General features: G+C 46.8%; 1 protein-coding gene and 2 long non-coding RNA genes across 3 annotated transcripts in view; 2 read left to right on the forward strand and 1 right to left on the reverse strand.

Moving 5' to 3' along the window:
• Positions 1-23,962: 23,962 nt before the first annotated feature.
• Positions 23,963-24,899, reverse strand: LOC107282025 (uncharacterized). The gene is made up of 2 exons (XR_001548173.3): positions 24,625-24,899; positions 23,963-24,531 (listed from the first exon to the last, which is right to left on the reverse strand). It is a non-coding gene; the product is annotated as an uncharacterized lncRNA (long non-coding RNA).
• Positions 24,900-27,939: 3,040 nt separating this feature from the next.
• Positions 27,940-29,625, forward strand: LOC136351278 (uncharacterized). The gene is made up of 2 exons (XR_010734244.1): positions 27,940-28,252; positions 29,421-29,625. It is a non-coding gene; the product is annotated as an uncharacterized lncRNA (long non-coding RNA).
• A 27,289-nt stretch (positions 29,626-56,914) lies between these two features.
• The window catches only part of LOC136351196 (uncharacterized), a 33,795-nt gene continuing 18,620 nt past the window's right edge, over positions 56,915-72,089 (forward strand). Inside the window, exons 1-2 of the mRNA XM_066303524.1 lie at positions 56,915-57,593; positions 58,278-59,021. Coding sequence (XP_066159621.1) covers positions 56,915-57,593; positions 58,278-59,021 — 1,423 coding nt within the window. The remainder of the gene's footprint in view (positions 57,594-58,277; positions 59,022-72,089) is intronic.

Here is a 72,089-nt window from a genome sequence, read left to right on the forward strand (position 1 = left end):
TGTTCTTGGCGGCATCAACTTTCGCCTTCTTCGTTGCCCTTGTGTGGGCAGGCGGTGGAGCTGGGGGGGCCCTTGACTTTGAAGGTGCCGGAAGAGGAGCTTGCGGGGGAGTAGGTGTAGGAGCACGAGGAGGAGTCGGTGCAGGATCCTGAGGAGGAGTCGATGCTGGAGCCTGAGGTGGAGACGGTGCTGGCGGAGCATGAGGAGGAGACGGTGCAGGATCCTGAGAAGGAGATGGCGGAGCCGGAGGAGATGGTGCACGAGACGCCGCTTGTCGCCCAGGGAGGATGATGTACCGCCTGCGCCATAGAATAATGGCATGGCTTGTGTCTCATAGATGCGTCTCACCGTCTCCTCCAGGGTAATCCAGCTCGAGGTCCTCGTACGCGCCTTCGACCAACTCAACTTCGACCTTCGAGTATCCTGCTGGAATCGGCCTGCAGTGGTAAGTACCTGAAGGGTCCGTTGGGATGGCCATGCCCGACGCCACCTTCATGTTGTGAGAGATTATTTATTAGTAATCAACATATATAAGCAGCAACTAGCGGAATGGCTAAATCTTACCTTTATTGATAAGTTCTTGAAAGGAATATGTAGCTCACATGGTGTCCGCTGAGTGATGTCATCAACGGGACAGGTCGATTCGTCCTGTGTTTGCATGGCGTCCATGCTCTGTGATCCTACCTGCCCCGTTGAGGCGCAGCTGCTACGGTTTCCTGACGGGCTCACCATTGCAGGAGGAATGGTCGGCTGGGGATCATGGGACCGATGTGCGGCCATGCGTTCATCAACCTTCCTTGCCACCTCCTCTTGCATGTTGAGTTCGTAGCTCGATACCCGGAACTCTAGGTCTGCAATCTTCGCCTCGGTATCTCTCTTGCTCCTCATCCGACTCCTGTACGTGTGGATGTTCTCCTTGAAACCAATCTTCCAAGGAATCACCCCTTTCCCTCGTGTTCGTCCTGGATGCTCTGGAGTCTGCAGGGCGAGTGTCAGCTCGTCCCTATCTCTGTCTGGTCGGAACGTGCCCTGAGAGGAGGCTTCCACTGCATCTGTTAGTCGTCGCGCAGCCTCTCGTATCTGATCGCCAAAGACCAGTGAGCCATCAGCTGGGTTGAGCGTTCCACCGTGAGCATAGTACCAGAACTTTGATCGTTCCGGCCAATTGGCTGTTGCCGGTTCGATACCCCTCTCAATCAAGCTAGCCTCCATCTGCTCCCACTTCGGCATCGCGACGCTATAGCCTCCTGACCCCAAGTGGTGATGGTACTTCTTCTTGGCGGCATTTTCTTTGTTTCTTTCCATCATCGCCTGCCCTTGTTCACCTATCTTATAAGCAACGAACTCGTCCCAGTGATCCCTTAGCTTTGGGAATGTGTCGAAGTTCGGTGTCTGCCCCTTCAGTATATACTTCTGGTACAGATCTCCCTTGAAGCTCTGAAATTGTTCTGCCATTTTCTTCAGAGTCCACCTTTTCACTTTGTCCTCTGTACCCGCAGGAAGGGTGAATGTCTCGAGCATTGTGGTCTACAGCATCTCTTTCTCCGAATCTGGGACAAAGCTCTCATGATCTCCGCGTGCCCTTGTTCTTCGCCAGTACACCGTACTGACAGGCACGTTATCCCGCACAACCCAACCGCTGTGACGTACATAGTTCTTGGCGGCTTCGGCCGGGGCACTAGGACGTCCATCTTCTTGCACTTCCGTTATGATGTGCCGACCCTCAAGCTTCTTCGCTGCACCTCGTTGCCCGCGTGCCCTCTTCTGTCCAACGGAGGGTTGACTACCACTAGCCTCCTCCTCCTGGTTCCCCTCCACATCCCTTTCCACGTGCCCCTGCTGGTTCCCCTCCGCATCCCTCTCCACGTTTCCTTCCTCGTTCAAGTACTGGTTTGGATCCTCGTTCCCCTCTTCTTCATTCCAGTACTGGCTGCTTCCCTCCGCGATTGTATCGTACAATATCTGTTCCTCATCGCGGTCAGCCATCTGTTGATACAAGAAACATCTGCTAAGTCACGAGACATTTATGTTTTAACAATCTAAGTCATGTATGCTAAGTGTAAATGTCGTACATTAGAACCCTACACAACCTTACGTGCTAAGTCTAATTACAAATCGTGATATAAGTTAAGTCTAGGTGACGTATATTATAGAACCCTAGCTAGTAAATAATTATATACTAAGTCTAATTACAAATAAAATAATCTTATATTAAAACTCAAATAATATTACATGCTAAGACTACAATAGTCATGTATATGCTAAGTGTTTCGTGCGTATATGCTAAGTCTAATTAAGACTACAATAGTCAATTGCTACTTGTCGCACCAATTCCGTAGTCAATAATTACATACTAAGTCTAATTACAAATAAAGTAATCTTATATTAAAACTCAAATAATATTACATGCTAAGACTAAAATAGTCATGTATATGCTAAGTGTTTCGTGCGTATATGCTAAGTCTAATTAAGACTACAATAGTCAATTGCTACTTGTCGCACCAATTCCGTAGTCAATAATTACATACTAAGTCTAATTACAAATAAAATAATCTTATATTAAAACTCAAATAATATTACATGCTAAGACTAAAATAGTCATCTATGCTAAGTGTTTCGTGCGTATATGCTAAGTCTAATTAAGACTACAATAGTCAATTGCTACTTGTCGCACCAATTCCGTAGTCAATAATTATACATACTAAGTCTAATTACAAATAAAGTAATCTTATATTAAAACTCAAATAATATTAGAACACTACACAATCTTATATGATAAGTCCAATTACAGGTCTAATAATCTTAATTAATTGCATTACAAATATAACAATCATTTATATTATTACGTCACTTGCCTGCTCCAATTCCTTCTAGGGGTAGCTCTTCCACTCAGGCTTGATGGACGACTCCGACAACACGTCTTTTCTGCAAGATACAAAAAGATGTATTAGGATAAATGCGAAGTAACATATATATATATATATATATATATATATATATATATATATATATATATATATATATATATATATATATATATATATATATATATATATATATATATATATATATATATATATATATTGTCACGACCGGAAATAACCCAAAGGGCGTTCCTTACGTGCGTGCATTAATCCTTGTCCCAGGAGGCAAGGTACACCAAAAGTTGATACAATTCAGAGTTTAACAAGCGGAAGCGTAAATAGTTAATTTATTACATGGGCAGCGAAGGCCCAGCACACACAGAGACAAACGAGAAACAGCGGAAGACTAGGGCGACGACCACAGGCGCTTGACGGCAGGCACGAGCTAGACACCAAAGCCTTCATCCTCCAGGAACTCCTCTTCTTGGTTTGGGAAAAATTGAGCAAGACTGAGTACAACCACCGTACTCAACAAGACACACCCACAAGTGCAGAATAAATGCAAGGGAGTACAAAGGAGTTATACTATAAAGGGTTAGGGTTGCAGTAAACAGCATTTAAAGATATTTAGTTGCTCAAAGCTATTTTGTAAACACGATTCTAGAACTATACAATATTATTTATCAAGGCCGTGATCCCACACGAACCTGCCTTAACCCAAGGCCTACGATGATTCAGACCGAACTGGCAACCCGACCCTGGGTCCCAGCTCGTCCCAAGCCAACCCAGGCCAACCATTCCACATTTTAGTTGTTAAGCAGGTTTTAAGAATTAAAACACTAACTTGGGTACATTGCTCGGCTTGCCCATAACCGAGGGCGCGGCTATTCGAATAGATTATACTCTGATCAGAGGTGTACATCTTTACCCACAAGACACATCTTCCTCACGTGTAACCACGTGCCACATACCACCACGGTATACAGACGGAAGACGTGACATAGTTTCCAACCCATCCTAGCCATAGACAAGAGTACCGACCCAATCCCACCTACGGCCGAAACCCCCGGGACAGGCAGGCAGGACTGAGCCCCTAGCAGCAGGACACCGGCCCTGTGCCATGACATCTCGACTACCGGGCCGCAGCTCGTATAGCCTTCATTTGTCCTAGAGATGTCCATCGACCCCCGACTTCTTCCAACTCCATCCGTGTACTTTTGTTTATAACCAGACTGAGCCACAAACTAAGCCTTACCCACTAGACATGTGGAAGTACGGTAGTGCTTTGCAACAGAGGCCCGAAGACCGGTCCTTATATGGCCGAGGTGCTACTATCAAAACCATGCACCCCGAGCCCAGCCTAAAACTATTTTGGGGATTTTGAATAGAAGGAGCGGTGTGAAGCCAATTCCACAATAACCAAACCATTCCATAGTGTCCAGGTGATATGAATATTCCCAAAGTCTAGAGTTGAAAAACCACCTAAGGTTACCTAATTAAAATAGCGAAGCATCTACCTAAAATCATGCTAGTGGTACCATGAGTAGAGTGTCCACTAGTTGGGGTTTTGTTTAACCTAGGGTGAACAAGGTAATAATAACAATAACAATAATAATAAGGTCATAACAAAGGTAAATAGGCATGGCTAGATAAAACAGTGATAACGCGGGAATTTAAATAAAGCGATAATGCAATAATTTAAAGCAACATAATTTTATAAACTAGGATTCAATATGTTCAAAGATGATGTGACTTGCCTTGCTCGCTTTCCCAAACGTCGGCTTCGACCTCCACGAAGAGCGGATCTTCCGAAGCTGCAGCGTCTACACGACCAACAGAAAGGAAAAGGCTTTTACTCTAATAAACTCCATATAACAAGCAGAAACAAAGCACAAAAATGGGTTCTTCACTTCTTAAGGAAAAATTAGAGACTTGAACGGTCCAATTCCGAGTTCAAATGGCCAAGTTATGGCCATTTGAAGGTTATATGCTCTTTAAATGAATATTTGCGAATTTCTTCATTTAAATTTTAATTTAAAATGGGATTTATTGCGTCAGCCGAGGGGAGGGGCGCGCGGACCGGGTCCACGGGAGTGGGGCCCACGCGGCAGCCTCACGGCCCACGGTGGACCGGGTGCACCCGGCTCACACCAGCCGGCGCCGTGGGTCCCATGCGTCAGCCGCACCCGAGGGCGCGGGCGGCTGACAGCCGGGCCCCACATGGCAGCCGCGGGACGCGCCCGAAGGCGGCCACGCCGGCACAGCCGACGGGAGGCGGCGCGCCCGCGCCCCTATGGTCGCCGGCGGCGGCCATAGGCACGGCGGAGCGGCGGCCGAGAGAGGGGAGGGAAGGGGGAAACGAATCGGCGGTCCACGGCTCACCCCGGGTCGATGGCGACGACGGGAACGGCGACCGGAGCGGAGGAAGGCGGTGGCGCGGCACGGGCGAGGCGGTGGGAGCGGCGGGAGGAAGGGGATGACGGGTGGGCCCCACCCGTCAGCGAGGGTGGCGGGCGGGCCCGCCCGTCAGCGGCACACGCGCGGGGAGGAGGCCGGATGGGCCGCGGGGGAGAGGAGAGAGAGGGAGAGAGATGGGCCGAGCCGGCCCAAGAGGGGGAGGAGGGGAGAAAATACTTTTTAGGGTTTTTCTTTTTACAAAACCATTTTAACTTTGTTTATTTCTTCTTAATTATTATTTCTGCTCTGAAAATTCCACTAAAATTTATTTACGCATTTTAGGCTTTTTAGGAAATATACAAAAATCCTCCAAGCCTTATTTGACTTTTAACTTAGCACATTTTAATTGTTGGAGGCTTTCACATGGATTTTACTTATTCTATGCATAATTTCGAGGATGTATTTTAGAGTCGTTTTGGGACGCGACATATATATATATATATATATATATATATATATATTGCATTTCACGTTAACGTTCGTCCTCGTTCGTTCGCTCGTTCACGTTCCCTAGCTCGTTCACGTTCGTTCGCTCGTTCTCATTCACGTTCGTTCGCTTGTTCTCATTCACGTTCGTTCCCTCGTTCTCGCTTGTCTTCGATCGATCGTTCTCGTTCTCGCTCTCGTTCGTTCGATCGTTCTCGTTCTCGTTCACGTTCTCGCGGCAACGTACGTTGACGTGTTCGTTCTCGCTCTCGTTCGTTCGATCGTTCTCGTTCTCGTTCGTTAACGGCGGTGTGGCGGCATCGGGGCGGCGGTTGGCGCGGCGGCGTGGCGGCGGCGGCGGCGGCGTGGCGACGGCGGCGGCGGCGTGGCGTTGCGGGGCCGTGGCGGCGGCGGCGTGGCGTGGCGGCGGCGGCGTGGCGTGGCGTGGCGGCGGCGGCGTGGCGTGGCGGCGGCGGCATTGCGCGCGCGGCGGCGAAGGCGGCGGCGGCGTGGCGACGGCGGCGGCGGCGTGGCGTTGGCATGCGGCGGCGGCGAAGGCGGCGGCGTGGCGCGTCGTCGTCGTGGCGCGTCGTCGTCGTGGCGCGGCGTCTCGTGGCGGGCGGCGCGACGGAGAGAGATCGATATCGGAGAGATCGAGATGCATGAAGGGAGATCTGGCGGCGGCGGCTCTCACCCCAGAGATGCGGCGGCAGCGGAGGAGGCGGAGGCGGCGGCGAGGACGACGAGCTCGAGACGACGGCGAGATACGGCGGCGTCGGCGCGGGGATTTGCCCTAGGCAGTGGCGGCGAAGGAGAGAGGCCGAGAGAGATCGATCGGCCGAAAACGTCTAAGTGTTGGTGAAGAAGACGAGGGCACACCGGGAATATATATAACCCCGGATTTTTACTCCTGGTTGTTGAGAACAACCGGGACTAAAGATATCTTTAGTCCCGGTTGTTGAGAACAACCGGGAGTAAAGAAAAGATCTTTACTCCCGGTTGTTGTGAACAACCGGGACTAAATCTTTAGTCCCGGTTGTTGAGAACAACCGGGAGTAAAGAAAAGATATTTACACCCGGTTGTTCTCAACAACCGGGACTAAAGATGATCTTTAGTCCCGGTTGGTATTACCAACCGGGAGTAAATATCTTTTCCCGCTATTTCGAAATTCTTTTTAAACCCGGTTAGGGTTAAGAACTGGGACTAAAGATTATAGCACTGCATATGATTTTCGCTTACATATGTGTTTATAAAATACAAGTTAATGCATTAACATTATTTAAAGTACAAAGATTAATGACAATTACTTCGAAAAATTATTTTTGTCTGTAATAAATTAAGTGGATAAATCGTAATAAGCAAATATATGACTTATAATTAATAAAAATTCCAATATATATATACTTAGCATATATATGAATGATATTATTATATTGATAAAAACTCTAATTAAGATATGTATGTACATACTGCATGATTTAAAATTAATAAAAATTGTAATCATCATATATACTTAGCGTAGGAATTATATTAAATTAAATGCTAAAAACTCTAATTAACATATGTAAATGCCACATGCATGATTTAAACCTTTTAAAAATTCGAATAGTCATATATAAGTAGCATATGAAAGATAGTAAATTAAATTGTGAAAAACTCTAATATATGAATGAGAGTTTTAAAAATATATTAAATTTAATACTTTTAAAAACTCTCCAGTCAATTATAATTTGCATATGAATGATAGTAAATTAAATGTTAAAAACTCTAATTAACATATGAAATTGCCACTTGCGTGATTTAAAACTTTTAAAAATCCTCTAGTCAATTATAATTAGCATATGAATGCTAGTAAATTAAACGTTAAAAACTCTAATTAACATACATATGAAATTGCCACCTGTGTGATTTAAAACTTTTAAAAATTGTAAGTATCACATATAACTAGCATATACATGATTTAAACTTGTTGAAACCTCTAATAATCGTGCGTAATTAACATATGCCATACATCAATTGATTTATATGGATAATCAATACATCCAAAATAGTTTACATCGTGTACACAATAATTACGGCATTACATCGGCGGTGACGGTTGACCGCACGTACTTTCTCCTCACTATTGTTCCCTCCTTGTGATCGCTGCGTGAGTAAGGGGTGTCTTCATTTGATAGGAGGATGCTAGGGTCAATCGTCACCGTGAAAGGGGGTTGCCCATCCAACTGATCGTAATCCTCGTCAGTCTTGTCCTCAACTCCGACGATTTTTCTTTTGCCTGGGAGAACCACTTGACGCTTAGGCTCATCAGGCCCTCTGCCCTTCTTTCCTTTGCTAGACATGTCCTTCACGAAAAAGACTTGCGTTACATCATTGGCAAGGACAAAAGGTTCGTCCGAGTATCCAACCTTGTTAAGGTCAACAGTTGTCATCCCACTGTCATCAATCATTACGCCTCCACCAGTCAACCTAACCCATTGGCACCGGAACAGAGGAACCTTGAGAGGACCATAGTCAAGTTCCCATATGTCCTCGATGGCACCGTAATACGTGGCAGTTGTTCCATCGTGTCCCATGGCATCGACACGAACAGCGCTGTTTTGGTTCGTGCTCTTCATGTCTTGGGCTCTCGTGTAGAATGTGTACCCATTGATCTCATATCCCTGGAATGTCGTGATCGACCCAGACGGTCCCCTCGCCAGGAAGGCAAGTTGTTGGTTGATCGACTCGTTACCCATGAGATGTTGTCGTAGCCACGCGGGGAAAGTATCGATGTGATGCCGTGTAATCCATGCATCGGACTTACCGATGTTCCTGGCGCGAACTAGAGCCAAGTGCTCCTCGATGTAAGGAGCTACCAATGAAGAGTGTTGCAGAACAGTGAAATGGGCTTTACGGAATAAATTGTTGTCTACCGTCGTTATTGCTTTCCTTCCGAGAGTTCCCTTTCCCCGTAGTCTCCCTTCATGGCGTGATTCAGGTACCCCGATTGGGCGAAGGTCTTCGATAAATTCTACGCAAAATTCAATGACCTCCTCTGTTCCATAACCCTTGGCGATGCTTGCCTCTGGACGAGCACGGTTACGAACATACTTCTTCAGAACGCCCATGTACCTCTCGAAAGGAAACATGTTGTGTAGGTACATAGGCCCGAGAATACGGATCTCTTTCACAAGGTGACAAAGCAGATGCGTCATTATATTGAAAAATGAAGGTGGAAATATCAACTCAAAACTGACGAGACATTGCACCACTTCATTCTGAAGGGCTTCTAATCTATCCGGATCGATGACCTTCTGCGAAATTGCGTTTATGAATGCACATAGCTTTGTTATTGTTGCCCGGACATTGTCTGGAAGGATACCCCTTATTACAACTGGTAGCAGTTGTGTCATCAACACGTGACAGTCATGAGACTTTAGGTTTGTGAACTTCTTCTCCTTCGTGCTTATTATTCGCTTGATATTCGTGGAGTATCCAGACGGTACCTTTATGCTCTCCAAGCATTCAAACATACTTTCCTTGTCTGCCTTGCTAAGAGTGTAGCTGGCTGGACTCAAGTAATGGCTTCCTTTCTCCTTTGGTTCCGGGTGAAGGTCGCCGCGTTGTTCCATATGCTTCAGATCATTACGTGCTTCCAGTGTATCTTTCGACTTTCCGTATACACCTAGGAAGCCAAGAAGGTTTACGCAAAGGTTCTTAGTGAGGTGCATCACGTCGATTGCGTGGCGTACGTCCAAGAATTCCCAATATGGTAACTCCCAAAATATAGAGTTCTTTTTCCACATCGCCGCGTGACCATCTTCGCTCTCTATATGCTGGCTTCCAGGCCCCTTTCCGAACACTACTTTCAGATCTTTAACCATAGCAAACACTGTTTTCCCGCTGTGATGTTTAGGCTTCGTACGGTGGTCGGCCTTATGTTCGAAGTGCTTGCCTTTCTTCCGTACCGGATGGTTTGCTGCAAGGAATCGACGATGACCCATGTATACAACCTTCCTACAGTGCTTAAGATACGTACTTTCTGTTTCATCCATACAGTGAGTGCAAGCCTTGTACCCCTTGTTGGACTGTCCGGATAGGTTGTTAAGTGCAGGCCAATCGTTGATGGTTACGAACAGCAGCGCTCGTAGGTTAAACTCCTCCTGTTTGTCCTCGTCCCACACGGGGACACCTTCCTTCTTCCACAACTGTTTAAGATCTTCTACCAGTGGTCTTAGGTACACGTCGATGTCGTTACCAGGTTGCTTGGGGCCTTGAATAATAATCGGCATCATTATGTACTTCCTCTTCATGCATAGCCAGGGGGGGAGGTTGTAGATACACATCGTAACGGGCCAAGTGCTATGGCCGCTGCTCATCTCTCCAAAAGGATTCATGCCATCCGTACTCAAACCAAACCGTATGTTTCGTGCGTCCTTTCCAAATTCTTTAAATTTTCTGTCGATGTTTCGCCATTGCGAACCATCGGCGGGGTGTCTCAGCATCCCGTCCTGTTGACGCTCTTCAGCGTGCCATCGCAACATTCTAGCATTCCCCTTGTTCCTGAACAAACGCCTTAGCCGTGGTATTATAGGGAAATACCACATCACCTTAGCAGGAATTCTCTTCTTTGTTAGCTGCCCGTCAACTTCTCCTGGACCGTCCCGTCTAATCTTGTATCGTAGTGCTTTGCAAACAGGGCATGCTTCTAGGTTCTCATACTCCTCACCGCGATATAGGATACAATCGTTCGGACATGCGTGAATCTTATGAACTTCCAGTCCTAACGGGCAGACTATCTTCTTAGCCTCGTACATTGTCTCGGGCAATTTGTTTCCCCCCGGAAGAATGTTCTTGACGAGTTTCAATAAATCGCCAAATGCCTTGTCACTAACCCCATTTTTTGCCTTCCATTGCAACAACTCCAGAGTGGTATCTAACTTTTTGTGCCCCTGCTCGCAACCTGGGTACAACGAAGTTTTGTGGTCCTTCAACATCTTGTCCAATTTATGGTCCTCCTTTTCACTTTCGCAGTCCTCCCTAGCGTCCTGCAATATCTGACCAAGATCATCCGCAACGTCGTTACCATCAGCAGCTATTTTCTCCTCGCCCGTTTGATTTCCTTCAAATCCAACATACTGAGCAAAGTCCGGAATATTGTCGTCTTCCACTTCATCTTCTTCCATTTCAACACCTTGCTCTCCGTGGGATGTCCAACAATTATAGCTTGGCATGAACCCCGACTCAAACAAGTGGAAATGAATAGTCCTGGATGCAGAATACTCCTTCTGATTCTTACACTTATTGCATGGACAACAAATAAAACCCCTTTGCCTGTTAGCTTCGGCCACTCTCAAAAAATAGTGCACGCCGTCAATAAACTCTTTGGACCGCCGGTCAGCGTACATCCATTGCCGATCCATCTACATGAGTCAAAAAAACCGTACACAAATAATTATTCTTACAATAATGACAGTCATACAATAATTATAAGATATCTTTATTCATACAAAAATCATAAAATATTACACCAAATAATTCTTAAAAACTATTTGTAAAGTTTTAAACTAATTTTAATGTGTTTTACTTCTTTTAATTTTCATTTTAGTTTGTTTTCTATTATTTAAGATTAACTTTCACTAGAGTTTTCCTTCTCAACTATTTTATAAAACCTTGTTTAGCAAATGAACTAAATTTCTATATATTCATTCTTCCCCACACACATTTTCTCTCTCATCAACTTACAACTAAATTTTGGAGACAAAAAAAGTGTGCAAAACATAGGTGCAAATGTAGTATGACAAAAAAAAACATTGGAGGATGAAGTTGCAAACCTTTTAGGCACCTCCGATTTGTATGTAATCACCAAAATAAATTTAATAGAAATTTTGGCATGACCTCCCCTCTTTTTTGAAGAAATTTTGAAGCTTGCTCGGGCAGCTGGAGGAGGAAGAAGACATATATATAGGGGTGGGACTTTAGTCCCGGTTGGTAGCACCAACCGGGGCTAAAGATCACCGGGATCTTTAGTCCCGGTTGGTGCTACCAACCGGGACTAAAGATCCCGGGGGGGCCTGACAGGCCCTGACAGCATTCGAACCGGGACTAAAGATGATCTTTAGTCCCGGTTGGTAACACAAACCGGGACTAAAGATCAAATATGCCCGTTACCCTTTTGAACCGGGACTAAAGATCATCTTTAGCCCCGGTTTTTATTGCAACCGGGACTATTGTGGAAATCGACCGACCGACGAAAGATGGTTTCTCCACCAGTGTGGTTTGAGGCTTGCAGGGGTGCCCAGGTCACTGTATAGTGGGGCCAAGGCGAGCTAGGGCCCCGTGGCATGAGAGCGATGGGTAGGAAATGAAGGAGAACTCCAAAATCAGGATTTTCAGCTTATTTTCCTTCTCCTTCTATGCAAAAATAGCTTGAAAGCTACAAGAGTGCCCCAAAAAAAATATGTTCTGGTGTGGAGATACATTGAGTTACCAAGTTTCCAGTTTTCAAAGCTTCACTCTAAAATTCAAAATATTTTAATTCTGGCAAAAAGGTGAAAAGGGTTTTGCTGAGAACTAAATTGAATTTTAATGAGGTCAAAATGAAGTGCACAAATTCTAGAAAAAATTATATTAACTCATGATAAATAATCTAGTATTTGAATAAATTATGATAGCTATACACTTATGTTCAACTTAGAGCACAAGTAGATGATGTTTTGATTTGCCGATTACGGTTTTAATTTGCTCAAAAAAATAAATAATTGAATACAGAGGCTAATGCAAAAATATTAATTATGCAACCTAAAAGACAATAGTGCGCATCCAAATACCTGGTAATTATGCTAGGGCTGTTACAACTGCCGCCATGCCGTCGCGACTACCAGCGCCGTCATCATCCTCGCCATGCCGCCGCTGCTCCCGACGACGCCGCCGCACTCCGCCGCCGCCGCAGCCACTGCCGCCATGCCATCTACCGTTACCAGCGCCGTTGTCGTCCTCGCCAAGCCGCCATGGCCGAGGTCGCCGCCCAATGGCCGACGCCGCGCCGTCGCCATGGACGACTCCGCCATGCCGTTGCGCTGTCCTCACTGCCGCCACCGTCACTGGCACCTATTCACGGCCGACGCTAAAAACGTTAGCGAACAAATGAACGAACGACCCTAACGAATGGAACGAACAAACGAACAACCCTAACGTTAGAACGAACGAACGACCATAACGTTAGAACGAACGACCGACCGTAACAAATTGAACGAATGAACGACCCTAATGTTAGAACGAATGGACGAGAACGATATAACGAACGGATGAATGTATAGAACATAGAACGTATAGAACGAAAGGACGAACGATAGGAAACGATAGAACGAATGAGAACGAACGATAGACGAACGAACGTGAACGAACGATAGAACGAACGTGAATGACCGAGAACGATAGAACAAGCGTGATCGATAGAACGAACGAGAACGATAGAACGAACGTGAACGATAGAACTACCGAACGAAGTGCCCGATTTATATATTCATTGAGAATTTAGACTTATAATATTGATATTGCACATTTTTTAACTAATATTTTTTCCTATGTCAGAATATACGTGGTCCATCCCTAACCGCCGCCGTTGATCAGTCTTGAGTGGTTGCAAGCCTCCGAAGGAAAAACTAATGTAAGTTAATATTTTTTTCCCATGTTAGAATATATGTGGCCCAATCACATCTTGCCACTAAAAAATCTTAGATCTACAAGTATACATATGTGCCCGATTTAATATTGATTTCACTTGTAATATTCATATGTGCCCGATTTAATACTGTTTTCACTTGTCCTAATCATTTATAATTAACATACGACGATATAAAATTGTTTTCACTTGTAATTTTCATTTATTATTAATTACCATATAGTCGATTTCATACTATTTTCACTTGTAATAATCATTTATAATTAACATACGAACATATGGCTGATCGCGATGACGAACAGTTCATTATAAGTGAAATCACAAGTGGATCAAAGCTCTGGTTCTATGCACACGGCGGATCACTCAATCCCGAGGATGGCTCCCTAATATTCGGCGATGAGATACACGAAGCTGCCCATCGGCTGACAGACGCAGTGGAGGCCTCTTCTCAGGGAATGTTCAGGCCGGACAGAGAGAAGAACGAGCTTACACTCGCACTACAGAATCCCGAGCATCTAGGAAGAACGAGAGGAAGAGGTGTGGTTCCATGGAAGATAGGAGTCAAAGAGGACATCCACACTTACAAGAGTCGGATGAGGAGCAAGAGAGATACCGAGTCGAAGATTGCTGACCTTGAATATAGGGTATGCATGAGGAGGTGGCAAGAAGGGTGGACGAACGACTTGCGTCACAGCGGAGCCAGGAGCCCTAGCCCTACATTCCGCCTACCACGGTCAGCCCCTCAGGCAATCGCAGCAGCTACGCCTCAACAGGATAGGTTAGCTTGGATAGCATGCAAGCAGTGCCAGCTCAGGAAGAAACCCCCTGCTGGCCCATTAATGGAATCACGCAACGAACATCATGCGAGCTGCCTATTCCCTTCAGGAACTTATCCATCAAGGTTTGCTCATACTTTTATGACATGTACATTCAAAAGTCGTTGCACACATAGTTTGATTACTAATTAATAACCTCGATTCTCGTGAAGGTGGCGTCGGGCATGGCCATCCCATGTAGGGCGATTCCACCTCGGTACTCAAGGGTGGAAGTTGAGCTCGTGGAAGCCATGTAAGAGGATCTCGAGTTGGAGATCCCTGGAGGAGACGGGGAGACGAAACTAGGAGAAACAAGACAGGGCATTACTCTATGGGCCAAGCGCTACATCGTGTTTCCCGGGCGAGAAGCGACGTCCGATCATCCATCTCCTCCGCTTGAACCGTCTCCTCCGGCCCCTCCGCCTGCACCGTCTCCTCCGGCCCCTCCGCCTGCACCGTCTCCTTCGGCTCGTCAAGCTCCTACGCTTGCACCGGCTCCTATGGCTCCTCAACCTCCTCCACCTCCTCATACTGCCAAGTCCCGGTCTCGCCAAGCTCCGCTTGCCAGGTCAAGGTCTCCTCCTCCAGCACCTAGCAAGTCAAGGACAACGAAGAAGGCAAAAGTGGAGGACTCACGGTGCCCCGATCCCGTGACTCAGCCATACCTCTGCACTCAAGAGGAGGCTGATAAATCGGTTCAAGAGTACGTGAAGTCGCACTTCAGGAAGAGGAGTCCAGAAAAGAAGATTCCTATAGATCCGGCTGTGAAGGACTTCTTTCTGAAGATGGGACAACCGGTGAAAGAGAAAGTACCAGTATCGGACTATGACCGAGCACTGAAGAAGCATTCTCATCACAAGAAGTCCAAAAAAGTCGCTCAACTCGGCGAGCAATCACAACAAGAGGTTGAGCCATTGCTGTCACCTAGAGAATAAGGGATCAGGACTTTTATGAAAGATACTGGACTGGGGAGGGAACAATTGCTTGGAGGTGCACCAATCCCCAAAGCGGAGGTGAGACATAAGTTCAAACTCGGTGAACCGTTTGTCAAGCCTGATCAAGTGAAGACCCTCACGACACAGATGTACCGATTCCATCAATGGTACATGGACAAATCACCCGGTGGTAGAGAGATGTTTGGAGGCTCGTCAAATGATGTCCTGTGGATCGACTTCGAGGGCATATGCGACCTATACCATCTGGATGCCTTCGATGTATCTATTATGGCCACATGGACATTATAAGTATTGCTCATAGTTAGATTTATTTCGTTCCTTAGCTCCTTGTATGTAGCTCATACAAATTCCTTTTATCGTAGCTCATACAAATTTCTTTTATCGGTTGTAGAATGGAGGTTCAAAGGTGTCGAAAGCAGGGAAAACAAAGTACTTGCTTCATCGACCCCTGTCGAGTTAACGTCAAACCGCTTGACAAGTTCCCTCAACAAACAGAGGAGAATCTTGTACATTTTCTAGTGCAGCAACATTATAAGACGTACATACTTCTGTCGTACAACACTAAGTGAGTTTTTACTGCCTTTCGTACTAAATTCCTTCTCCGACATGTACATATATATACAGTTTCATATATGTCGTCTCACGCAATTTGCAGATTCCACTAGGTCCTCCTGCTTTTCAACTTGGACTCATGCAGAGTCCATGTCTATGACTCAATGGATAAAGAAGAGAAAGTTTTTGACGATATTTTTGCATTGATTGACAGGTACTATCATCTATTGCAAAGTAATTACGAATTTTGCTATTGCTACTATGTAGATCTCGGAGATTAATCAATCGCAGTGCAACTGTACATAGGGCTTGGGATCAATTCTGTGCTTTGGTTAGAGGAAAATTGGAAAGAAAAACTTGGCCAAAGATTTAATTTTCCAGCGAGTAGATGCCCCGACAATTATATTGAATCAATATTAATTTGCTCTAACATTGAACTTTAAATCTATCGCCGTTTCTCCTTTAGTGTGCAAAGCAGGAACAGGGGACTAACTTGTGCGGCTACTACAACTACGAGTATATGCACTGCCTAGCAAACCAAATCCACAGCACCAAGGAACTCGAAGTACGTAAAAATCAATAATACATTACTTACTTTGGATCGATTTCTTGTTTATTTCATATAATTACATATCATTTTTTTGAAATGATAGTTCATTTACTTAAGGAACAAGTCGACCACTCGATTTGGATTAAGACTATTCAAGAAACAACTGATGGGATTGTCGAAACATGATTTCGGCAATAATAAAACGGGGTGGCGCACGAGACCTAAAAGTGGATGGATGTGGAGACAAAGGATTTAGACAGGTTCAGGCCCTCTCAATGAGAGGTAATACCCTACTCCTGTTTGGGGATTTGAATCCGCCGAGTGTGTATTGATCTGACGATCAGGTTGTCTCATCATGCCCCTAGAGGGGCTCCCTGCCCTCCTTATATAGGTTGGGGGGCAGGGTTACAAGATAAAAACCTTAACCAATACGGTATCGGTTTCCTAAATCTACTTTACAATCTTATCAAACTAGGACTTTAGGCCGTTCCATAATATACAGGGAAACGTAATACCCAAGTCATGATCTGTTACATATTCCATAGATATAAGCTATCCCCTAAGACTAGTCGGATAACCATGTCGTGTGGGTATGGGGTACCCATAATCTCCACAGTAGCCCCTGAGACCTTCACAGCCGAAAAGATAACCTTCTCTCGAACTAGATTACTCCAAAGCCGAGTGCTTCAATCATCTTCGCCATGGTCTCCCGAGTACTTTTACCAAATCTGAAGACTGTGGAGGGCTGAAAAATATAGTCAGGTGCATCGACTAGATGCACCTAATAGGTGTAGCCCCCGACTATGTGGTTAATTGAACAAACCAAGCATATAGTCAAGGAATAAATAATCCAACCAACCGAGTGGTTTTGATAATTATAGTCAACCAAGCGACTTGATATTAATATGTAGCATATGCGGTGTGAATCCCTGAATAACATGATCCGAGTGATATACCGACTGCTTTGTAAAATATGATGAGTGTAACCTAAAGTTGGTTACATCATTGAAAATTCACATAGCAAAACAGCTATAAAGAAGCTTATATATTGTGAATAAAGAAATTTCCAAAGTATTGGGCATACGCCATGCGCACACTGCTTTAACAGATGTGCTTAAGTCCCTAAAAGACACATGGTTTCACCACACCTGGAAATATATGGCATATGTGGTGTAAAATCCGAGTAAGTAAACTCATAAAGGATTTACCAACCGCCTGAAAAATGACCATAATATATAATCAGCCTAAGCCATAATATTGGTCAATAAAAATGCACACTTACGTGGCAAAAAGCAATGATATTGTATCCAATCAATTGCTTGATAAACCCAAACAGCACCTTGACTATATAAAAAAGTCAGCGGGGCAGCTATATAAAGCTTTACTGTTTGACACCTTTTAAGATGCATTGTACCAACTCCTAAAAAGTCGAGTAACTGCGGTATAAAAGGATTTTAAGGTATTGGGTACTTCATCACGCGCACTTTGGCCTAAGCGAAAAGTGCCTAAGTCCCTAAAAGAACGTGACAGGCCACACCTGAAAATATGGGCTGCAGACATATTAGGCCTAGGCCAAAAAATATGCCTTCGACACCCTTTAAAGGAAGACGCATGTAACATGCTCCCGAGTAATAAATCTTCTGGGTAATATAGACCAAGTGTAGCTCATATGAATAGCTTCTGATCTGAATGATTATCCCTTATGGGATACTCCAAAATAAATATAATAATTGAATCCCGACTGGCGCAAGTATTCGGTTGATAGCCCTTACGGGGAATAATAATTGGTCCAGTCTTTGAGCATAGAAAATAGACTCATGACTATGAATCCATGTGGAATGTATCCGGAACAAGTCCAAATTGGAGATATAATCCTCACGCTTGAGTTGATGAGCCCCTGAGCATATAGCTTGTCCTTCTGTCGTAGTCACAATTGTCCATTGATGGTAGCTGACGTAGTTGGCATATAGACAAGACGACCAATATAGAGATAATATTGCCCACCAGAGGTGGCAACAATACTGGTGGTAGTGAAGATAGTGATACCAATCAAAAGTAATGAAGTCGCATAGCCATGGAGGCGAAGAAACCAGTCGGCGGCAGACAGATCAACTAACAATGAAGATGAAGGAGCCCAGCGATAAAATTGTGTAGCCATGGCAGCAAAATAATCAGTCGGTGACAGACGAGGTAGATCAAAGGTGATGACAAAATCCACCAATCATGAAGATGAAGAAAATAGTTGACGACGACAAACGCAACCGACATGATGAAGAAGACGATGTCGGTGATCCAGCCAATAGCAGTGTAGCAACCAATGATAATGACAAAGACGCTCATCAGCATTTGCATAGTAGGTCAACCGTGAAGGTGAAATAATAAGTCGGCGAAAACATAATCATCCATTAGCAACAGCGGAGATGTCAGGGTCGATGAAGCAGAGGTGCTGGTGATGATGTCAGTGACAATAATCCATCCAATTAATGTTATAGCTGTTGTAGATGCTTCACTTGGAGGAGAGTTGATGTTGTTGTCCAACTCGTCCAAACCGAAATATTTGAAGTTGTTGAAGTAGAATGTCTGTTCCGAAGCAAAGATGAAGATAATGACTCCTGGAGTTGACTCATTGGCTTATATAAAATTTGTCAAATTTTGAGCCTTATATTTGTGTAGCCCCCGACTCTTTGGTTAGTTGGGAAACAACTGAACATAGAGTCGAGAATTATAGCTTCTTGTCGTCGAGTAGTCATTGCTTGATTGAAGATATGTGTTGAAGATGTCCAAGTAGAAATCCTGAATATTGGAGAGCCACTTGTTGTAGTAAAATAACATGGCATCGCATGCCGAGATGTCGAGATTCACAACAACGTCATGGTTGGTGATGTAGCAAAACTTGTGAAGTAGCAGCAATAGAGTTTGCTGGTACCGAAGATAATAAAGATGAAGTCGCTCCACCATGATGACAAAGTTGTGTTGCCGTGATGAAGTGAACCGGTAGTGAAGACGCGCAGTTGTGAAGATAAAAGCACCGGTCGGCGGCGGCATAACACGAGTCGGCGGCGGAAGACGATGATGTCCATCAGTAGTGGTAGCTGTATAAACCAGATGTAGAGGCGAGGGCACTAGTCAGCAGCAGACGAGACGACCGGCGATGAAGATGGTAAGGCCAATCAACACTGGCAGAATCATGCAGCCATGGAAGTGAAGAAACCAGTCGGCAGCCATGGCAAACGTAGGCAGCTTGTATTGAAGATACTGATGCCTATTAGTAGTGACAGCGATGTAGCCAGCCGTGAAGAAGATAGCATCAGTTGGCGTTATAACAGGCCAGCCGTGCAGGCGGTGACACCAGTCAGCGGCGGATGCGGTGGCCGGTCGGTGAAGACGTAGACGCCCTACAACGGCGGCATAATAAGTCAGCCGTGCAGGCGGAAGCACCAGTCGGCGGCGGACGAGGCGGCCGGTCGGTGAAGACGTAGACGCCCAACAACGGCGGCATAATAAGTCAGCCGTGCAGGTGGAAGCACCAGTCGGCGGCGGACGAGGCGGCCGGTCGGTGAAGACGTAGACGCCCAACAACGGCGGCATAAAGGCCAGCCGTGCAGGCGGAAACACCAGTAGGCGGCGGCGAAGGCAAGCCGGTCGGTGAAGACGTAGACGCCCAACAACGGCGGCATAAAGGCCAGCCGTGCAGGCGGAAACACCAGTCGGCGGCGGCGAAGGCAAGCCGGTCGGTGAAGACGTGGACGCCCAACAACGGCGGCATAATAGGCCAGCCGTGCAGGCGGAAACACCAGTCGGCGACGGTCGAGGCGAGCCGGTGGTGGTGTTCTGACTGATCCATTCCTGGAGCGTAAGAGATAAGCTTAAAGCCATGAATCCCTTTTATGCATATCTGGATCTGGATCCTGCAGAACAAACATATAGGATGAGTAGTATCTGATATAAATATAATACTCGAGAAAAAATCAAGTATTTTAAAATATTTATAAATATGTATTTCTCCTCTTGTCAATTTTGATTTCCCCGAGCAGATGACTCTGTACGTTTAAACACTCTGTCCGACTAGTCATAGCCCCCAAGCATCGGGAGTCGGCCTAGGCATTTCCCAAACATGCATATGAGTGACATGAGTTCGTCATTAATGGAACAAAGTTTCACGGATCAGAATTTACTACTCAGGTACTTTTGCAATTATTAAGAGCAGAAAATAAATTATATTATCTCTATGCTTTTGATTTCTTCCGAGTAATACTTAGCACCTTGCGTTACTCGGTCCATCCAACGAGCCCCCGGGTGCTAGGAATCGGCCCAAAGGCAACCATCCATTGGCAAACCAAACGGAAAGCATAGGAAGATAGAACTCCATAACTCGATAGGTACTTTTGTACTCAGATTATGTCGCAAGCAATCAAGATAAATATTATGAAAATTGTTTAAAAAATACGATATAACATCTATAGCCCCCGACTCACTAGTCAACGGCGAACCAGTTAAGGTAGTGAGGCAAAGGAAAAGGCAAAATATCATATAAAGAATAAAATAAATGATGACTTAGCTTTGTCGTATTCCCTCGATGACAGCAAAAGTAGCCGATGTGGGAATAAAGCAGTCCATCAATGGTGACCAGTCGGCGCCAGTGGAACCAAGCCAGTGGTGTAGATGATGAAGCCCATTAACAGCGGCGGAGTCCGCCAACCGTATAGGCAAAAACACCAGTCAGTGGCGGCAGAGGCAGGCCAGCGGTGAAGTCGTAGACGCCCAACAGCAGCGGCATAATAGGCTAGCCGTGTAGGCAGAAACACCAGTTGGCGGCGGTGAAGGCCAGCCGGTCGGCGAAGACGTGCACGCCCATGAACGGTGGTGTGACCAACCAACCGTATAGGCGAGGACACCAGTCGGCGGCGACGGAGGCAAGCCGGCGGTGAAGTCGTAGACGCCCAACAGCGGCGGCATAATAGGCCAGCCGGTCGACGAAGGCACCACTCGGCGGCGACGGAGGCAGGCCGGCGGTGAAGTCGTAGACGCCCAACAGCGGCGGCATAATAGGCCAGCCGTGTAGGCGGAGGCACCACTCGGCGGCGACGGAGGCAAGCCGGCGGTGAAGTCGTAGACGCCCAACAGCGGCGGCATAATAGGCCAGCCGTGTAGACGGAGGCACCACTCGGCGGCGACGGAGGCAGGCCGGCGGTGAAGTCGTAGATGCCCAACAGCGGCGGCATAATAGGCCAGCCGTGTAGACGGAGGCACCAGTCGGCGGCAGACGAGGCGGCCGGTGGTGAAGTCGTTGTTGTTATCAGCAATGGCAGTGGCGAAGACAAGCCGGCAGAGTGGACTCGCGGCCGATCGACCGGAAAGCTAAGACGCCTCGAGTCCATGACCAGCATCAATCGCCTCAATAGTGCCGCGTAATTATATGCGAACAACAACAAAAAATAGCAAGAGATTAATCTAAGATTAAAAATCAATATGATAAATAATGATAAAACTAGGCGTCCGGCGCTAGACGAGTAGTTAGCATGAGTAGATATAAAAAATTGCTCAATGGAAAATATCACATAAAGAGGAAAAATAAAGGCACTTAGCTTTTTTCTCAGTGTCCCCCGTATATATGTGTTAATGGGTGGACAGGAGATCATATCGGCAGCTTGTGACAGACATGCAATACATGCATGAGTGCTGCACTTCCAAGAAAAGACACCGGCAGCTAGTGATGTAGATTAATACTATCAGTATCACCGAATTGAGCTAGCTGAATGACGATAGCTGCAGCCTTCTTTAAGGAAGCCGATGAGCCGGCGAACACGGCGATGAGAAATTTGACCTCACGGACAAAGTTGATTGATGATATAACAATTCCTTCGATCAACAAAGAGAATGCACTGATCATATTAATCGGGGATAATATGTTGGTAGCTCCTGACTGTTTGGCTAGATTCCCATGCACGGTCATGCGTGTGTATATCAGATGGTGAAGCAGACTTGTACGATTGGTTGTGGAGGTTTCTGGTCTTCAATCAAGGAAATAACTCAGCGGCAGCAGAGATTAAATCCATTAAAATTGCCGAGATTAATCCTCCCAGCCTGGAGCGAAGAAGAAGCCGATAACTTCAATTTCTGATGATCAGGGGGACAACTTGACGACTGACGTCCGGTTGTAGATTAGATTGATCGGTGGTTAATCTTCTGGTTGACTGGCTTGATCCAGCCGAAATTTTTGACGATGATGACTCCGGCCGATCTTATTGAGAAGAACTCGGCCAGTGACGAGAGTAGCACCGACGATGCCAGTAAATAATTCCATCACACTTCTCGACGGAAAACTCGACGCCGCCCCTACCTGGCGCGCCAACTGTCGAAACATGATTTCGGCAATAATAAAACGGGGTGGCGCACGAGACCTAAAAGTGGATGGATGTGGAGACAAAGGATTTAGACAGGTTCAGGCCCTCTCAATGAGAGGTAATACCCTACTCTTGTTTGGGGATTTGAATCCGCCGAGTGTGTATTGATCTGACGATCAGGTTGTCTCATCATGCCCCTAGAGGGGCTCCCTGCCCTCCTTATATAGGTTGGGGGGCAGGGTTACAAGATAGAAACCTTAACCAATACGGTATCGGTTTCCTAAATCTACTTTACAATCTTATCAAACTAGGACTTTAGGCCGTTCCATAATATACAGGGAAACGTAATACCCAAGTCATGATCTGTTACATATTCCATAGATATAAGCTATCCCCTAAGACTAGTCGGATAACCATGTCGTGTGGGTATGGGGTACCCATAATCTCCACAGGGATTTATCAACGAACAGATCCTAGATCCCACGGTTGAATTCTATTAGGACGGGAATACAGTTCATAGCGTCAGTCCTTCTTCCTCTGAGGCGACGTTGACGATTCGTAGCTAGCTAGCATAAGTGCGCTGAAATACAAACATTATATTCAATGTCCAAAGAAATTGTAATATATGTATATATTTATATACGGTAGCGCTACATGACGCTACACACAGGCATTGCGCGTCAGGAAGTTTGGTGGCACGACTCACAGGAAGAAAAACCCACCACCGTGACAACCAGCCGATAACAGAGTTAAAGTTAACATATCTATATTGGTGGTGGGTTCTGATGCAGCTATTTAAGAGTTATAGTTTAACTTTCGTACAAATAGATGTTCAGTTGTGAAGGAGTTATCGGGAGTTAATATTTGACTTACGCACAGTTGGTATGTGGGATCTGGTGTTGAGGATATTGAGTTAAAAATTAACTTATTGTGGTTGTATAGGTCATCGTGGCATGATAGGCATGATAAACCCATCTCTCCGTGAGTTAAATTGTAACTGTTGAATCATCGTGAGTGAAATTACAGGATCCATCATATGTGCAGGGGTATTTTTCAAAAAAAAAAGTTTATTACGTTGGGGCCAAGTGATGAGTGAAATGTTAACTTAAGAATGATACTTGATGACGATTATGTCGATGTAAATTAACTGATGTTTAATTCATCGGATAGAAATCAACTCCATGTCATAGTAATTGGGAGGTTAAAAATGAAAATCGTAAGGGTCCAGAAACGTGAAATTTTTAGTGATATTTTTATTTCACCGAATAAAATTGGCAGTAAAAAAATTTCAACAATCACAAACGTGTGGATAATAATTATTTTATGATGCATATGTGAAATCTTAGTGAGAGATTATACATATATGAAAGTTTTAGTTAGTAGAAAATTACACACAGCGAGAGCAGAATCATCTGACTCTGACCGGCGAAAAAGAAGAAAAGGAGAAGGATATACATGACACAATAAACCAGCTGTCGACAACAGCTTTGAGACACAAGGAAAACGAAGATCAGATGCATGCAATGACTCTCGATCCAATCTGGCAACACGAAGGCGTAGATGAGCATGCTATTGCGTCAACGACGGAATCGGTCGCCGCCATACTCAAGGTGGCCACCACGCCGCCGTATCGAGCCGCAGGCCGTCAGTCACAGTGTAGATCCCAGTGGATGCAGTCCTCCCTCACGCCTGACCTCCTTGTACGGTGGAACCTCATCACCGACCATCTCGTTGTCAGCATCGACATGGATGACAGTTTGCTCGCGCCGCTGTGAATCGGCCTCCTCGTGGATGCTGCTTCTGCTGCTTGGCCGTGCACGCCGTCGTCGAGGTTGCCGCTGGATGCAGGGCACCATTGTCGGCATCTCGTCTCGCAAATGCCAATTACCCGTCGCCATGGCTGCATGGAGACCATCACGTAGATAAAAAAGGGGAGAAAATAATTTTAAAAGCCAGAAAATGGTGGGTTGCGATGGATGCTGCCGCCCCTTACCGACGGACCTCCTCGCCACCACTCGGATCTCCATCTCCACGCCATCGCCCTGACAAGCAAACCGCACAGGAGGAACCACATCACCATCCGTGTCGACCTCGCCGGTGCCGCTCCTCTCATCGGTGACATTGCCGATCCGAAATATTAGGATCTGGAATGAGAGAATAGGAGATGATGTGTCTGGCTGTGATTCCGCAGCTAATATAAATAGAGATAGATACCACAGTAAAATAATTACTGATGAGAGGACGAGCAGGATGGGTCATGGGCTCATCGGTTGGTGCTTATAGGGGAGTAAAAAAATTACTACATATAGTTAAAAATTAACTGACTTGTTCAATGTGAGTAAAAAAAGAACATTTTATTCGTGAAAAAAAAGTCATAGACATTTAAATTTTACAAAAACATAATGAAACAAAAGAAAAATAATAATAACAAGAAAAATTAAGGCATGAGCAAAAAAAAAGTTTCCTTTAGTTAATAAATAATTCAATATGCTAAGTACTACCTCCGTCCCAAAATAAGTGCAGTTTTGCACTATTCACGTTCAACATTTGACCGTCCGTCTTATTTGAAAAATTTGTGAAAAATTAAAAACATTTAGTCGCACATAAAGTACTATTCATGTTTTATCATCTAATAGCAATAAAAATACTAATCATAAAAAATCTTCAAATAAGACAGACGGTCAAACGTTGAACATGAATAGTGCAAAACTGCACTTATTTTGGGACGGAGGGAGTAACGTTTATTATAATTGCTGAATCACATATAGTTAAAATTTAACTGACTAAACGTGAATATATATGGTGGGCTATGTAGTAGTAAAAATTTAACTCGTGAATCAAAGTGGGTGGAGTTGGGAGGGGAGTGGGGTGATGGGCAGTGGGTGGGTCTGTTCACTGTGTCAGGTGCCGTTTAAGGTGCCGTTTAATACGTAGCACCTTAAGATGCCATATAGTAGTTCTATATTTACATATATAGACGTTTACTTACGTGTGTAAATATATATTTTGATTATATATATTATTTAACTTAATTAATTAAGTGCTTTCATATATATGTGTGAAAAATATATATATATATATATATATATATATATATATATATATACACACATATACACACTGCACCTGAAGTGTGTACTAACTAAAACGCTCCCCCTCACACCCTACCTACCCCCCACACCCACCCCTACCCCCTCCTTACCCCCGGCCACCCCACCCTGCAGGCCTCCACGGCTCCACCCCTGGCAACCCATCCCAATCCCAGCCATTTATATGGAAAAAAATTCTCTGCGGCAGTGCCGCACAGGACCGCCATGTGCAACACCACGCGCGCGAGTGACGCGTGTCTGATCTCTTGCTGCAACAGCCTGAGACAATCTTCAGAGCCGAGCCTATCTCCTACACCCATATCTAAACAATTACCAGAACGTTCCGTGATTATCAAAGCACGATTACTCCTTAAATGTTTCGTGATTTCTATGTTAACAATATGTAATTTCTGATCCCTTTTCAAACTGTGATTTTTATGTCATCAAATTGTAATTTCCGAGCCCTTTCAGTACTAGAAAAAACATTTTTACAAACGGCCGAAAATAATCTTTTCAGATGGAAGCCGGTCCGCCTATAGACAAAGGCATGTGAAAATCACCGAACAAAATAAATAATATTTATGAAAAAATTCAAATAAGATGAGGTTAAATAGGAAAAATATGTGGTGATGACATGGACGAATCTCATACGATTATTTTTTGATTTAATGATAGTTTCTAAATTTCCACTACATAACATAATATATGTAGTGTCCAAAAGTTAAGGGTGTTATTTATTAAAAATGAAAGTATCTTATATGAAAAGAACCCTGTTAAAATTGATGAGTCTGGCTCGGCTCGAAATAACGTGCTGTCGATGGATATGGCTCGGCGAGATTGGCTCGGCTCCGAAGATGGTCTCAGACTGCAGTTGGTGATTGGACACGCGTCACTCGCGCGCGTGGTGTTGCACAGGCGGTCCTGTGTGGCACTGCCGCAGAGAATTTTCTTCCCATTTATATTACTCCCTCCCTCTCCCTCTCCTATTGTACAAGAACGCTGCTATACGTCCGACTAGCGCGTTCGACTGGCGTACAACTCAACGGCGAATTACACGGCGTGAAGCAGCACTGACTTGGTCAGATGGGCTGCTGTTTCAACTGTCCCACGTAACATAATCCACATCAAAGCCCATATATTATTTCAAGCCTAAACTTATAAGGACACATCATGTCCTTTTAGCCGCACAACGATATTTTGTCTCATGTCTATGATTTTTCAGATGAAAATTTGGAGTAGGCATTAATAAATCAGCAGCTTTCACATACCTTGTGTGATGTGATCAGTGAATACTATTGGCTAGATAAAACAACGTGGCCGTGTGGCCAAATTACATCTTATTGAACTCAAGCAATTGATTAGAGATGGAAGACAAAGGAATTAGACCGTGGGGTTTAGGATAGAAGGAGATAGAAAGTCACGTTGAGGCAATATTATCGGCTAGATGAAACGATGCGCGGACGTGCGGCCAGATTATTGAATTGGGCTTTTGTAAGGCCCAACTGAATTAGCGATCTATGCGGATGTGGAGACACGGACGGCGGACATCTTAGACGTACAAGGGTCGGACGCTTTGGTTGTATGTATAGCATTTTCGATTGTACAAACTGTCAACCCACTTTCCCCTTCCTCCACATTTTACGGATCAAGCGGCACAGGCGCACAGTGGTGACGAGGAGGAGAGGCAACGAGTTGTGAGGACGATGAGGCTGTTAGAGTTTAATCTTGTCATTAGAGTATTTGCATGGTTATTTTTGTTTGCATGTAATAAGTGTTTGCATAAGTCACATGCTAGAAGATGTTTGTACGTGAGATACGTGCATACTGCACTCATGGGCGAGATGCCGAAGCGCCGTGCGATGCGGTGGTATAAGTGGAGCTAGCGACTTGTGTGAATAAGTCAGAAAACTAAGCCTAACTGCAAGTGGAAGTGCTGCGCGAAGTAGCCGGATCGCAGGCAAGGCGAGGTCCCATGTTGCCGAGTGAATCGGTTCCAGTAGTAGATAAGCATTTAGCCGCATGTGTTGTGATTAGTGGTAATCATGTGAAGTGATTTCTTGGCAGATAAGTAGGATTAGTTAGTTACTTAGTTGCATGGCATCCCACGTCTGTGTGCATGGCGTGAGTTGTGGCTGAGTGGGTTTGGCTGTTGTAATCTCTTTGCATGTACTGAGTCTATATAAACAAGAAAACGATGTGAGCTAGTTGGCTGCATCAACAGAAAAAAAGGCTTTCCAGTTTGTGCCATCTGTTCATTCGTGTGTGTGTGACTCAAGTGAAAAATACGTAAGTGTTTGTGATAAACACTACAGAAGAGAGGGAGTGATTCCAACAGCGGCGTCAGGCAGAGGTGAGCGCCGTTCGTCTTCTCCACGCCGACCTTGTTCCGATCGGCACCTCCTCAATGCTGCCACCTCATCCGTCCATACAGCGCCGCAGCCATCGCCTCCCCGACTCCCGTCGTTGTCCACCCCGTCCCCTTCCACGACCGTCGTTTATACCCCCCACCGCTGTGAAATCTGCCGCGCAGAGGTGTGCAGCCATAATCGTTGCCCCTCCCTCCAACCTTTTTCCTTTTTTTTACTATCTCGAGTGGAGATGCGGGTAGGAGATGGCAGAGGTGGTGGCATCCAGGGCTCCCGGTGGTTCGACGACGGAGATAGCCTGTTCCCGGCGGCGGCGAGCTCGACGACGAGCAGATCGGGAGGCTTGTCCACCACCTCGAGTGGCCCTCCATGGCTGCCTCCCCCTCCCCCATGGATTTGGTGGAAGCCAAGTCCTTTCACGTCGCCTCTGCGCCGGCTGTTGATCCCCTCTTCCCGGTTCAGCGGCGGAGACGGCGTGCTGATTCGATGGCTGGATCTGCTTCATGCAGCGGAGGCCCCGCCGCATCCGTCGCACCGCGTCCATCGCGGCCTGTGTATCCCCCTACCCAGCGCTAACATCCTCGGCCCGCACGACGAATCCGAGAGAGGAAGTGCGACCATGCGTCTTCTCCGTGTGCCACAGGCGCAGGCGCATTATGCAGTGTTGTGACCGCCGACGGCAAGAATGCGTGTCAAGGCAGCCAAGCCGTGTGGCGGGCGGTGGCTGTGTGCCTGCTTGCTGCGTGAGGCTTAGCCAGCTTGCTAACGAGCAGGGATCTGGAGCAAGGGAGCTGTTATTCTTGATTCTTTGATTTACGATTGGTCAATTGTGCAAACGAGCAGGAGTCCAACAATTTTATCTCAAAAATGCATGCTTGCTAACGAGCAGGAATTTAGAGCAAGTGAACTAGTTTCTGACCTTGCTATATTTTTTAGATAAAATTGTTTGACTGTTTGTGAAAATCATAGCTAATGTGCATTTGTTTACTTCAGAGATAAAATTGATGGATCCAGTGTGAAAATCCTAGCTCATGTGCCTTTTTTTTCTCAAATGTCAGTATGGAGATGTAATAGATATACCATTCTGTAAATATATCTTGGCATTTTCCTGATTTCCAGATGTTATCTTGGTTTTGTACTGCATGATTTAATGTTCAGTAATCTATTCTTATATTCAGAAGTTCAGATGAATGGTAAGAAGACATCAGGACCATTATAACAAGCTAGAATAGTCAAGGAATGGATATGATGATGATGTTTTTACCCTCTAGACTAGGTGCTACATGTAAAATTGATTTTGTGATCATATATCCTGGCATTTTCCTGATTTCCAGGTGAGGCGACTGGATCCACAGTGGACCAAGCCGATGAGACGGACTCCGACGCGGATGCAGCTGGCATGGGGATTTGGTGTCGGCCATGAGTCTCTGGCACCGGGGCTGGTGGTGGTGTTTGGCGAGTTGGGATGTAGTCATTGGTTGTAATTTTCCTTCTTTTAAGATCACCAAAAATATATATATGCTTGTCTTCCATGTGTAATTTCTATTGATCATGTGACAAAACCAACATACAACTGTCATGGAGTAAAAATGTTTACTCACAGTGTAATATTGAATTAAAGTTTCGAAAGCACCTGATAGTAAAAATACTACTATCACCAATAAGGCATGGAGCTACTGGAAATGACTAAGAAATAAAGATATTATAACCAGTAACTGATATAATAAAAATATTACTGACAGTATGTGGATCTATATAACTAGGCAATTAAATCATAACTAATAGTAAGTCATACGCATTTTGTCATGTAATAAAATATTTACTGTCTATCTATCGGACTGTATCACCATGTTAAGTAATTTATTTACTCCTAGGTATGATTTAAAAAATACTGCCTTTATATAAGAAAATAGAAATAAAATGTTCACTTAAAGAATAACTAGCTGGGTGGCCCGCGCAATTGCGCGGCTAGCACCCATATAAAATTATATTTTTTAACATGATTTTACTTAAAATTTCTTAAATAGTTATCTCGTTGCCTTAAGATTTTGAAAGACCAAACCTTATCATCCTCGTGTTTATAATTTTACAGCTTTTAAAAGTCACACCAGTTGCTACCACTTATTTCTGTCATATTATTCTTTATTAGCTTGCTCGATGCACCATTGTTTCTATTTATTCTCCTTGAAACCTTTAAAAATTGGATTAAAAAATTATAGTTTTTAGAGTTTATTGTCCAGTTGGGCTTCTTTTTTGTAATTTTTTGAAGTCCCGTCAAACGCTTCAATTATACTCCTCTATGACCGTCCACTGCATCTTCTCTTTATTGTCATACTCCCTCCGTCTCATTTTAATTGCAACCATAAGTTTTCGCACCCAACTTTGATCGTCCGTTATTTGAATTTTTTATAATTAGTATTTTTGTTGTTATGTGATGATAAAATATGAATAGTACTTTACTCGTGACTAATGTTTTTAATTGTTTTTTAAAAAATTGTCAAATAAGATAGACGGTCAAAATTAGGTGCGGAAAACTATGGCTGCATTTAAAATGGGATGGAGGGAGTATTATTTTAAAAATCGAACATAATTATCGTTTAGGTCTATTTTTTTACATTCTAGAATTCTGCCAAAACGTCAGCAACTTTGTCACTGAAATTATAAAATCAAACATGATTATCATTGGGGTTTTTTTTTACTTTTTAGAAGCCCAAACCTTTAAAAATTGGACCTTATACTTTTTAGAGTTTATTGTCTCGTTGGGTTTCATTTTTTCTTATAATTAGGTGAAACCCCGCGCATTGCTGCGGGAATTTAGTATGATAACAATAAAAAAATAATATGTAAGATAGCTAGATAACATCATATTAAGTAAATTAATGTGGTTTATGATAATTTAAATTTAAATAGTATGTAGAATGGTGATTCAAATGTAAAAAGTAAGGTGGTATGACTTTATGGAAGAAGAAAAGTAGGGAGATAGTTTGGACCGTAGATTATTCATCTCAAAGCTAAAAACAATTGATGTGATATGACTTAATTAGAGAAAAAAAGGAGAAAGATAATTTAGACTATAGATTAATCATTTAAGCACTAACTAAGTATATAGGATGAACTATATAAGTATATAGGATATCAAAAAACATAATAAAGATATTCATTGAAACATTATGTGAATTATGTTGGATGATAATTTAACATGTTTGTATTTGAAAAGCTCTTAAATTATAAAGACTATAAAGATATAGCATATTTGCATGATATTTAAATGTGGTCATTGTTAGTGGATGATGATGTGGCATCTTGTTAATTACTGGATGATGATGTGGCATCTTATTAGTAAATGATGTGGCATCTTTGCATGTTAAGCTTAAGGAGTTAGTGGGGGATAACTTTATAGTAAGATAGGATTTATAGAAATCCCGTCAAACGGTGCCACTATACTCCTCTACGACCCGTCCGCCGCATACTCTTTATTCTCATTGGGATTGTAAAATCGAACATAACTATCATTGGAATTCATTTTTTTACTGTCTAGAAGACCCACCAACCATCAGCGGCTCTGCCATTGTACTCCTATACGACCCGCCCGCTGCCTCTCATTATTTTTGTAATTGATATTTTAAAAATCAAATATGATTTTCATTGGGGTTTATTTTTTTACTTTCTAGAAGTCCCGCCAACCGCCTTGACCGATTACTTCACGATATGCCCGTCGTCCTTTCTTTTAATCGTCATTAGGATTTTATTTGGTGATTTATTAATAGTTTTTAGATGTCCCATCAACCGCCACCACTCTGCTCCTCTATAGGCCTGTTATTTAATTAATCTCATCATGTGTTTTAGATGGTCTTTTTTTCAATAGTCTTTACTTTTTTATCACCAATTTCAGAATGTATTTTATTTCTCTTATTGTGTTCTTTTGTTGTTTTTATTTTTATTTTCATCAGCTGTTTCAAAATTGTATTCCTACTTTAAATCTCTTTTTCATTTGCCTGATTTAAATTTTATTTTATTTTTTATTCCAAATTTAATTCATCTACTATTGGGTTCTTGTACTCTTATTTCAATACTGATTATATTTAATTTTAAATTGTATTCTACTTAACTCTTCTTTTCTTTTCTTTTTTTCTAATTTTGATTTTTTTTTATTTTTTTATTCCTAACTTTTACTAATCTCGTATTAGATTTTTTATGGACTCTTCGTTTTTTCCCATCAACCTCTTTTTTTAGGAATTTTTGGAAAAGCATTGGTTTTTATGGAATCAGATATTTTTTTAACATTTTACGAAAACTTTTTCTTCCATTAACCTTTTTTCTGACTATTTTTTTCTTTTTTTAAGGAAAACGGGTACCTTTGTTCGTGCTTGTTTTTTTTTTCGAGCACGGAGGTTTTTCAGGAGGACCGGTTTATACGTACTATTTTTTTTAAAGAATCGGACAGAAATCTTTTTTTCTCACTACTTTTTTCCTTTTTAAGGAAAACGGGAACACACTTTTTTTTAATCGGATAGAAAAAAAATTTCGCGCTTGTTTTTTATTGGCACGGAGGACGGGATTTTTTTTAGAATCGGACAGAATATTTTGTTCGCACTATTTTTTTTCTTTTATTACGGAAGGCAGAAACCCGTTTTTCGCACTTTTTTTTATCGGAGGCTGCTAGTTAGCAATTCCTAAAATTTTTAGCGCCTGTTTTTTTACCGTACAGAAATCTTAAAAAATTTCGCGCTTTTTTTAGCGCTAGTTAGCAATTCCTAAAATTTTGTTCGCACTATTTTTTCCTTTTTTTACATACAACTCTTAACTTCTATTTATGTAGATATAATTGTATCTTGTATACAACTATATCAATTAATCTATACCATTATAATTCGGACCCACTATAATCTAACGGGTAAGATTTTAATTCCGAATTTCAGCTATTTTTAGATTGTATTTCTACTTGGACTCTTCTTTTCTATTTTTTTTCTTTTTCTCCGATTAATGTAGGAATTTCTAGTCCCCACGGCGAACGTGGTACCTCCTTTCAAAACTGTTTTAATAATATAATAGATAGATATGGGATCGTTAAATATTTATAAAAGATGAACCTATCCAGGGAGTGTGCACACAAACAATTTGATAAGAAGTAAATGTTTTACTATAATAAAAGTTTACTACGAAGCACAAATACTGCTGAGTAATAATTTTACTCATAGGCCAATGGAGGAAGCAAAAGGAAAGAAAAAACGAAAAGAAAAAGAAACCGGCGAACAGAAAAAAAAAAGGGGCGAACAAAAAAAGATAAGGGGAGCTATGCGGTTTTTTTTGGCGGAGGGTGGTGGGTGCGCGGGGGAGCGTGGTGAGGGGTAGGGGGGAGGGGGTGGGGGTGAGGGTGGGGGTAGATTGTGAGGGTAGCATTTTAGTTATTATACACCCTTGGTGCGGTTTAGCGCTGCCATATATATATATATATATATATATATATATATATATATATATATATATATATATATATATATATATATAACTACTATATGGCACTACAGGCGCCACGTATTAGATGGTGCCTGACACAATCAACCCCCCTGCCCCACCCCCACACACATTCAATTTAAGCAGACCACGTAGTTAATTTTTAACTTAGCGACCCACCACCCCGCCACCCCCACGTGAACTCGATCTGGTGCAAGCTACACAGTTAACTGTTAACTCAACCACCCACCCCTACGCGCAAGTTAAATTTTAACTTAGCGACCCACAACACAACTGTCACGCCCGGAATTTCTATCCAAAATTCCAAACGCTTACATGTGTGTGAACCCTCGTCCAGGAATCAGCCGAGGCACACAATAACAAATTGATAATAGAGTACAATTATTACTCTAATTAATAAGCGAATAAAATGTCATTACAGAGGTAGATAGTTCCTCTCAATCAATAAAGATCTAAGCAGCGGAAAGAAAAGATAAACGGCGCAGACGACTCCACTCCACAGGCAGCTTGACCAGGGCTACGCCTAATCCACCACCCCATCAGCTTCACTGTAGAACTCTTCCTCTGATGAATGATTGCAAGGTGAGTATATGACATACTCAGCAAGCCACGCAGCAAATATGCAAGTGCACAGGATAACAAAGGATGGCATAGTAGGGTTTCATTTGCATAAACAGCATTTAATAAACATTTCAGAATTTAATAAAGCAGTTAATAATTAAGCAGTATTAATCCAACGCTATACAACATACCCTGTTGTATAGGCCCAACCATTCTGAACAACCATCCCGGCTGCACAGTCCTATCTCCAAACCAGGAATGTACCATTCCAAACCAGGAGCTAAACAAATTATTACCATTTATAGCATTTGTTATCATGATGAGAGGTGTGAGACTAATCACGAAAAACATTGCTCAACCCGCCCATAACCGCGGGCACGGCTATTCGAATAGTTTTACTCTGATCAGAGGTGTACCACTGTACCCACAAGACACAGCCCCACATCATGTCACCATGTGCCTCAATACCACCACGGTACCTCGGAAAGGAGCTGTGACATTACTCCTTGCATAACACAGTCCACCGCAGCGCACCATTCCTGGATCATAATCACCCCCTCAAAAAACCAGAGGCATGGACTCCCCAGCGACCCCCGTGGGCTTATCTCCGCCACTTCTCAGTCGGGTGCCCCGCAATGAACCATGCTATACAAAAGGTAAAGCCGTTGCCCACGCTGGCTTGTGGTTGGCACGATTAATGTTTCACAACAGTAGCTCGCGAACCGGTCCTTAATTGTCATGAGCACGACTCTCAAAACCATGTGCTCACAACCCACCATTATCAAGTTTTAGTTGGCAAGTAATTAATTAACCTAATCACGATTGACCATCGTGAACTATCATTATGCCATCATTAAATAATAGTGAGTCATAAGTTATCCCAATAGTGTGCTAATGTTTCTAAGCATGGCTAAGCAACTATAAATAACATCTAGCTGAACCAATCCAATATATAAGGTCCATGCTAGTCAAATTATAACCCATAGGAAAATAAAGTCATCTTCGGCCATAATTAAATGGGAAAGGCTCACCACCCAATGACATTCGAAAACAATGCATAAGTTGAAATAAATCAATAGCTTTAAACAGGTTCAACATGCTGAAAGGGTTGTTTGGGATCTGTGTGACTTGCCTTGCTGGCCATGGAACTCTTCAAATTCTTCTCCTGCGAAAACAGACTCTCCGGAAACGTCGGAATCTAAACAGAAAAGAGCAAAATCACCAAAACAGCACATAAACAAGCATGAACAGTACATGTGGATATTTTTAACATGTAGATCTCAATTTTAGAAAAATTTAGAGACTTGAACCAACTAAATCCGAGCTAAGATGAATTAGTTATGAATTTTTGAAGATTAAATCGGATTAAAACACTTATATGGATTTTAATTGAATTATGACGCAATAATGAATTATTTTTGAAAAGGAAAAGGGGTTTATTGCGTCAGCGGCTAGGGTTTGCGGTGGACCGGGCGCACGGCAACGGTTCATGGGAACGAACGGCTGAGATCGATCCATCCAAAACGGACGGCCGAGATCGAACGGGTCTACGGCGGCTCACGGCAAACGGCCACGATGACGTCGGCGATGACGTCACCTCCGGCGGTGGCTCGGGCGGCTCGGCGGCTCGGCGGCTCGGTCGCGCAAACTCGTCGGCGAATGACGGCGCGGCGGCGCGAACGGAAGGCACCAGCACGATGCGGGCGACGAGGCGAACTCACCGGTGACCAAAGCAACGGCGGAGGAGCAACGGACAACGTCGGCGACGATGAAGAAGCGGCGGCGACCTTCGGCTTGACGACGGCGACGGTGTTCCGGCGGTCAACAGCGACGGCGGAGGGGCGGACGAGGACGGCGGCGACTTGGCGACCACGATGGCGACCTCCCCGAGCGACGGCGACGGCTGGAGCGACGGCGAAGCACGGCTGGAGCGACGGCGACGACGGCGGCTCGAGGTTACACGGCGCTAGGGCTCTTCCGACGGCGAGAGGCGAAAGCAAAGGTGGCGACGGGAAGAGGAGACACCGGGGATCCTTTTATAGGGGTTGAAAGGCGGCGGCGAAGGCCCACGGCGACCGGCGACGCGAAGGAAACCTCGGGCTCGGAGAGAGAGAGACCGATCCGAATCGACCTCGAATCAAACACTTTCCAAGCGATTTTAGCCGATGATTCCAAAAGAGAAAAGGTAGAGGAGATCCCGAAGATTGTTTCCCCTCAATTGATTTCACCGGAGAAGGAAAGACGCGACCGAATTTGGAAGGAGACGACGGCGGCGCAGCACTAGGGTTTCGGGCAGCGGCAGCAGAAGGTTGACGACGACCCCGACAGGCGGGACCCACCTGTCAGCGAGCGGACGCGCGCACGCGGCTGCGGCTGGACTGGGCCGACTGGGCCGAGGGAGAGAGAGAGAGGGTTTTTGGGCCGACTTTCGGCCCAAAGCCAAAAGAAACTTTTAAAAACCTTTTCCAATTTAAATTATTCATGAAATGCAATTCCATTTATTAAAAATACTTCCTTAGCTCAAATAAATCCCAGAAAAATCTAGGAATTATAGAATTAAGCAAAGTATTTAATGAAATTTTATCTGGCCCCATTTTATATTGGAATTTATTAATTAAAAAAAATCTTCTCTTTTAGGTTTTTAAAATAAATTCTAATAATTCCAATTAAACAACCATTTATATATTTTTGGATTTTTAGGATGTGACAAACCTACCCCCCTTAAACAGAATCTCGTCCTCGAGATTTGGAAGAACTGGCGAACAGATGCGGATGAGCTGACTTCAATTCATCTTCTCGTTCCCAAGTTGATTCTTCTTCCGAGTGATTACTCCATTGGACTTTGCAAAAACGGATAACTCGATTCCTGGTTCTTCTCTCATCTATTTCCAAGATACGGATTGGTTTCTCAACATAGGTCAGATCCTCTTGGACCTCTATCTGTTCAAGATTAGCTTCTTCGGTAGGTACCCTTAAACACTTTTTCAATTGCGACACATGGAACACATTATGGACTCCTGCCAAAGATTGAGGTAATTCCAACTGATAAGCAACCTCTACTCTTCTACTGACAATCTTATAAGGTCCCACAAAACGCGGTGCCAATTTTCCTTTGGTGTGAAAACGATGAACTCCTCGAAAAGGCGTGACACGAAGATACACATAATCTCCTTCTTCAAAACTCAAATCTCTATAGCGATTGTCGGCATAACTCTTATGACGAGACTGGGCCACACGCAATCTTTCTTGGATGATTTTCACCTTTTCTTCTGCTTCCCTCAGGATATCCGTCCCGAAAACCTGACGTTCTCCCGTTTGATCCCACAAAAGCGGAGTGCGGCACTTCCGACCATACAGTGCTTCGTAAGGAGCCATATGAAGACTAGCTTGATAACTGTTGTTATACGAAAATTCTACATAAGGTAGATTCTTATCCCAACTTCCACCGAAGTCTAAAGTACAAGCTCTCAACATGTCTTCCAAAACCTGATTCACCCTTTCGGTTTGTCCGTCTGTCTGCGGATGATAAGCAGTACTAAAGTTCAGCTTAGAACCCATCTCTTCCTAAAGTTTCTTCCAAAAATTTGAAGTAAACTGGCTGCCTCGATCAGACACTATTTTCTTAGGAACGCCATGCAAACACACAATCCTTGCCATATACAATTCCGCCAACCGGCTTCCGGAATAGGTTGTCTTTACCGGAATGAAATGAGCCACTTTGGTAAGTCTGTCGACTATAACCCAAATAGAGTCATGGCCTGATGACGTTCTGGGTAGACCAGTGATGAAATCCATACCGATTTCCTCCCATTTCCATTCAGGAATCTTCAAAGGCTGCAGCAAACCGGCAGGTTTCTGATGTTCTGCCTTGACTCGCTGACAAACATCACATACTGCTACGTATTCTGCGATTTCACGCTTCATACTTGCCCACCAAAATCTTTCCTTGAGATCCTGGTACATTTTGGTACTACCAGGGTGAATGGAATATAAAGTATCATGAGCTTCTTTCAGAATTGCATCTTTTAAATCTTTGTTGTCGGGGACACAGATTCTCTCGCCCAACCATACAGTTCCTTGCTCATCCTCCAAGAAACCGATAGCTTTTCCTCTTCTCATATTCTTCTTGATTTCTTGAATATCAGGATCATTAATTTGGGCTTCTCTAACTTGATCAATTAGAGTGGACTTCGCTTCTAAGGCTGCAACGAAACCTCTACTGACAATTCCCAAATTTAATCTTTCAAATTCCTTGCATAATTCCAATGGTAACTGTCGTCCTTCCGTAGCATTGCAATAGCCTTTCCTGCTAAGAGCATCTGCTACAACATTAGCCTTTCCCGGGTGATAATGAATTCCCATGTCATAATCCTTAATTAATTCCAACCATCTCCGTTGTTTCTTCTGACCACTTGTACTTCACATCTTTCTGAAGCAGTCGTGTCATGGGCTTAGCAATCTTGGAAAAATTCTCTATAAACCTCCGATAATATCCTGCGAGGCCTAGGAAACTGCGAATCTCTGAAACTGTCTTTGGTTGTTTCCAGTTGGTTACGGATTCCACATTACTAGGATCGACGGCAACTCCTCCTGCTGAGATGACGTGACCAAGGAACTTCACTTCAGACAACCAAAATTCACACTTGCTAAACTTAGCATACAGTTGATGTTCTAGTAGCTTCTCTAGTCAATTCTGGGCAGCGGATACTTATTCTTGATAGTCACATCATTTAGTGCACGATAGTCCACACACATCCTCTGGGTATGGTCTTTCTTTTCCACAAAAATAACCGGAGCTCCCCATGGAGATGAACTCGGTGTCGCGTCCCAAAACGACTCTAAAATACATCCTCGAAATTATGCCTAGAATAATTAAAATCCGTGTGAAAGCCTCCAACAATTAAAATGTGCAAAGTTAAAAGTCAAAAAAAGGCTTGGAGGATTTTTGTATATTTCCTAAAAGCCTAAAATGCGTAAATAAATTTTAGTGGAATTTTCAGAGCACAAATAATAATTATTAAGAAATAAACAAAGTTAAAAAGGTTTTATAAAAAGAAAAACCCTAAAAAGTTCCCTTTCCCTCCCCCTCTCCCTCTTGGGCCGGTCTGGCCCAGCTCCCTCCCCCTCCCTCTCCTCTCCCCGCGGCCCATCCGGCCTCTCCCTGCGCGCGCGCCGCTGACGGGCGGGCCCGCCCGCCACCCTCGCTGACGGGTGGGGCCCACCCGTCATCCCCTTCCTCCCGCCGCTCCCGCCGCCTCGCCCGCGCCCTAGCGCCGCCGCCGCCGCCGCGAATCCCGCCGCCCCCGTCCGCCCCGCGTGCAATCAAGAGGGGGGAAATATTCCCCGTGATTCCCTCCCTCTTTCCCCCCATTTTTCCCTCCCTCTCTCCCTCGGATTCGTTTGGAAACCTCTCCCCTAACCTCGCCGGCGCCATCAATGGCGGCCGGATCTTCCGCGCCCGTTTCCCCCTCGTCCGGCCGCTCTCTCCCCCTCCCAACCCTATATAAACCTTCCCCGTGCCTCCCTCCACCGTTTCCGCCACTCGCCGCCCTCTCTCCCCGCCGGAATCGAGCTCGCGCCGTCGCTCTCTCTCTCCGCTGTCGCCGTCGAACTCCGGTCCGCCGCCGTCGTCGCTCCGGACCATTTCCCGCCTCGGCGCCGCCTCCTTCAGCTTCGCCGCATCCTCGCCGACCTCGTCCACCCCTCCGTTTCGCTCGCCGACCGCCGGGGCACCGCCGACCCCGTCCACCCGAGCCGCGCCGCCGCCTTCCTCCGCTCCGGTCGCCGTTCCCGTCGTCGCCGTCGACCCGGGGTGAGCCGTGGACCGCCGATTCGTTTCCCCCTTCCCTTCCCCTCTCTCGGCCGCCGCTCCGCCGTGCCTACGGCCGCCGCCGGCGACCATAGGGGCACGGGCGCGCCACCTCCCGCCGCTGCGCCGGCGTGGCCACCTTCGGGCGCACCGTGCGGCTGCCGCGTGGGGCCCGGCTGTCAGCCGCCCGCGCCCTCGGGTGCGGCTGACGCGTGGGACCCACGGCGCCGGCCGGTGTGAGCCCGGGTGCGCCCGGTCTACCGTGGACCGTGAGGCTGCCGCGTGGGCCCCACTCCCGTGGACCCGGTCCGCGCGCCCCTCCCCTCGGCTGACGCAATAAATCCATTTTTAAATTAAAATTTAAATGAAGAAATTCGCAAATATCCATTTAAAGAGCATATAAACTTCAAATGATCATAACTTGGCCATTTGAACTCGGAATTGGACCGTTCAAGTCTCTAATTTTTCCTTAAGAAGTCAAGAACCCATTTTTGTGCTTTGTTCCTACTGGTTATATGGAGTTTATTAGAGTAAAAGCCTTTTCTTTTCCGTTGGTCGTGTAGACGCTGCAGCTTCGGAAGATCCGCTCTTCGTGGAAGTTGAAGCCGACGTTTGGGAAAGCGAGCAAGGCAAGTCACATCATCCTTGAACATATTGAATCCCAGTTTATAAAATTATGTTGCTTTAAATTATTGCATTATCGCTTTATTTAAATTCCCGCGTTATCACTGTTTTATCTAGCCATGCCTATTTACATTTGTTATGACCTTATTATTATTGTTATTGTTATTATTACCTTGTTCACCCTAGATTAAACAAAACCCCAACTAGTGGACACTATACTCATGGTACCACTAGTATGATTTTAGGTAGATGCTTCGCTGTTTAATTTGGTAACATTAGGTGATTTTACAACTCTAGACTTTGGGAATATTCATATCACCTGGACACTATGAAATTGTTGGATTATTGTGGAATTGGATTCACACCTCCCCCTCTATTCAAAATCCCCAAAATGGTTTTAGGCTGGGCTCGGGGTGCATGGTTTTGATAGTAGCACCTCGGCCATATAAGGACCGGTCTTCGGGCCTCTGTTGCAAAGCACTACCGTACTTCCACATGTCTAGTGGGTAAGGCTTAGTTTGTGGCTCAGTCTGGTTATAAACAAAAGTACACGGATGGAGATGGACGAAGTCGGGGGTCGATGGACATCTCTAGGACAAATGAAGGCTACACGAGCTGCGGCTCGGTAGTCGAGATGTCATGGCACAGGGCCGGTGTCCTGCTGCTAGGGGCTCAGTCCTGCCTACCTGTCCCGGGGGTTCCGGCCGTAGGTGGGATTGGGTCGGTACTCTTGTCTATGGCTAGGATGGGTTGGAAACTATGTCACGTCTTCCGTCTGTATACCGTGGTGGTATGTGGCACTTGGTTACACGTGAGGAAGATGTGTCTTGTGGGTAAAGATGTACACCTCTGATCAGAGTATAATCTATTCGAATAGCCATGCCCTCGGTTATGGGCAAGCCGAGCAATGTACCCAAGTTAGTGTTTTAATTCTTAAAACCTGCTTAACAACTAAAAGGAGGAATGGTTGGCCTGGGTTGACTTGGGACGAGCTGGGACCCAGGGTTGGGTTGCCAGTTCGGTCTAAATCATCGTAGGCCTTGGGTTAAGGCAGGTTCGTGTGGGTTCACGGCCTTGATTAATAATATTGTATAGCTCTAGGACCGTATTAGCAAAATAGCTTTGAGCAACTAAGTGTCTTTTAATGCTGTTTACTGCAAACCCTAACCCTTTATATTATAACTCCCTTGTACTCCCTTGCATTTATTATGCACTTGTGGGTGTGTCTTGTTGAGTACGGTGGTTGTACTCAGTCTTGCTCAATTTTTCCCAAACCCAGAAGAGGAGCCTCTGGAAGATGAAGGCTTTGGTGTCTAGCTCGTGCCTGCCGTCAAGCGCCTGTGGTCGTCGCCCTAGTCTTCCGCTGTTTCTCGTTTGTCTTTGTGTGTGCTGGGCCTTCGCTGCCCATGTAATAATTTAACTATTTACGCTTTCGCTTGTTAAACTCTGAAATGTATCAACTCTTGGTGTACCTTGCCTCCTGGGACAAGGAATAATACACGCACGTAAGGAATGCCCGTTGGGTTAATTCCGGTCGTGACAAGTTGGTATCAGAGCCCCCTTGACCCTAGGACGAGCCGTAGATCCCAAGCCTTAGCAATATTTTCAAAATAAAAATCCTTTCTTATTTGTGAAAATCCTCTAGTCTCTCTCTGTCCTGCTGCTTCATTTATCGTCAAAATCTGACCTTTTAAATGTGGCTTTTCTTTTTGTTTTTGTTTGTAGATGGCCGGCAGCATCAGCCGTCGTGGTCTGGACCTGACTGGCTTCGTCTTGGAGCTGCGGGGCATGTGCGTTGTCCTGGGGTATCCGCATGGAGTGGACTACCAGGGCAGGCCACTCCCGGAGCAGGAGGGTGACGATGCAGAGCCCCACGCTGCTTGGGAGGTTACTGCAGTGATCCTCACTGGCTCACCCGAGAGGACTTCGTTGGCAGTCACCGCGGGTGGAGATTCCTTCTCCGCCGCTTGCCAGAACGCCGCTCTCCTCGCCATCGGCACTCTTCACCAGCGCTACCCGGACGAGCTGCAGCACTTGTCGCGACCGGGAAAATTGCCTTTTCCCGAACGCTAGTGTATTAATCCCCGTCCCAGGAAAAGCCGGGGTACACCACACAAACATGATATAAAAGACACATCTTTATTATATCGATAGTATTTACATTATTACAGAGGCGCTTCAGGCCTGGCAATCAAAAATAAACAGCAGCGGACTAGCGGGCCTACGGCTCCATCTTCACAGGCGCTCAACTGGGGTATAAGCCAGGACTCCACCTAAGACATCTTCTCCAAAGCTTCTCTTACTGAAGAGGGGAAAGATAGAGCAAGAATGAGTACAACCACAGTACTCAGCAAGCCACACCGGAGATGCACAATTAATGCAAAGGAGTACAAGGGGATAATAATATAGGGGTTAAGCTTTGCAGAAAACAGCATTTAAAAGTCACTTAGTTGCCCAAAGCCATTTTATAAGACGATCCTAGAGCTACACAGTATTATTAATCAAGGCCGTGAACCCCCACGAACCTGCCTTAACCCAAGGCCTACGATGATTCAGACCGAACTGGCAACCCGACCCTGGGTCCCAGCTCGTCCCAAGCCAACCCAGGCCAACCATTCCACATTTTAGTTGTTGAGCAAATTTTAAGAATTAAAACACTGACTTGGGTACATTGCTCGGCTTGCCCATAACCGAGGGCGCGGCTATTCGAATAGGTTTTACTCTGATCAGAGGTGTACATCTTTACCCACAAGACACATCTTCCTCACGTGCAACCACGTTCCACATACCACCACGGTATACAGACGGAAGACGTGACATAGTTTCCAACCCATCCTAGCCATAGACAAGAGTACCGACCCAATCCCGCCTACGGCCGGAACCTCCGGGACAGGCAGGCAGGACTGAGCCCCAAGCAGCAGGGCACCAACCCTCTGCCACGACATCTCGACTACCGGGCCGCAGCTCGTGTAGCCTTCATTTGCCCTGGAGAATGTCCATCGACCCCCGACTTCATCCATCCCCAATCCGTGTACTTTTGTTTATAACCAGACTGAGCCACAAACTAAGCCTTACCCACTAGACATGTGGAAGTACGGTAGTGCTTTGCAACAGAGGCCCGAGCTTAATCCTTATAGTGGCCGGGGTGCTACTTCCCACAACTGGCATGCACCCAAACCCCACCGAAAACAGGTTTTAGGGGTTTTGAAAGGGGAAGAGAGGTGTATGTCCAATTCCACCATAAACCAACAATTCCATAGTGTCCAAATGATATGAGACTTCCCAAAGTCTAAAGTTATAAAACCACCTAATGTTGCCTAATTAATCAGCGAAGCATCTACCTAAATTCATACTAGTGGAACCACGAATAGAGTACCCACTAGTTGGGGTTTTGTTTATTCTAAGGTGAACAAGGTAATAATAACAATAGCAATAATAATGTCTTAACAAAGGTAAATAGGCATGGCTAAATAAAACAATTTAAATCAAAATAATTTTATAAACTGGGATTCAATATGCTCAAGGATGATGTGACTTGCCTTGCTCGCTTTCCCAAACGTCGGCTTCAACTTCCACGAAGAGCGGATCTTCCGGAGCTGCAGCGTCTACACGACCGACGGAAAAGAAAAGGCTTTTACTCTACTAAACTCCATATAACAAGCAGAAACAAAGCACAAAAATGGGTTCTTGACTTCTTAAGGAAAAATTAGAGACTTGAACGGTCCAATTCCGAGTTCAAATGGCCAAGTTATGGCCATTTGAAGTTTATATGCTCTTTAAATGGATATTTGCGAATTTCTTCATTTAAATTTTAATTTAAAATCGAATTATTGCGTCAGCCGGGAGAGAGGGCGCGCGGACTGGGTCCACGGGAGTGGGGCCCACGCGTCAGCCTCTCGGTCCACGGTGGACCGGGTGCACGCGGCTGGCGGCGGCCGGCGCCGTGGGTCCCACGCGTCAGCCGCACCCGCGGGCGCGGGCGGCTGACGGCCGGGCCCCACCTGGCAGCCGCGGGGCGCGCCCGAAGGCGGCCTCGCCGGCACAGCCGACGGGAGGCGGCGCACCCGCGCCCCGATGGTCGCCGCCGGCGACCAACGGCGCGGCGGAGCGGCGGCCGAGAGAGGGGAGGGAAGAGGGAAGCGAAGCGGCGGTCCTTGGCTCACCCCGGGACGACGAGGACGGCGGAAACGACAACCGGAGCGGAGGAAAGCGGCGGCGCGGTTCGGGACGGTGAGGACGACGGTGCTCCGGCGGTCGGCGGGCGAAGCGGAGGAGCGGACGAGGTCGACGACGACGCGGCGAAGCCGATGGAGGTGACGCCGAGACAGGAGGAGGTCCGGAGCGACGACGGCGGCGAACCGGAGCTTGGCGGCGACGGCGGAGAGAGAGTACAACGGCGCGAGCACGAATCCGACGGAAAGAGCGAGCGGCGAGCGGCGGAAACGGAGGAGGGAGGCACGGGGAACGTTTATATAGCGCCGGGAGAGAGAGAGAGGGGCCGGACGGGAAGGAAACGGCCGCGGCGATCTCGGGCGCCATTGATGCGCCGGCGAAGATCGCGGGAGCAAATCCGAACGAATCCGAGGGAGAGAGAGAGAGAAAAGTGGGGGAAAGAGGGAGGGAATCACGGGGAGTGATTTCCCCCTCTTTATGGCGCGCGGGGACGGCGGGATGCGGCGGATTCGGCGGCGGCGGCGGCGCTAGGGCACGGGCGGGCGGCGGGAGCGGCGGAAGGTAGGCGATGACAGGTGGGCCCCACCCGTCAGCGAGGGTGGCGGGCGGGCCCGCCTGTCAGCGGCGCGCGCGCGGGGAGGAGGCCGACGGGCCGCGGAGGAGAGGAGAGAGAGGGAGGGTATTGGGCCGGGCCGGCCCAAGAGGGAAAAAGGGGGGGGAAAGAAGACTTTTAGGGATTTTTCTTTTTATAAAACCTTTTTAACTTTGTTTATTTCTTCTCAATTATTATTTGTGCTCTGAAAATTCCACTAAAATTTGAGGACTCCTTTTAGACCAAGGAGAATTTAACAAAAATTCTCCGGGCCACATTTGAATTTTTCTTGCACGTATTTTAGTGTTTGCCAATTTCTTTTCGAATTTTAATTAATTCTATTATTCCTTTTAGAAAATGGTTTTTATTTCGGGATGAATTTATCAGGACGTGACAGCACTCGCCCTACCGCTACCACCCTCGCCGCGGAGGAGCCCGCGACTACGCCACCTTCCGGGATGCTAGCTCGGAGGATGACGCTACCATCATGCACCTGGCGCGCATGGTGGAGGCGTACGACGCGGCTCGTATCGACTTCCATCATATGGTGCGCCGTGGGATGGTCGAGAACAACATGAAGATCCTGGAGCTGCGTCAGGAGAATCTGCAGCTGAAGAAGGACCTAGACGCAGTGGAGGCGCAGCTGCATCAGCTCAAGATCGCCCAGGGAGAGGTCTGTCGCCCCAAGCGTCGCCGCGTCTGCCGCAGCCAGAAGATCACCTCCCGCAAGAGTACCTCCAGGCCCGAGCTTGTTCGTCAGTCCCTGGCGTGGACCTGCTTCGTGGAGACCCCTCGTGCCGAGCCTGCGCCCGTGGTTCCTCAGGAGGGGGAAGCCTCCGGCGTTGGTAGCACGGAGGATGCGCTGTTGCTCACCTTCCGTCCTGGCCCGTCGCAGCGGTAGACGAGCAGTTAGTAGGCTTGCGCGTGTGTTCTTTCTCGTTTGTCTTCTTGTTGGTGTCGTGTGGGGCATGGTTATGCCGGTGTGTGGCATAACTGTGTCGGAGCCTGTCTTTATTTTATTTGCTTAAGCAACTTGAACTTTAATGAACCAATTTAATAGCAGTAATAAATTCAAGAATTATGGTAGTCGTGGGTGGTTAGCTTTAATTGTCAACTCTCTCTGTTTGCTGGTTCTGTGTGGGGTTTTCAGATGGTGACGACCAGGAGAAGTGCTGCCACCGGTGATGGCAACCAACCTGAAGGCAGTAACCACAACAACCATGGCAGCCCACCTCCACCTCCTCCCCCGCCTCCACCACCACCACCAGACACCAACGCCATTCTCACCCAAATCCTCGCCCAGCAGGCCAACATGATGGCTGCTTTCCTCCACCACATCCAAAACCCGCCACAACATAATGCTCCACCACCACCCCGACAGCACTCTAAACTCGCCGAGTTCCTCCGCATCCGCCCACCTACCTTCTCTAGCTCCAATAACCCCGTGGATGCGTTGGATTGGTTGCATGCCGTGGGGAAAAAGTTAGACACCGTACAGTGCAGCGATGAGGAGAAAGTCATCTTCGCCGCTCACCAACTGCAGGGGCCCGCATCTCAATGGTGGGACCATTTCCAGGCTACGCAGCCAGAGGGGCAGCCTATTACGTGGGCCCGCTTCACCGCCGCTTTCCGGAGGACCCATGTGCCCGCCGGAGTCATGGCCCTTAAGAAAAGGGAATTCCGAGAGTTGAAGCAAGGCAACCGCTCCATGATGGAGTATTTGCATGAGTTCAACAACCTGGCCCGGTACGCCCCGGAGGATGTACGGGAAGATGAGGAAAAGAAGGAGAAGTTCTTGGCAGGAATGGACCCTGAGCTGTCCGTGCGCCTGGTCTCCGGGGACTATTCGGATTTCCAACGTCTGGTGGACAAGAGCATCCACTTGGAAGCCAAGCACAAGGAACTGGAGTCGCACAAGCGTCGCTTGGCGAATTTCCGCAACCAACAGGGTGCTAACCAAAGAGTCCGCTACACCAATCCCTATCCAGGGGGATCCTCCTCACAGCAGCAGCAACCTCGCTCCGCGCCCCGACCTCAATTCGTGGTGCGTGTCCCACAGCCGCAGCAATAGCAGAGTCAGCAAGGGACTCGTGCGCCCCGTCCTCCTACGCCAGCCGCGCAGTCTGGTCAAGGCCGCAGGGACGTTCAAGGTCCGCAGCGTCTGTGCTTCAACTGCTTCGAGCCTGGGCACTTTGCGGATAAATGCCCAAAGCCGAGGCGCCAGCAAGGCCAAGCGCCTCCCCGCTCCAACAACGGTGGTAAGGATGTCATTCGGGGTCGTGTGAACCACGTGACGGCCGAGGACGTGCTGACAACTCCAGACGTCATCGTTGGTACGTTCCTCATTCATTCCATCCCTGCTACCATTTTGTTCGACTCTGGAGCTTCCCACTCGTTTATATCTGTGCCATTCGTGGGGAGAAATCAGTTGGGGGTAGAAAGGCTTAGGAACCCTCTGCTCATCACCACCCCTGGAGGGGTTATGACAGCAAAGTATTATAGCCCTGCCGTTCCTATAGAAATTCAGGGAATTCCTTTTCCCTCGGATCTGATTCTTCTAGACACCAAGAACTTGGATGTGATCCTTGGGATGAATTGGTTGGCTCAATTCCAAGGAGTAGTGGATTGTGCAAGACGCACTGTCACCCTGTACCGAGGGCCGAAACAACCGGTTAATTAAATCCTTTTTGGAAAAGAAAAAGAAAAGAAAAGAAAAGAGGGAGGGATTATAGACTTTTCCTCGGGCGGCTAGGGCGTGGCCCAAGGGAAAAGGAGCGGACCGGCCGAGCTAAATGGGCCGGCCGGCCCAAGGCGGCCCAAGTGTGCGCGCGCGCGCGGGGGGAGGAGAGAGTGGGCCGGTGGACCGGGCTCACCGTGCGCGGTTCCAGGTGGGACCCGCTTGTCAGCGGCTCGGCTCACCGTGCGGAGGGAGCACGCGGCGCACGGGCGCGGGCGGGGGAGGGACGCGGTGCACGCGCGCGGTCTGCGGAGGAACGGATGCGGCGGGCCCACGCGCAGCCTCACGGCTCGCGGTGGAACGCGCGCACGGGAGGGGCTGACCGGGGTCGGCCCGTCCAGACCTCGGCTGAGCTGGCGCCGACGTGGCGCCTACGTGGCTGCCAAGCGGGCCGGCGGGAGGTAGACGACGGCGCCGGCCGGAACGGACGGCGGACAACAGCGGCGAGCGGCGGAGCGAACCGGTCCTTAATTGTCATGAGCACGACTCTCAAAACCATGTGCTCACAACCCACCTTTATCATATTTTAGTTGGCAAGTAATTAATTAACCAATCACGATTGACCATCGTGAACTATCATTAAGCCATCATTAAATAATAGTGAGTCATAAGTTATCCCAATAGTGTGCTAATGTTTCTAAGCATGGCTAAGCAACTATAAATAACATCTAGCTGAACCAATCCAATGTATAAGGTCCATGCTAGTCAAATTATAACCCATAGGAAAATAAATTCATCTTCGGCCATAATTGAATGGGAAAGGCTCACTACCCAATGACATTCGAAAACAATGCATAAGTTGAATAGAAATAGTAGCATTAAACGGGATCAACATGCCCAAAGGGTTGTTTGGGATCTGTGTGACTTGCCTTGCTGGCCTTGGAACTCTTCAAAATCTTCTCCTGCGACAACAGACTCTCCGGAAACGTCGGAATCTAAACAAAAAGGAGCAAAATCACCAAAACAGCACATAAACAAGTATGAACAGTACATGTGGATATTTTTAACATGTAGATCTCAATTTTAGAAAAATTTAGAGACTTGAACCAACTAAATCCGAGCTAAGATGAATTACTTATGAATTTTTGAAGATTTAATCGGATTAAAACACTTATATTGATTTTAATTGAATTATGACGCAATAATGAATTATTTTTGAAAAGGAAAAGGAGCATTATTGCGTCAGCGGCTAGGGTTTGCGATGGACCGGGTGCACGGCGGCGGTTCACGAGAACAGACGGCCGAGATCGATCCATCCAAAACGGACGGCCGAGATCCATCGGTCCACGACCGGCTCACGGCGGACGATCCCGATGACGTCAGCGGTGACATCATCACCGGCGGCGGCTCGGGCGGCGCAAGCTCACATGCTCGCCGGCGAACGACGGCGCGACGGCGCGAACGAAGAACACCCACGGATAGCGGACGGCACGGCGAACTCACCGGTGACCAAAGAAACGGCGGAGGAGCAACGGACGGCGACGGCGTCAAGGTCAAAGCGGCGGAGAAGATCGGGTCGACGGCGGCGACGGCGTTCCGGCGGTCGACAGCGACGGTGAAGGGGCGGACGAGGACGGTGGCGTCTTGGCGACCACGATGGCGACCTTCCCGAGCGACGGCGACAACAGGAGCGACGGCGGCGCACGGCTGGAGCGGCGGCGACGACGGCGGCGCGAAGTCTCACGGCGCTAGGGCTCTTCCGACGGCGAGAGGCGAAAGCAAGGGTGGCAGCGGGTAGAGAAGACACCGGGGGTCCTTATAAAGGGGCTAGGAGGCGGCGGCAAAGGCCCACGGCGACGGAGACGGCGAAGGAAAGCTAGGGTTCGGAGGAGAGAGATCGATCCGAATCGAACTCGAATCCACGGATTTCCAAACCGAATTAGGCGATGATTCCAAAAGAGAAAAGGTAGAGGAGATCCCGAGGATCATTTCCCCTCTATCGATTCGGCAGGAGATGGAAAGGATCGACCGAATTTGGAAAGAGACGGCGGTGGCTTGCGCTAGTGTTTCGGGCGGCGGCGGCGGCGCGAGGAAGACGAAGACTGACAGGTGGGACCCACCTGTCAGCGACAGCGAGGGCGCGCGCGCGTGCGGCTGCGGCTGGACTAGGCCGACTGGGCCGAGGGAGAGAGAGAGAGAGGGTTTTGGACCGACTTTCGGCCCAAAGCCAAAAGAGACTTTTAAAAACTTTTTTCCAATTTAAATTATTCATGAAATGCAATTCCATTTATTAATAATACTTCCTTAGCTCAAATAAATCCCAGAAAAATCTAGGAATTATAGAATTAAGCAAAGTATTTAATAAAATTTTATCTGGCCCCATTTTATATTGGAATTTATTAATTAAAATTAGATCTTCTCTTCTAGGCTTTTAAAATAAATTCTAATAATTCCAATTAAACAACAATTTATATATTTTTGGATTTTTAGGATGTGACAGTAGGTGGGGTTGGGTCGGTACTCTTGTCTATGGCTCGGATGGGTTGGAAACTATGTCACGTCTTCCGTCCGTATACCGTGGTGGTATGTGGCACGTGGCTACACGTGAGGAAGATGTGTCTTATGGGTAAAGATGTACACCTCTGATCAGAGTATAATCTATTCGAATAGCCGCGCCCTCGGTTATGGGCAAGCCGAGCAATGTACCCAAGTTAGTGTTTTTAATTCTTAAAACCTGCTTAACAACTAAAATGTGGAATGGTTGGCCTGGGTTGGCTTGGGACGAGCTGGGACCCAGGGTCGGGTTGCCAGTTCGGTCTGAATCATCGTAGGCCTTGGGTTAAGGCAGGTTCGTGTGGGTTCACGGCCTTGATTAATAATATTGTATAGCTCTGGAAACATGTTTACAAAATAGCTTTGAGCAACTAAGTGTCTTTTAATGCTATTTACTGCAAACCCTAACCCTTTATATTATAACCCCCTTGTACTCCCTTGCATTTATCCTACACTTGTGGGTGTGTCTTGTTGAGTACGGTGGTTGTACTCAGTCTTGCTCAATTTTTCCCAAACCCAGAAGAGGAGCCCCTGGAAGATGAAGGCTTTGGTGTCTAGCTCGTGCCTGCCGTCAAGCGCCTGTGGTCGTCGCCCTAGTCTTCCGCTGTTTCTCGTTTGTCTTTGTGTGTGCTGGGCCTTCGCCGCCCATGTAATAAATTAACTATTTACGCTTCCGCTTGTTAAACTCTGAATTGTATCAACTTTTGGTGTACCTTGCCTCCTGGGACAAGGAATAATACACGCACGTAAGGAACGCCCGTTGGGTTATTTCCGGTCGTGACAATCCTGATGAGTTCTCGTTGACGTCGTCGCTCACCGAGTTGGTGCAGGCGATGGAGGTGATTCCTTCTCGCAATGCGACCAGGATCGGCGAGGAGACGTCTAACAGGATTTACACAGGGGGCGTGCCACGTCCTCTCGTGCCTGAGGCTAGCACATCCTGAGATAGACCTCAAAGAGGTTCTGACTCGGGGAGCTGCCGATGACGCGCGCAAGAGCGTGATGAAGGAAGTCGGTGACCTGGGGGAGTCTGTTCTCCCCCTCTTTGAAGAGTAGGGTTTTTAGTTTCCTTTTGTACTCCTTAATCTTCGTGCTGTAAAACATTTACGTGGGTCCGAACTGCTTTCATTTAGACAGTTGTTTCCCTTGTTCCCTCAGCATGTGATTCCGAGTACCTTTTCATTGTAGATATGTTGATGTCGAGGATGTCCAGCAGCGCGGGCAGCCTGATAAGCTGGTAGTCGTTCCGGCGCTCACACTTGAACCGCACGTGCCAGAGGTCGAAGTTGACCAAGGCCCAATCGTGGGGACGAGCATGGCGATGATGTCCTTAGGTTCGTGTTTTGTTTCCTTCGCTCCCTTTGGACCGACTTAATTAGCTGCATTCTCAAGTGAGAAGAATAGCTTGACTTAGTCCTTGCCGTGTTTGGCAGATTCCGAGAACGCGTTGGCCAATCGAGATCGTCAAGTCCAGTACTAGGAGACGAAGTTCGAAGTGGCCGAACTCGAAAGGGCCATCGTGGAGGCGAAGAAGGACCAGGCCATGGATACCCTCCGAGGCCGTGAGGTGTGGTTCAACTCGTACCTCAAGAGTTGCTGCACGGCCATGGCGGAAGTCTGTAAGGAGCTCCGAGTTCCTTGTGGAGATCCCGAGGAGTCCGTGGCTGGTTATATCTCGTGGATGAAGGGGGCCTGCGCACAACTCGATGGGATTGGCAAGCGCATCAACGAGGCCCTGAAGCAGGAGTGTCGTCGAGCGAGCCGCTACGCCGGGGGACATGTGCTGGCCTGCATCCGAGATCATCGTCCGCAGCTGAACCTCGAGTTCTTACGTGAAGGATTCTCAAGTTCTCGGAGGACGCCAGCTGAAATCGACGGCCTTGCGCAGTCGATGGCACCGCTCGCTGAGAAGGTTTACCGCTCCATGGATTGGCGTTGGCCGTCCTGGTAGTTTCTGTGTCCTATAGAAAAAACATCTCAAAGAAGCATGTAATATACCTTTGAAATATTTATGACTTTGTAAGAAACCTTTGTAAAATAGAAATGGAATCTATCTAACTAAGTTTTCTTACTCTGGTTATGCTGTGTATGAGTGTCTTCTCACTTTGCGACTTCGATGAGTCGCCTTGAGCCATACACTCTCCCTAGCCCCCAGCCTTGTCGTCGGAGAATCGTTCTCGGATGATAAGGCTCTGAGACCCTTGACCTGCCTTAGTTGAAAGATCGCTGACCCTAGCCCCCAGCCGTGAAGTTAGAAAACTCAATTTCCGATTACACGGCTTGGTTAATACGCACGGTGAGAACTCTTATATGACTAGATCTTACATGGTCGTTTGTCTCTACATAATCTGACAAGGCCTTATCCGCTCTGGGCGTCCCCAGCCGAAGTTCCCTTAGGTTCCTCAGAGGCCTTGCCAGGACGGCGTAAAGGGACAATAGGATAGGTTCAACACTAGGTGTCGTCGTGGTAAGGGATCGCTGGGATGAAACACTTCGGCAATAAACTTGACCTGAAATCAACTTTATTGAAGTCGTAAGATATCTTACAAGTATGGATACTATTGATTCATACATAAAATTTACGTAATTGATCAATGTTCCAGGAATTTGCTAACTCGCGGCCATCACTGTCTGCAATCTTGAATGCCCCCGGTCGCAAGACTTGCGTAATCGTATACGGTCCTTCCCACTTGGGTGAGAGCTTGTTACGCCCTACTTGGCTTTGAACCTGTCGGAGGACGTAATCGCCGATCGAAAGTGTACGTGCTCTGATGCGCTTCTCATGATATCGGCGAAGGGCCTGCTGGTAGCCGGCTGCTCTGACGTCAACCCTTTCTCGATGTTCCTCGAGTAGATTAACATTGTCGCTTCACTGCTCCTCCTGTTCCTCATCGGAGTACCTCTGTACTCGTGTGCTCTGTTGTCTTAGCTCCGTCGGGAGTATAGCTTCTGTCACGCCCTAAAAATTGCCTAAATTAAAAATGCATTGTTTAAATCATTTTTAGAAATTAAAATTAAAAGCCTACAAGCTAAACCCTAATTATCTAGGAAAATTTTCAACATAAAAATGGTCTAGATAAAATTTTATTAAATACTTTGCTTGCTCCTCTATTTTCTAGAATTTACTGGGAATTGTTTGAGCAAGGGAAGTATTTTTAATAATTGAAACAACATTTCACCTTTTTTTTAATTAAAAAGTTCCAAAACCCCTCCCTAAACTTGTTGGGCTGATTTTGGCCCAACATTCTCTCTCCCCGCGCGCGCCAAAGCCGGCCCACGCCGGCCCAACCCACCCAGCAGCCGCCCCCCCCTCACCGGTGACCGACATGTGGGGCCCACATGTCGGATCCACCATCAACCTCTAGCCGGCCGACTTGGCCTAGCCCGAGCCGCCCCCTCCTCCCACCAAATCCACCCCAATCCGGCCTCCCCATGTCCGATTGATTGAGGGGTTTTTATCCCCACATCCTCCTCTATCTTTACCGCCAAAAATCGGAGCAAACCGTTGAGTATTCTCTCCGAATCGAGTTCGTTTCGAATTTATCCCCAAAAACCGGGTTTAGATTTTCCCGGAGCGATTTCTTGCGGGATGAGTCCGATCTCTTCAATCCAAGGCTATAAATAGGACCCCCTAGTCCTCCTCTTTCGTTTGCCCCATCTCCTGAGCCATCCCGTGCCCCGCAGCCTCGCCGCCGTCGCCGCCTAGTCCGCGCCGCCGCCGGCCGAGCTCCATCCGCGCCGCGCCGCCGCCTCCACCATCACCGTCGCTTGCCGTCGCCGCCATTGTTTTCACCAAGGGGTGGGGAAGCCCGGTCGCACCTCCGCCCTCGCCGCCGGCCGTCGGAGCCCCGTCGCCGCCGGTCAATCGAACCACCGCCACCGCCCGTTCGTCGTCGACCACCGTCGGTCGTCGTTTGGCTCGAGGGTGAGTACCGTTGGGTTCATCTCGTCGTTCTCCACGTGTACATGTCCTCCAATTTTGCAGCCGACCATCCAATCTCCGGCGAGGTCGCCAACCCGGGCCGGCCATTGATGATGTCATCATGACGTCATCATCGGTTTTTTTTCTTTTTCCCGTTTTTCTAATAGATTAAAACTTCAGAAAATCATAACTAAATAACCGTAGATCCGTTTCAGGTGGTTCAAGTTGCTAAATTTTTCTAAAATCAAGATCTACATGTTAAAAATATCCACATGTACTGTTTATGCTTGTTTTTGTACTGTTTTGTTATTTTTTTGTTTAATTGCTTTAGTTTCCGACGTTCCGGAGGAGAGCGTTTCTGTTGAGGAAGGTTCCGAAGCGTTTGCGGAAGCCCAAGGCAAGTAACACAGATCCCAAACAACCCTTTGAGCATGTTGAACCCGTTTAAAGCTATTATTTTATTTCAACTATGCATTGTTTTCGAATGTCATCGGGTGGCGAACCTTTCCCAATTGATTAATGGCCGAAGATGATCTTATTTTCCTATGGGTTATAATTTGATTAGCATGAACCTTATATGTTGGATTGGTTCAGCTAAATGCTATATGTAAGTTTGCTTAGCCATGCTTAGAAACATTAGCTAACTAAAGGGATTAATTATAAACTATGTTACATTATTATTTTAATTATGGTTACATTAAATGGTAGCTCACGATGGTAAATCGTGTGATGTTAATTAATTGATAATTAAAACCTGGTTAAGGTGGGTTGTGAGCATATGGTTTTGATGGTTGTGCTCATGACAATTAAGGACCGGTTCGCGAGCTACTGTTGTGAAACTTTTACCGTGCCAACCACAAGCCAGCGTGGGCAACGGCTTTACCTTTTGTATAGCATGATTCATTATGGAGTGCCAGACTGAGAAGCGGTGAGAAGTCCGTGGGGGTCGCTGGGGAGTCCATGCCTCTGGTTGTAGAGGGGGTGATTATGATCCAGGTACGGTGCACTGTGGTGAGTTGTGTTGTGCAAGGGGTATTGTTACAGTTCCTTTCCGAGGTATCGTGGTGGTACTAAGGCGCATGGTAACATGTTGTGGGATTGTGTCTTGTGGGTACAGTGGTACACCTCTGATCAGAGTTTAATCTATTCGAATAGCCGTACCCGCGGTTATGGGTGAGTTGAGCAATGTTTTTCGTGATTAGTCCCATATTATTCATTAATGGTAATTGTGATAATTAATTTGACTCCTGGTTTGGAATGCTATGTTCCTGGTATGGAGGTTAGATTTGTACAACCGGGGTTGGTTGTTCATATGAGGTTGGGCCTATGCAACATGGGTGTGTTGTATGGTGTTATTTAATATTGATTAATTATTCAACTGTTTTTACCATTCCCTTAAATATTTATTAAATGTTGTTTCTGCAAATGAGCTATATTATGCCATCCTTTGTTATCCTGTGCACTTGCATATTTGCTGTGTGACTTGTTGAGTATGTCATATGCTCATTCTTGCAATATTCATTCATCAGAAGAGGAGTATTTCAGCGAAGGTGATGATCTGAAGGATTGAGCTTGTTCTGGTTAAGATGCCTGTGGAGTGGAGTCGCCATAGCTGTTCCGTAGTTTGTTATAGTTTTATTTTTCCGCTGCGTAGAATGTTATTCTTTGAGAGGAACTATCTACCTCTGTAGTAATTACTTATTTGCGAATATTAAATAGATATTTATTTGTACTCTATTATCAATTTGTTATTGTGTGCCTCGGTTGATTCCTGGACGAGGGTTTAACACACATGTAAGCGTTTGGAATTTTGGATAGAAATTCCGGGCGTGACAAGTTGGTATCAGAGCCACCTTGACCTTAGGATAAGCCAAATGGTAAACCTTAAGTAGCCTTCAAAATATTTTGAAAAAAATAGAACTGCTCTTCTCTATTCTCTTATAAATTAATTAAGTTGGCAGCACATGCAAGCTTATGCACAAAATTAATTTAATTCATTTTCTTTTCTTTAAAAAAAATTGTTCTTCTCAAAATGTTTCTTATTCCGCCTGAGTAAACTTCATTGATTAGTCGGCACTGTACATCTATTATGGTATCGATACAATCATGATAGCACTAGTACTACTCATCCTTCTTATGGTGACACTGTACCGTGCTTATAATAGATCATAAGTATTTTAGTTTTATTTTAGTTATTTGTCAAAAAAAAATTCTTTGTCTCTGTCCAAAAAGTTAAATTCTAAAATATATATATATAATAGCTTAGTATGTGTCTTTTCTTTTATTTTTTCTTCCTTTTTGGTCAAATCAGTTAAATCTAGATGGTGCAGTTAACTTAAAAAAAATATGCATTAATTCCTCTCTTCTATGTTTCTTTAGATGCCGCCCCATTCACCGAGAAATTTGATCAAGGTGTTAGGATTCGTCAGGGAGCTGAGGTTGATGGCTTTTGAGGTAGGCTATGAAGTTGCTCCTGAGTATCGCCAGATTTTCCATGACCCCAACGAGGAGAAGTGTCGTGTTCGTGTGACGTTGGCTAGTGATCGTGAAGACCTTCCGTCCATTAAGTTCGAAGCTGGAGGAAGATCGTACAGCCATGCTTGTCAAGAAGCAGCTTTGGTGGCCATTGGAGAGTTGCGTCAACGTTTTGAAGAAGAGTTGGATTCATCAGCTTTCCAGTATCATCCTCACAAGCCTCATGGTCAAGACTATGGAACCTATACCTGTCCTGATGGTGAAGAGAGTGCCACTCTGATGCATGCGGTGCATATGCTTAGTGCTATGGATGCAGTAAGTGTGGAGCGAGACAAAGCAGCTCATGACAGGGAAAACTGGAATCGAGGCAAGATTTGCAAGTTGGAGAGCAAGGTGTACCGTCTACAGAAGGAATTAGCTGAACTTAAAGGAGAAACGCCGCCGCCAACACCCAAGCTTTGCCTCATCGCAAGAAAGAGAACCTGTCCGCCACCTCGTCTCCAGTTAGCTTCGAAGATTCGCGTGATGGGTGAAGCTGTGCCCGATCGTGCTGAACCTGTCATCGACATCATAAGTGATGAGGAAGAAGAGGAAGACCCTGAAGAAAGAGAGCCAGCTACTCCAGAGGAAGAAGATCCATCGCTTCGTTCCGACGCAAGGCGGGATTAGTCGCTTAGTTAGATCGTTGCCGTAGTTCGCTGTGTTAGATTGCTTGTTTAAGTTTGCTTGTGAGTGTGTGGGTTTTAGTTGTTGCTTACATCATTGGTGGGATGTAACAGCATGAGTCTAGTTCTTTTGCTTGTCAGAGTGTAAGATAGTTGGTGAGATAGTGTTAATGCAATTTAAATGTAATCACACACAGTTAAGAGCAATATAGAATTTAAATTAATTAAATAACTCCGTTCTAAGGGTGTCTCTCTGTCGTTCTTTCCTGTTGTCTCTGCTTATCGTCAGATGGTGAACACGCGCACCGGAAGTGGAAGTGGAAGTGGAAGTGGAGCTGCTAACAATGGAGGAGATCCCACGCTAGCTCAGATTCTGGCCCAACAAACACAACTGATCAATCTGTTAGTGCAGCAGGCACAGAATCAGCAGGCAAACAATCAGAACCAGAATCCATCCCCACCTCCCCAAAACAAGCTGGCAGATTTCTTACGTGTGAGACCCCCTACCTTTTCAAGCACCACCAATCCAGTAGAAGCAGGAGATTGGCTGCATGCGGTGGAGAAGAAGTTGGATTTGATCCAGTGTACTGAGCAGGAGAAAGTTTCTTTTGCTTCGCATCAATTGCATGGTCCTGCTGCTGAATGGTGGGATCATTTTCGCCAAGGCAGGGCTGAAGGAGAGCCTATAACTTGGCAGGAATTCACGGCCGCTTTCAAGAAGACACACATACCAACGGGTGTTGTAGCTCTAAAGAAGAGAGAATTTAGAGCACTCAACCAGGGATCTCGTTCAGTCACCGAGTACCTCCATGATTTCAACCGTTTAGCTCGTTATGCTCCGGAAGATGTTCGCACCGATGAAGAGCGTCAGGAGAAGTTCTTGGAGGGACTGAATGATGAGTTGTCTTATGCCTTGATGTCTACGGATTTCCGGGATTTCCAGCAGTTGGTGGACAAGGCGATTCGTCAGGAAAACAAGTATAACCGGATGGAGCAGAAGAAGCGCAGGGCTGCCCAATTCAAGGCACAACAAGGCAGTAACCAGAGACCGCGTCTCGTTACGGGACCTCAAGCTCCATCGTACCCTCAAGGAGGATCTTCATCAGTTGTCCGCCCCCAACGCCAGTTCTACAACAACAATACTGGTAATCGTGGTAATGACAACCGTGACATGGTTGCTCGTCCTGCAGCAACTCCAGCTCAGAACCAGCCCGTCAGGAAGGAACAGGGAAGCAAGCCAGGGGTGTGCTTCAATTGTGGTGATCCAGGACATTATGCTGATAAGTGTCCTAAGCCTCGGCGCGTGAAGAACGCTCCAGCCCCAAACAACTCCAATGCTCCAGTGCCGAAGGCTCGTGTTAATCATGTTGCAGCAGCAGAAGCTCAAAATGCACCAGATGTGGTTTTGGGTACGTTTCCTGTTAACTCTATACCCGCATCTGTGCTTTTTGATTCCGGTGCTACACATTCCTTTTTGTCTAAAAGTTTTGCGAGCAATCATGGGATGGAAGTTATTAGTCTTGGGAGACCTTTACTAGTTAATACCCCAGGCAATCAAGTATCTTCGACACAGTATTGTCCTTCCGCTACTATAGAAATAGAAGAAGTTCCTTTCCCATCCTCGCTTATCTTGCTAGAATCCAAAGATCTAGATGTTATCTTAGGGATGGACTGGTTATCTCGTCACAGAGGAGTTATAGATTGTGCCAACCGTAAGGTGACTTTAACCAATAGCAATGGGGAAACCGTTTCTTTCTTTGTGCCCTCTCCTAAATATCATGGTGTGATCTTAAACCAAGTTGCTCTACAAGAGATCCCCATAGTACAAGACTACCCAGACGTGTTTCCCGAGGATTTGCCAGGTATGCCACCTAAGAGAGACATAGAGTTTCGGATAGACTTGGTACCTGGAACCAACCCTATCCATAAGAGACCATACAGAATGGCAGCTAATGAGTTAGCTGAGGTGAAGAGACAGGTGGATGATTTGCTTCAGAAAGGATACATCAGACCCAGTACTTCGCCATGGGGAGCACCAGTCATCTTTGTGGAGAAGAAAAATCATACTCAGAGAATGTGCGTGGATTATCGAGCGTTGAATGAGGTTACTACCAAGAATAAGTATCCTCTACCCAGAATTGATGACCTGTTTGATCAACTGGAAGGTGCTACAGTTTTCTCCAAGATAGATCTCCGTTCTGGATATCATCAACTTCGAATCCGTGAGGAAGATATACCAAAGACCGCCTTCACAACTCGGTATGGTTTGTTCGAATGTACCGTTATGTCATTTGGACTCACTAATGCCCCAGCCTTTTTCATGAATCTGATGAACAAGGTGTTTATGGAATATCTGGATAAGTTTGTCGTGGTGTTTATTGATGACATTCTTATTTACTCCAAGACGAAGGAAGAACATGAAGAGCATCTTCGTCTAGCTTTAGAGAAACTACGTGAGCATCAGCTTTATGCCAAGTTCAGTAAATGTGAATTTTGGTTGTCCGAAGTGAAGTTTCTTGGTCATGTCATCTCATCTGGAGGAGTGGCAGTAGATCCAAGCAATGTGGAGTCAGTGTTAAGTTGGAAGCAACCCAAGACGGTTTCAGAAATTCGTAGTTTCCTTGGACTTGCGGGGTATTACCGCAGGTTTATTAAGAACTTTTCAAAGATCGCCAGACCAATGACTCGTCTGCTTCAGAAGGAAGTGAAGTACAAGTGGACAGAGGATTGTGAACAAAGTTTCCAAGAACTGAAGAAAAGGCTGGTGACTGCGCCTGTGTTAATTTTGCCTGATTCGAGGAAAGGTTTCCAAGTGTATTGTGATGCATCCCGACTCGGTTTGGGTTGTGTGTTGATGCAAGGAGGAAAGGTGGTTGCCTATGCATCTAGGCAATTACGTCCTCATGAGAATAACTACCCAACGCATGACCTAGAGTTGGCAGCTGTGGTGCATGCATTGAAGATTTGGCGTCATTATCTTTTCGGTAACCGTACAGAGATGTATACGGATCATAAAAGTTTGAAGTACATTTTCACTCAACCTGATTTGAACATGCGTCAGCGAAGATGGTTAGAGTTGATTAAAGATTATGATATGGAAATCCACTATCACCCGGGGAAAGCAAATGTTGTAGCCGATGCTCTTAGCAGGAAAAGCTACTGTAATATGTCAAAAGGTCGACATTTACCTTGGGAGTTATGCCAAGAATTTGAAAAGTTAAACTTGGATATAGTCAGCAAAGGTTTTGTGGCTACTTTGGAAGCTCAACCTACTCTGTTTGATCAAGTTAGAGAAGCTCAAGTGAATGATCCTGATATCCAAGAAATAAAAAAGAACATGAGAAGAGGAAAAGCCATCGGTTATGTAGAAGATGAGCAAGGAACCGTGTGGTTAGGAGAAAGAATTTGCGTCCCAGATAATAAGGAGTTGAAGGATACTATCATGAAAGAAGCTCATGAAACTTTGTATTCCATTCACCCTGGAAGCACTAAGATGTACCAAGACCTAAAGCAACAATTCTGGTGGGCCAGTATGCGACGTGAGATAGCAGAATATGTGGCTCTATGTGATGTATATCAGCGGGTCAAGGCAAAACATCAGAAGCCAGCCGGTCTGTTACAACCGTTGAAGATTCCAGAGTGGAAGTGGGAAGAAATAGGAATGGATTTTATAACCGGTCTACCCAGAACGTCGGCAGGACATGATTCTATTTGGGTAGTGGTTGATAGGTTGACAAAAGTCGCTCACTTCATACCGGTCAAAACAACCTACACGGGGAATAAGCTTGCAGAGTTATACATGGCCAGAGTGGTATGTTTGCATGGCGTTCCTAAGAAGATAGTGTCGGATAGAGGTAGCCAGTTTACTTCGAAGTTTTGGCAGAAATTACAAGTTGAGATGGGTACCCGTTTGAATTTCAGTACCGCTTATCACCCTCAAACAGATGGTCAGACGAAAAGAGTAAACCAAATTTTAGAAGATATGTTGAGAGCCTGTGTTCTAGATTTTAGTGGAAGTTGGCATAAGAATTTGTCGTACGCAGAATTCTCATATAACAACAGTTATCAAGCTAGTTTGCAAATGGCTCCGTATGAAGCATTATATGGCCGAAAGTGCCGTACGCCGCTCCTTTGGGATCAAACCGGTGAACGTCAAGTTTTTGGGACAGACATATTGCGAGAGGCAGAAGAAAAAGTGAAGATTATCCAAGAAAGGTTGCGCGTTGCTCAGTCACGTCAGAAGAGCTATGCCGACAATCGTCGCAGAGATTTGGCTTTCGAAGAAGGAGATTATGTATACCTTCGGGTTACGCCGTTACGAGGTGTTCATCGTTTCCAAACCAAAGGGAAATTGGCACCGCGTTTCGTGGGACCTTTTAAGATTGTGAGTCGAAGAGGTGAGGTAGCTTATCAGTTAGAGTTGCCTCCGTCAATGGCGGGAATACATGACGTGTTCCACGTGTCTCAGTGAAGAAATGTTTACGTGCACCTACGGAGGAAGCAGATCCTGATCGTATAGAGCTTCAAGAAGATTTAACTTATGTTGAGAAGCCAGTCAGAATCTTGGAAGTAAGCGAGAGGAATACTAGGAATCGCGTTATACGGTTCTGCAAGGTTCAGTGGAGCAATCATTCAGAAGAAGAAGCCACTTGGGAGCGAGAAGATGGATTGAAGTCAGCTCATCCTCATCTCTTCGCCAGTTCTTCTGAATCTCGAGGACGAGATTCCGTTTAAGGGGGGTAGGTTTGTCACGCCCTAAAAATCGCCTAAATTAAAAATGCATTGTTTAAATCATTTTTAGAAATTAAAATTAAAAGCCTACAAGCTAAACCCTAATTATCTAGGAAAATTTTCAACATAAAAATGGTCTAGATAAAATTTTATTAAATACTTTGCTTGCTCCTCTATTTTCTATAATTTACTGGGAATTGTTTGAGCAAGGGAAGTATTTTTAATAATTGAAACAACATTTCACCATTTTTTTTTAATTAAAAAGTTCCAAAACCCCTCCCTAAACTTGTTGGGCTGATTTTGGCCCAACATTCTCTCTCCCCGCGCGCGCCAAAGCCGGCCCATGCCGGCCCAACCCACCCAGCAGCCGCCCCCCCCCCCCTAACCGGTGACCGACATGTGGGGCCCACATGTCGGATCCACCATCAACCTCTAGCCGGCCGACTTGGCCTAGCCCGAGCCGCCCCCTCCTCCCACCAAATCCACCCCAATCCGGCCTCCCCATGTCCGATTAATTGAGGGGTTTTTATCCCCACATCCTCCTCTATCTTTACCCCCAAAAATCGGAGCAAACCGTTGAGTATTCTCTCCGAATCGAGTTCCTTTCGAATTTATCCCCAAAAACCGGGTTTAGATTTTCCCGGAGCGATTTCTTGCGGGATGAGTCCGATCTCTTCAATCCAAGGCTATAAATAGGACCCCCTAGTCCTCCTCTTTTGTTTGCCCCATCTCCCGAGCCATCCCGTGCCCCGCAGCCTCGCCGCCGTCGCCGCCTAGTCCACGCCGCCGCCGGCCGAGCTCCATCCGCGCCGCGCCGCCGCCTCCACCATCACCGTCGCTTGCCGTCGCCGCCATTGTTTTCGCCAAGGGGTGGGGAAGCCCGGTCGCACCTCCGCCCTCGCCGCCGGCCGTCGGAGCCCCGTCGCCGCCGGTCAATCGAACCACCGCCGCCGCCCGTTCGTCGTCGGCCACCGTCGGTCGTCGTTTGGCTCGAGGGTGAGTACCGTTGGGTTCGTCTCGTCGTTCTCCACGTGTACATGTCCTCCAATTTTGCAGCCGACCATCCAATCTCCGGCGAGGTCGCCAACCCGGGCCGGCCATTGATGATGTCATCATGACGTCATCATCGGTTTTTTTCTTTTTCCCGTTTTTCGAATAGATTAAAACTTCAGAAAATCATAACTAAATAACCGTAGATCCGTTTCAGGTGGTTCAAGTTGCTAAATTTTTCTAAAATCAAGATCTACATGTTAAAAATATCCACATGTACTGTTTATGCTTGTTTTTGTACTGTTTTGTTATTTTTTTTGTTTAATTGCTTTAGTTTCCGACGTTCCGGAGGAGAGCGTTTCTGTTGAGGAAGGTTCCGAAGCGTTTGCGGAAGCCCAAGGCAAGTCACACAGATCCCAAACAACCCTTTGAGCATGTTGAACCCATTTAAAGCTATTATTTTATTTCAACTATGCATTGTTTTCGAATGTCATCGGGTGGCGAACCTTTCCCAATTGATTAATGGCCGAAGATGATCTTATTTTCCTATGGGTTATAATTTGATTAGCATGAACCTTATATGTTGGATTGGTTCAGCTAAATGCTATATGTAAGTTTGCTTAGCCATGCTTAGAAACATTAGCTAACTAAAGGGATTAATTATAAACTATGTTACATTATTATTTTAATTATGGTTACATTAAATGGTAGCTCACGATGGTAAATCGTGTGATGTTAATTAATTGATAATTAAAACCTGGTTAAGGTGGGTTGTGAGCATATGGTTTTGATGGTTGTGCTCATGACAATTAAGGACCGGTTCGCGAGCTACTGTTGTGAAACTTTTACCGTGCCAACCACAAGCCAGCGTGGGCAACGGCTTTACCTTTTGTATAGCATGATTCATTATGGAGTGCCAGACTGAGAAGCGGCGAGAAGTCCGTGTGGGTCGCTGGGGAGTCCATGCCTCTAGTTGTAGAGGGGGTGATTATGATCCAGGTACGGTGCACTGTGGTGAGTTGTGTTGTGCAAGGGGTATTGTTACAGTTCCTTTCCGAGGTATCGTGGTGGTACTAAGGCGCATGGTAACATGTTGTGGGATTGTGTCTTGTGGGTACAGTGGTACACCTCTGATCAGAGTTTAATCTATTCGAATAGCCGTACCCGCTGTTATGGGTGAGTTGAGCAATGTTTTTCGTGATTAGTCCCATATTATTCATTAATGGTAATTGTGATAATTAATTTGACTCCTGGTTTGGAATGCTATGTTCCTGGTATGGAGGTTAGATTTGTACAACCGGGGTTGGTTGTTCATATGAGGTTGGGCCTATGCAACATGGGTGTGTTGTATGGTGTTATTTAATATTGATTAATTATTCAACTGTTTTTACCATTCCCTTAAATATTTATTAAATGCTGTTTCTGCAAATGAGCTATATTATGCCATCCTTTGTTATCCTGTGCACTTGCATATTTGCTGTGTGACTTGTTGAGTATGTCATATGCTCATTCTTGCAATATTCATTCATCAGAAGAGGAGTATTTCAGCGAAGGTGATGATCTGAAGGATTGAGCTTGTTCTGGTTAAGATGCCTGTGGAGTGGAGTCGCCATAGCTGTTCCGTAGTTTGTTATAGTTTTATTTTTCCGCTGCGTAGAATGTTATTCTTTGAGAGGAACTATCTACCTCTGTAGTAATTACTTATTTGCGAATATTAAATAGATATTTATTTGTACTCTATTATCAATTTGTTATTGTGTGCCTCGGTTGATTCCTGGACGAGGGTTTAGCACACATGTAAGCGTTTGGAATTTCAGATAGAAATTTTGGGCGTGACAGCTTCTGAGCCATACACGAGGAAGAAGGGTCTCTCCTTGTTGGACGTTGTCGGTGTGGTGCGTACGGCCCATAGTACAGAGGGAAGTTTTTCGACCCATTTCTTGTTGTGTGACATGAGTCTGTCGTAGACACGGGTCTTGATCCCTTGTAGCACTATGCCGTTTGCCCTTTCGACTTGTCCATTGCTCTGAGGGTGAGAAACCGAGGCGAAGCAAATCTTGACTCCCAATCCAATACAGTAATCCTGGAAGTCAGCGCTGATGAACTGAGAGCCGTTGTCTGTTATGATGCGGTGAGGCAATCCATATCTGCAGAATATCCCTTTGACAAACTTGATGGCATTATCGGCCTTGATTTCTCCTGTGGGCGTTGCCTCAATCCACTTGGTGAATTTGTCGATGGACACAAACAGGAACTTGTGGCCGCCTTGTCCTCGTGGGAATGGTCTGAGTATGTCGAGCCCCAGCACGAGAACGGCCAAGTAAGAGGGATAGTCTGGAGCGCTTGCGCTAGTAGTCTTGTGTGTTTGCCGTGAAATTGATAGGCTTCACACCTTTGCACCATGTCGTAGGTGTCTCTGAGTGCGGTTGGCCAGAAAAACCCTTGTCGAAAAGCTTTTCCTACAAATGTTCGCCCGGCGGCGTGTGACCCGTAGATTCCTTTGTGTATGTCCAGGAGGAGATGTTTGCCGTCGTCGGACGAGATGCATTTGAGAAGTACTCCGTTTGGAGCCTTTTTGTACAGATCTTTGCCGATCATACAGTAGATTTTGGCTTGTCGGGTTATCTTCTCAGCTTCTCTGTCGTCTTCGGGCAACTCATCACTACTCAGCAACTTAATGAGCGGGGTCCGCCAGTCTTCCGTGGTCTTGATATCGGCAACGACGTGTTCCGCCTCTGTAGCCCCCGAAATACATCCTCGAAATTGTGCCGAGAATAATTAAAATTTATGTGAAAGCCTCCAACAATTAAAATGTGCAAATTTAAAAGTCAAATAAGGCTTGGAGGATTTTTGTATATTTCCTAAAAGCCTAAAATGCGTAAATAAATTTTAGTGGAATTTTCAGAGCACAAATAATAATTGAGAAGAAATAAACAAAGTTAAAAAGGTTTTATAAAAAGAAAAACCCTAAAAGTCTTCTTTTCCCCCGGGACAGGCAGACAGGACTGAGCCCCTAGCAGCAGGACACCGGCCCTGTGCCATGACATCTCGACTACCGGGCCGCAGCTCGTGTAGCCTTCATTTGCCCTGGAGAATGTCCATCGACCCCCGACTTCATCCATCTCCAATTCGTGTACTTTTGTTTATAACCAGACTGAGCCACAAACTAAGCCTTACCCACTAGACATGTGGAAGTACGGTAGTGCTTTGCAACAGAGGCCCGAAGACCGGTCCTTATATGGCCGAGGTGCTACTATCAAAACCATGCACCCCGAGCCCAGCCTAAAACCACTTTTGGGGATTTTGAATAGAGGGGGCGGTGTGAATCCAATTCCACAATAACCAAACCATTCCAGAGTGTCCAGGTGATATGAATATTTCCCAAAGTCTATAGTTGTAAAACCGCCTAATGTTACCTAATTAAAAGCGAAGCATCTACCTAAAATTAAACTAGTGGTGTCATGAGTAGAATGTCCACTAGTTGGGGTTTTGTTTAATCTAGGGTGAACAAGGTAATAATAATAACAATAACAATAATAATATGGTCATAACAAAGGTAAATAGGCATGGCTAAATAAAACAGTGATAACGCGGGAATTTAAATAAAGCGATAATGCAATAATTTAAATCAACATAATTTTACAAACTGGGATCCAATATGTTCAAGGATAATGTGACTTGCCTTGCTCGCTTTCCCAAACGTCGGCTTCAACTTCCACGAAGAGCGGATCTTCCGAAGCTGCAGCGTCTACACGACCAACGGAAAAGAAAAGGCTTTTACTCTAATAAACTCCACATAACAGCAGAAACAAAGCACAAAAATGGGTTCTTGACTTCTAAAGGAAAAATTAGACACTTGAACGGTCCAATTCCGAGTTCAAATGGCCAAGTTATGGCCATTTGAAGTTTATATGCTCTTTAAATGGATATTTGCGAATTTCTTCATTTAAATTTTAATTAAAAATCGGGTTTATTGCGCCAGCCGAGGGAGAGGGCGCGCGGACCGGGTCCACGGGAGTGGGGCCCACACGTCAGCCTCTCGGTCCACGGTGGACCGGGTGCACGCGGCTGGCGCCGGCCGGCGCCGTGGGTCCCACGCGTCAGCCGCACCCGCGGGCGCGGGCGGCTGACGGCCGGGCCCTACCTGGCAGCCGCGGGGCGTGCCCGGAGGCGGCCTCGCCGGCACAGCCGACGGGAGACGGCGCACCCGCGCCCCGATGGTCACCGCCGGCGACCACCGGCGCGGCGGAGCGGCGCCCGAGAGAGCGGAGAGGAGAGGGAAACGAAAGGGGCGGTCCACGGCTCACCCCGGGTCGACGGCAACGACGGGAACGGCGGCCGAAGCGGAGGAAGGCGGCGGCGCGGTTCGGGACGACGAGGACGACGGCGCTCCGACGGTCGGCGGGCGAAACGGAGGCGCGGACGAGGTCGACGAGGACGCTGCGAAGCCGATGGAGGTGACGCCGAGACGGGAGGAGGTCCGGGGCGACGACGGCGGCGAACCGAAGCTCGGCGGCGACGGCGGAGAGAGAGGAAGACGGCGCGAGCACGAATCCGACGGGGAGAGAGTGCGGCGAGTGGCGGAAACGGAGGAGCGAAGCACGAGGAGCGATTATATAGCGTCGGGAGGGGGAGAGAGCGGCCGGAGAGGGAGGAATCGGCCGCGGAGATCTCGGCTCCATCAATAACGCCGGCGAGGATTGCGGGAATAAAATCGGACGAATCCGAGGGAGAGAGAGAGGGGAAAGTGGGGGGAAAGAGGGAGGGAATCACGGGGAGTAATTTCCCCCTCATTAAGGCGCGCGGGGACGGCGGGATGCGGCGGATTCGGCGGCGGCGGCGGCGCTAGGGCACGGGCGGGCGGCGGGCGCGGCGCGAGGAAGGCGATGACAGGTGGGCCCCACCCGTCAGCGAGGGTGGCGGGCGGGCCCGCCTGTCAGCGGCGCGCGCGCGGGGAAGAGGCCGATGGGCCGCGGAGGAGAGGAGAGAGAGGGAGGGAGTTGGGCCGAGCCGGCCCAAGAAGGGAAAAAAGGGGAAAAGAAGACTTTTAGGGTTTTTCTTTTTATAAAACCTTTTTAACTTTGTTTATTTCTTCTCAATTATTATTTGTGCTCTGAAAATTCCACTAAAATTTATTTACGTATTTTAGGCTTTTAGGAAATATACAAAAATCCTCCAAGCCTTATTTGACTTTTACATTTGCACATTTTAATTGTTGGAGGCTTTCACATGAATTTTAATTATTCTATGCACAATTTCGAGGATGTATTTTAGAGTCGATTTGGGACGTGACACGGCACGAGGCTTGACGATGCGGAGCCGAGGACGAAGACGACGACGGGGACTGCAGCGACCTTGACGAAACACCGAGGACGGACGAGGACGGCTCGACGGAGGGACGAACGCCACGACGACGAGGATGACGAGAGGACGACGACGACGACGACCGGGGCCGGCGAGGAGACGACGAGGGCAGCCGGCAGTGGCTGCACGGAGACGAGGACGGCGTGAAACACGCCGCTGCGATGACGATGACGGTGGAGGCGCAGCGAGACGACGAGCCGGGCGACCGACGGGACGTCGACGACAAGAACTAACGGAGACGACGACGAGGATGGAGGCCGGCACGGGCGACGGCGTTCCGGCGAAACAGAGGAGCAGCTGGAGGTGAGGACAACGCTGCGACGTCGATGGAGGAGATGGCGACGTCGATTGGCGTACCGGCGACGTACAGGAGCCGACCGGAGACCGGGAGGTACTGGAAGCCGACGAGGAGGCCACTCCGGCGAGCTTCGGGCGAGGAGGAGGTGATGCCGGGGAAGGAGACGATGCCGCGGTGTCGAAGGAGGAGACGGCGGCGTCGATCGGTGCACCGGCGACGAACAGCAGCCGGCCGGAGACGGTACAGTGGAGGCAAAGCCACTTGAAGCTGGCGGGGGCGCGTCTTCGGCGATTTCCCCACGAATCGGAGGCGGCGCCGGGGAAGAGGAGGCGGCTGCGACGCCGGGGAAGGCGACGGCACGGCCGGCCGGTGCGCGGGTGAGGTGGCACAGGCGGCTGGAGGCGGCCGGCGGCGTGGGAGAGAGGGGAGGGCGGCGGGGAGAGGTGGTGAGGCCACGGGAGAACGCGGGAGGGGGCTAAACTGGAGAACGGATCGAGGGGGTTCCATTTTATAGCGGAGGGAAGCGAGCCGAGCACGGGAGAGGGCGGAACGGCGACGGGAATGGCGGCCGGCGGCCATGGAAGGCAGCCGGGAATGGCGCGGCCGTTCCGGGCGATTGGGGGCGCCACTCAAGGGGGAAAACGGGGGAAATCAAAGAGGAATCAATGGGGATTAATTCCCCCTATTCAATTTTGGAATCCCATGATTAAATTGCACGGATTTGAGGGAGGAAAGGAGCTAGGGTTCACGGGAGAGGGAGGAGGCCAGCTGGGGGAGGAAGACGACGTCCTGGCGCGTGGGCCCCACTCGCGTGCAACGCACGTGCGCGGGAGGGGAGCGGCTCAGGCAGGGGCGCGGCGTGGGCTAGGCAGCCGGCCCAGGAGGAGAGGAGGGCGAGGAGGCCCGGGAGAGAGAGGGGAGGGGGAGGGAGTGGGCCGGGGAAGGAGGGAGGGCAGCCCAAGAGAGAGAGAGAGGGAAGGAAAAAGAGAGGGAGGAGGGAAGGACTTCGGCCGCGGGCCGGGGGGAGAGAGGGAGGACTTTGGGCCAGACTTGGCCCAAAGGGAAAGAGAGGGTTATTTTTAGGTTTTTATTTTTAATAAACTTTGATAATTGTTTTTGTTGCTTAATAATTATTTCCGGTGCTCTGAAAATTCAAGTGAAATTTGAGGGCTCCTTTTAGACCAAAGAGAATTTAACAAAAATTCTCCAGGCCATATTTGAATTTTTCTTGTACGTATTTTAGTGTTTGCCAATTTCTTTCTGAATTTTAATTAATTCTATTATTCCTTTTAGCGAATGATTTTTAATTTCGGGATGAATTTATCAGGACGTGACAACTACACCGCTAGTTTCATGTTTCCCTGAACAGTGATTGTTCCCTTCGGGCCAGGCATCTTGAGCACTTGATACGCGTAGTGAGGCGCGGCCATAAACTTCGCGAGTGCAGTCCTCCCGATGATATTTTCCTTTTCCTCTGCCTCACTACACCAATTGGTTTTCCATTGAGTAGTGAGTCGGGGGCTAGAGATGTTATATCGTATTTTTTCAACAATTTTTTATAATATCTATCTTGATTGCTTGTGAAATAATCCGAGTAACAATAAAGTGCATATCGAGTTATGGAGTTCTATCTTCCTATGCTTACCGTTTGGTTTGTCAATGGATAGTTGCCTTTGGGCCGATTCCTAGCACCCGGGGGCACGTTGGATGGACCGAGTAACGCAAGGTGCTAAGTATTACTCGGAAGAAGTCAAAAGCATAGAGATAAGATAATTTGTTTTCTACTCTTAATAATTGCAAAAGTACCTGAGTAGTAAACTCCGATCCGTGAAACTTTGTTCCATTAACGACAAACTCATGTCACTCATATACATATTTAGGAAGTGCCTAGGCCGACTACCGGTGCTTGGGGGCTATGACTAGTCGGGCAGAGTGTTTAAACGTAATGAGTCATCTGCTCGGGGAAATCAAAATTGACAAGAGCGGAAATACATATTTATAAATATTTTAAAATACTTGAATTTTTTTCAAGTACTGTATTTACATCAGATACTACTCATACTACATGTTTATTCTGCAGGATCCAAATCCGAATATGATAAAAGGGATTCATGGCTTTAAGCTTATCTCCTATGCTTCAGGAATGGATCAGTCAGAACATCACCATCGGCTTGCCATCGTCGCCGCCTACAGGTGTCCTCGCCTATACGGTTGGATGGTCACACCGCCGTTGTTGGGCATCATCGTCTTCACTGATCGGCCGCTTCGTCGTCGCCAGCTGGTGTCTGCACCTATTCAGTTGGTTGGTTACACCACCGTTGTTAGGCATCTACGTCTTCACTGACCGGCCGCTTCGTCGTCGCCGACTGGTGTCTTCACCTATATGGTTGGTTGGTCACACCACCGTTGTTGGGTGTCTACATCTTCACCGACCGGCCACCTCGTCCGCCGCTGACTGGTGTTTCCGCCTGCATGACTGGCCTATTATGCCGTCGTTGTTGGGCATCTACATCTTCACCGACCGGCTGCCTCATCTGCCGCCGCCTGGTTTCTCCGCCTGCACGGATGGCCTATTATGCCACCGTTGATGGGCATCTACGTCTTCACCAACCGGCCGCCTCGTCTGTCGACGACTGGTGTCTCCGCCTGCATGGTCGGCCTATTATGCTACCGTTGATGGGCGTCATTGTCTTCACCGCTGGCCGCCTTAGTCGTTGTCGCCTGGTTTCTCCGTCTCCATGGCTACGCGATTCTGCCACCACTGATTGATGCCATCATCTTCACTGCCAGTCGCCTCGTCTGTTGCCGACCGGTCTACTCGCCCCCATGATTGGTGCACCCTGTAGCCGTTGCTGATGGCAACATCGTCTTCACCGCTGGTTCACCTTCGCCGTTGCCGACTGGTGCCTTCACCTACACGGCGAGCCTATTATGGTGCCACTCATGGACGTCGACATTTTCACCATTATTCTGCTTCTTCCATCGCCGGCTGATTATGCCACCACCGACTGGTGTTTTTATCTTCACGACTACGCGTCTTCGCCACCGGTTTGCTTCTATTGCCGCCGACTCTTGTTCATGTCATCATGGCCAT

This window comes from Oryza sativa, chromosome 8, assembly GCF_034140825.1.
Source record: "Oryza sativa Japonica Group chromosome 8, ASM3414082v1".
Classification (NCBI taxonomy): Eukaryota; Viridiplantae; Streptophyta; class Magnoliopsida; order Poales; family Poaceae; genus Oryza; species Oryza sativa.